The sequence below is a fragment of the Rutilus rutilus genome, assembly GCF_951802725.1.
Source record: "Rutilus rutilus genome assembly, chromosome: 9".
Classification (NCBI taxonomy): Eukaryota; Metazoa; Chordata; class Actinopteri; order Cypriniformes; family Leuciscidae; genus Rutilus; species Rutilus rutilus.
The window spans coordinates 25,027,890-25,099,978 of record NC_140223.1 but is presented as its reverse complement, the minus strand read 5'-3'; the positions used below and the strand labels follow the sequence as shown (position 1 = coordinate 25,099,978).

The 72,089-nt window shown below is 39.9% G+C and overlaps 2 protein-coding genes across 2 annotated transcripts; one reads left to right on the top strand and one right to left on the bottom strand.

Moving 5' to 3' along the window:
* Positions 1-13,436: 13,436 nt before the first annotated feature.
* LOC311297366 (NXPE family member 3-like) lies at positions 13,437-31,020 on the bottom strand (the record flags this gene model as incomplete). Its single annotated transcript, XM_084419614.1, has 7 exons — positions 13,437-13,631; positions 24,675-25,006; positions 25,099-25,302; positions 25,491-25,567; positions 25,658-26,073; positions 26,866-27,237; positions 30,979-31,020. 7 exons carry the CDS (start codon positions 31,018-31,020, stop codon positions 13,437-13,439), a joined length of 1,638 nt encoding a protein of 545 aa, XP_084275740.1.
* Positions 31,021-31,918: 898 nt separating this feature from the next.
* Positions 31,919-40,251, top strand: LOC311297365 (uncharacterized protein; the record flags this gene model as incomplete). The annotated part of the gene is made up of 6 exons (XM_084419613.1): positions 31,919-32,103; positions 32,164-32,402; positions 32,457-32,585; positions 37,215-37,312; positions 38,518-38,853; positions 39,403-40,251. The coding sequence occupies 6 exons, from the start codon at positions 31,919-31,921 to the stop codon at positions 39,814-39,816; spliced, it is 1,401 nt and encodes a 466-aa protein (XP_084275739.1). The 3' UTR covers positions 39,817-40,251.
* Between the last annotated feature and the right edge of the window lie 31,838 nt (positions 40,252-72,089).

The window sequence follows — 72,089 nt, the reverse complement described above, 5'->3', positions numbered from 1 at the left end:
TCCTCTGAGCAGCTCTGTTTCTCCAGTTGGTGTTCCTTCGTTCAGAGTTTCCCCGCCCCCTGAACAACTCCAGGATTCCCCAGAGGATATGCAGTTAGGCCGTTCCATTCTTTCTCCCAACGAAAGGGAACGTCGCATGAGGGAGCGTCAATGCCTGTACTGTGGGGTTGCCGGCCACTTCCGCTCCACCTACCCTGAGCTTTCGGGAAACGCCTGTCCCCGCCCGGCTACAGGAGGGCTGTGATGGGGAAAATTAGAGCTCCTCCTACTAACGCTGTCCTAGCTATTCCAGCCACTCTGTCCTGGGAGGGCCACCAGCATCAGGTCCAGGCTATGATTGATTCTGGCTCCGCAGGTGATTTCCTGGATCTAACCTTGGCTAAGGAACTTAAGATCCCTACCCAACTACTTCCTCAACCCCAGGCAGTTACAGCCTTGGATGGCAGACCTCTGGAACCAGGCAAAGTTACAGAGGCCACTCAGTCCCTGCGACTTACCATCTTTCAACACCAGCAGGAGGAGACCTTCTATCTCATTGACTCCCCCGAGTATCCTATTATCCTGGGTCACCCTTGGCTGTGCAGACATTATCCCCAGATCGACTGGCCTACTGGAACCATTCTAAGCTGAGGTTCCATTTGTCAACTCACCTGCATGCTTCAGAGTCCCTCAACTCCTAGTACCGAGTTTCAAGAGTCTGTCGACCTCTCCTGTGTCCCCAGTGTTTACCATCGGTTCAAGGCAGTGTTCAGCAAGTCCCGGGCTACTTCCTTACCACCTCACCGCACTTACGACTATGCTATTGATCTACTTCCCGGTTCCTGCCCTCCCAGGGATCGGGTCTTATCCTCCCCTGAACACTCAGCTATGGATATCTACATTAAGGAGTCCTTGGCAGCCGGCATCATCCGTGCCTCTACTTCCCCAGCTGGGGCGGGCTTCTTTTTTGTAGAAAAGAAAGACGGGGGTCTTAGGCCTTGTATTGATTACCGGGGTCTCAACAAGATCACGGTTCGGAATCGATATCCCCTTCCCCTCATGGCCACTGCTTTTGAGTTGCTTCAAGGGGCTTCCATTTTTACTAAACTGGATCTCCGCAATGCTTACCATCTTGTGCGGATCCGGCAAGGAGACGAATGGAAGACGGCCTTCATCACCCCCACGGGTCACTATGAATATCTGGTGATGCCATTCGGGCTCACAAATGCCCCCGCAGTATTCCAGGCCCTGATTAATGATGTTCTCCGGGACATGCTTAATCTGTTTGTCTTTGTATACCTGGACGATATCCTCATCTTCTCAAGGTCACTGAAGGAGCATGTGGGGCATATTAGTAGGTTTCTCCAGAGACTCCTTGACATCCATCTCTACGTAAAACCTGAGAAGTGTGAATTTCATGTTTCCCAGACTCAGTTTCTCGGGTTTATCGTCACTCCTGGCCACCTGGAGATGGACCCCAAGAAAGTCAAAGCAGTCCACAGCTGGCCCACCCCTGCCACAGTCAAGGTCGCTTCACTTCCGCTCCGATCCTGGTTATCCCTGACCCAGAAAGACCTTTCGTGGTGGAGGTGGACACCTCTGAGGTGGGGGTGGGAGCCGTCCTGTCACAGAGGGGTGAGGATGGAAAATGACACCCTTGTGCCTTCATGTCTCGCCGCCTGTCTGACGCTGAGCGCAACTACCACGTGGGGGATCGAGAGTTGCTTGCGGTAAAACTGGCCTTGGAAGAGTGGCGCCACTGGCTTGAGGGGGCTCAGCATCCTTTCCAGGTTCTCACAGACCACAAGAACAGCAGGCTAAGCGGTTGAACCCTCGGCAAGCGCGATGGTCCCTGTTTTTTAATCGATTCCAGTTTCTCCTGTCTTACAGACCTGGCACCAAGTATGTCAAGCCAGATGCCCTATCTCGAGCCTGCTCTCCCGAAATACAAGAGAAGCCCTTGGCATCGATTATTCAGAGTTCTAGGATCGTCGCACCTCTTCAGTGGGAACTAGAAAGAGTGGTTCGAGAGGCCCTTGTCCTTGAGCCCGACCCAGGCGGTGGTCCCGCCGGACGCCTGTACGTTCCTCTCTCTGTTCGAGCCCGGGTCTTGCAGTGGGGTCATGAGTCGCCCTTGACATGCCATCCAGGTAGTGCTCGCACACTGGACTTCCTCCAGCGGCAGTTTTGGTGGCCGTCCATCAAGAAGGATGTTCAGGTCTATGTTGAAGCCTGCCCTGTGTGCAACCAGGGAAAGTCTACACATCAGCGACCCCAGGGACTGCTCCATCACTTACCTGTTCCTCGCAGGCCGTGGTCACACCTTTCTTTGGACTTTGTTACAGGACTTCCTCCATCCCAGGGCAACACAGTCATCCTAGTGGTTGTAGACCGGTTCTCTAAGGCCGCTCGGTTTATTCCCCTCCCCAAGCTGCCTTCAGCCAAGAAGACTGCTGAGCTCCTCATGAACCATGTCTTCCGGATATTTGGGATTCCCCTAGACATCGTCTCCGATCGAGGTCCCCAATTCTTGTCCCGGTTCTGGGGGGCCTTCTGCAGGCTTATTGGGGCCACTGCCAGCCTATCATCTGGGTTCCATCCAGAGTCTAATGGCCAGACGGAAAGGATTAATCAGGATCTGGAAACCACCTTGCCCTGTATGGCGGCCAGTAATCCCACGTCTTGTACCACCTATATCGTTTGGGCTGAATATGCCCACAACACCCTCCAGTCCTCGGCCACCGGATTGTCCCCGAATGCCAGTTTGGATACACCCCTCCATTATTTCCAGAGGAAGAGGTGCAAGTTGGTGTTCCCTCGGCCCAGCGCTTTCCAAGAATCCAAGAAGCTTTCCCAGAAATACATTGGCCCTTTTCGCATAGCAAGGAAAGTTAACCCTGTTTCTTATCGTTTGTTTCTCCCTCGCTCCCTTAGAATTAACCCCACTTTTCATGTTTCGTTACTAAAACCTGTCTTGTCTTCTCCTTTTGCCCCCCCACGCAGACCCCCTCCACCTCCCAGGATCATTGACAGCCAGCCAGCCTACACAGTGTGCCGGATACTGGACTCCAGGAGGGTCCAGAACTCTCTGCAGTATGGGAGGGCTACGGGCCAGAGGAGCGCTCCTGGGTTCCAGCCAAGGACATCCTGGACCCAAGTTTGATTCGAGAGTTGTAAGTGGTAGAACACTCATTCTCCACACCTGAGACCCGAGTTCGAGCCCAGCTTGTGACACCTATAAATACAGCTCAACAGGCTGATACAATCTGGTTTTTCATCGCCGAAGCGAACCAGAGCGTGTTGCATGCACGGCTAAGATACGCAGTACTCGTTCTCTCTTCTAGAGAGAACCGAGGTTACGTTAGTAACCGAGTACGTCCTCTTACGAGAGGTCTCTCGTACTGCGTAAGTATCTTACACTAGGGGAACCCAATGTAAAACGCCGTGCGTGCTGAGATCCAACACCAAAGTCCCAAGGGCAGGTGCCCGGGGCTCATATAGTGCACGATCACCAGGGAACTCACAGAGAGTCCGGGAAAAAAGGGGCTAGAACAGCAATTTTTCCCAGATTTAGTAGCGTCCTATAAGGCGCAAATTACATTAATAGTATTCCATACAGACAGGGCGAAAAACTCGGCCTGAACTGATGAATATTGTGGGTCTTACACACTGCCCATAGAGTTATTCAATACTGATTTATTAGACCGACAGCAGCTTAGCCTGTAAGGCGAGAACCTCTTGGTTATAAAACCTTATAAATGTAGACGGGGAGGCCCAACCTGCCGCCATACATATATCTTGCAAGGCAATCCCACTGGACCAGGCCCACGACGAGGCCATGCCTCTTGTGGAGTGCGCTCTGACACCTAACGGGCACTGCAGGCCCTTAAAAGTGTAAGCCAGCGCTATAGCATCAACTATCCATCTGGATAGACTCTGTTTCGATGCAGCTAGTCCCTTAGAACATCCGCTGAACGAAACAAAGAGCTGCTCCGTCTGTCTGAAGACAGTCGAGCGAGACACATAAGCCCTTAATGCCCTAACCGGGCAAAGGAAGCTCGTGTCCTTCTCCTCATTAGAGACCGGCAGGGCCGACAGGGAAAGTAAGTCCCCTATGCGCTTCACTGAAGCGAGAGCCAGAAGAAACACTGTCTTGAAAGACAAGTGTTTAATATCTATTGTTTGGATTGGCTCGAATGGGGCACCTTTAATGGCTTCCAAAACCGTAGAAAGGTCCCACATGGGTACTGAATGAGGTCTAGGAGGATTCAGCCTCTTAGTTCCCTTAAGGAAGCGGATGACTAATTCGTTCCTTCCAAGTGACTGGCCGAGCGCTGGTTTAGTAAACGCTGCTATGGCCGCCACGTTAACCTTGAGCGTGAATGGGGTCCTGCCCTTATCCAGCAGCTCTTGTAGGAAGGAGAGAACCTCCGTCACCCCACAGTCTGGGGGTGATATGCCACGAGCTGTGCACCAGCCAGATAACACCGACCATTTTGAGGAATAGAGCCGTCTGGTAGACGGGGCCCTAGCCTGCGTGATTGTGTTTAACACTCCCACCGGGAGGTTAGCGGGTATCCGTTGACAGCCCACACATGTAGGGACCATAGCTCTGGGCGAGGATGCCAAATCGAGCCCTTGGCCTGAGAGAGGAGGTCCCTCCTCACTGGTATTGGCCATGGGGCAGTGCTTATCAGCTGCATCAGAACTGGGAACCAGGCCTGGTTCTTCCAGAGCGGAGCCACAAGTAGCACTGAGCATTAATTTTCCCTGATTCACTCTAATACCTGAGGCAGGAGCGTGACGGGGGGAAAAGCATAGAGCGGGCAGCGAGGCCAGACATGGGCCATCGCATCCCTGCTCTTGGAAAAAAACTCCGGACAGTGAGCGTTTTCTTGAGACGCAAACAGGTCTACCTTCGCTCTGCCGAACTTCTTCCACAGCAGTTGGACTGTCTGTGGGTGTAGAGGTCATTCTCCTGTCGGAACATTGTTCCTGGACAGTGTAACGCAAAGCAGATGATCAGTTGCATGTGATTAAATTAGCGTCATCCTCCCGTGCTCAACCCTCCTCTAGTCTCTAGGGGATTTAATTAACTTACTGGAATCCTCATTCACAAACACCCTCTATTCTCTTGAACTGCGACATTCAGAACAAATGGCGTCTACCCCCCCCCCCCCCCCCCCCTACAATGTGTAAATCATTGATTTCTGATCAGAGAACACAGATCTGTTTTTCGTGGGTAAACAAAGAAGCATCCTGTTGTACCGCAATACAAAGACATATGACCAGCAAGACGCCACTCTGGCGGCCACCCCGCTGACATTTCCCCTATCGCTCAACGCCTCAAAACAAGACAACATTGTTAACAGATGTTCGACCATGTACCCTGGTGTTAATGCCATCAATTCAAGAAGATACGCACATACATACACTCTCCCCCGAGGAGGGGGGAGGACAAAAGTTCGCCACGCGGTTCAACGTTTGAATGACTCTGCATACGCACACACATGCGCACACACATACGAACCTCGGGTGAACAAAAGTTCACACAGCAGCGTGAACTTTGCGTGCACCGACGCACACACACACACAAACACAGAGACACTCTCATCCTTGGAAATTGTGATCAAAATCCCCCTTTTCAATGTATTTTGAAATGTATTTCGTGTTGTGTTTTATGGTCCCTATATACGGTAGACCGCTATAGCTAAGTTTTATGGTATAATCAAAAGTGAAATGCTTATTATTACAAAGAATCATGTAACTCTTTGTTATTAACTACCAGAATCACGATCCTTGGTATCGTCTTGTTCCAGAAAACCAACGGTGTTGAATTCCTAACTCAAAGTAGGAAATTGTGCATTCTATCATTTATATCAGTTTATAACAGATTAAATCTCCGCTGCACCCCTTTCCAGAAGGCTGTACTTAGCGAACAAAGAAAAGTTTTGGCGCCACACATCCGCCCAAATGATTGGAGTAGGTACGTGAGGAAGGCGTGGCTGGGCTCCTTCATAACACGGAACCATGCTCTATTCGTGGCAGTTCGCCAGAGAGAGGACCACTTCTTCTTCACTACAAGCTTCTTCGTTTGCTTTCTACTTTCGTTTTTATTCTAAGTCTTTCTTTTCTTGAGACTCTACCTCAGTTTGGTATTTTCCTTAAATACCAACGAAAACCAACTTAAGACTAAATCATCTCTTGGCTAAATTTGCGTACGCTCTAAAGCCGAGTCACCAGCGCCTCAACTCCGCCTTGAAGACTCATTCGACCACGTGGTTCCAAACCTCCTTTCAAAGCCTCCTTTCCACACAGACGCACAAAAGAGGGCATAGCCAAATCAAGTAATGTACATCTTTTAATTTGCAATCCGAAAAGAACTGCTGTTTTAAGATTGTCTAAGAATTACTAAAAGCTGTTGGGGTCTCATTGTGAGGTAACGGTTTAACCTGTGTTGTTTGAAAGTATCTATATTGCCTTCCTCTGTCTCTTTCACTTACTCTTAAACACACACATGCACGCTCTCCCACAACCACACACGCACTCTCACAAACACACTCCCACATGTTCTCACTCTTTTACGCACACACGTAAATCCCCTGACTCTACAAACTCTCTCTCTCTCTCTCTCTCTCTCTCTCTCTCCCTCTCATACCCTCTTTTTATTTCTTATTGCGATCGTGTTATATTGTTTGTTTGTTTGTTATGCATATTTACTCCTGCATGTTTTTGATTAGTACGTGTAATCTTTAGCTTGTTTTATATTAAATTCCATAATCTTTTGAATTGAATTTGTCTCAGTGTTCCATTACTGAAGTCCCTGAAAGTTGGTCTAGGTTACAGCTCTACCTGATTTTACTATCCCAATCTCTAAATTGTCTGAAACACGAAAATATCGTTCCTTGTGGCCACAGGAAGGTTATTTATCGGTGTTACAGACCGTTAGGTTTCGATACAGAAATTCTGCCGGACAGACATTTGAGTAATAACTGAATAGTGAATTCTATCTAAATTTCCCCTGATTAAAGATATAATTTCATCTACCTATATTAATGGTTAATACGAGTAATCATGTTAATTATTAATATAAGGTGAGGTTTGATCTATTCCCAATTTGGGATAATTGAATTTGTGTATGCGATATTAATATTCATCATATTATGAATATTCTCCTCAGTTGAGTATTAATTCCCCACAACAAAGTCATTGTCGCTACAACAGTCTGTTTGGTCCTATATTCAGAAGTGCATTTCTGATCGTCCTTGAGACGAAACAGACCGGAGGTCCACGCTCGGCGCGGTACTCGCGCTTTTAGCCAGAACTGCAGTGGGCGCATGCGAAGCAGACCCAGCTGAAGTACTGACGATGCTGAGGCCATGAGACCCAGCATTCTCAGAAATTTTCTGAGCGGGACAATAGCGCCGCAGCGGAAGGATTCCGTCATGCGCTGAATATTCAGTGCGCGCTGTGGCGATAGTTGCGCTGTCATAGACAGCGAGTCCAGTTCTGTGCCCAGAAAAGATATTCTCTGACTGGGAGACAGTGAACTCTTCTGAGACCCAGATTCTCGAGGTGTTCGAGTAAAATGGTCCTGTGCTCTATGAGCTCTGAGTGTGATTGAGCTAGAATCAACCAATCATCCAAGTAGTTCTACACTCGCATGCCCCGGAGTTTCAGGGGTGCGAGTGCCACGTCCATGCACATCGTAAATGTATGGGGTGCCAGGGACAAGCCGAACAGCATGACTGTGTACTGATATGCCTGGCCCTCGAAGGCGAATCTCAAAAATCGCCTGTGACGTGACGCTATTTGTATCTGGAAATACGCGTCCTTCAGATCTATTGACATAAACCAGTCCCTTTGGCGAATTTGCGTGAGGATTTTTCTGGTTGTGAGCATTCTGAACCGGCGTTTTGCAAGCGCTTTGTTCAGCTGTCTTAGATCTAGTATGGGTCTGAGACTCCCGTCTTTTTTCGGTACCAGAAAATATCTGCTGTACAGCCCCCCTTCGCTCTGAGCTTGAGATAAAGGCTCTATGGCCCCTTTGCTCAACAGTTTCGTTATTTCGGCTCGGAGTAGGTGTGCTACTTCTTTCTTCACCGTAGTTTCGACGCGTGCCGCACAACGGCCAGTTGTGCCTCTCTTTACAATGTTCAGCACCCACTCTGAAACCCCGGGAGTCGATTTCATGTGTGCGAGCCCTGGCTTGTGGCGGGCTGTGTCTGTGTGTAGAAATGAGCACTGAGCTATTGGGCTTCTTACTACACTCATAACACCCTCGGCCGTGGCCGGAAAACCAGAAAATACACTCTTTATGGGATTTATCTGGGTCGCCGTAAAAACGGTGTTTGTGTGCAGGCAAGCGGGCTGTGGTTCCGGCTTGTTTACTGCAAAATACACTGGAACAGTCACATTTTCTGTAACTGAACGAGCGAGAAGTTTTGGTGGACCTGAACCCCGTCGTTTCCCTAGACGTGCTAGGACGACTTTGAGGCCTCGAGCTTTACCGCAATCCTAGGCCGGGGCCCATGCGGAGGGGGCCGAGCGAGAGCGAGAGCATGGTCTCGAGTCCCGGGCCTGTTGGCGCTGCAAAGTGGTGGCGGTGGGCGGAGGCTGTGGCTGTGAGCTTTGAGCAGACGGCTGTTTCGCACGGCCTGCTGTGGAACTGGAGCGCTTCGGCAGGAAGTGCTTCATGGCCTGTGACGCTTTCTGCACTTCAGCGAATCTTTCCACGAAATCATTGACGGAAGATCCGAAGAGGCCGGCAGAAGAGAGGGGAGCGTCGACGAACGCAGAGCGCTCTGAATCAGACATCTCCAAGAGCGTCAACCACAAATGTCTCTCAGCTACGGTGAGAGAGGCCATGCTCCGTCCTATGGCCTGTGCAGCGGACTTAGTGGCACGGAGAGCGAGGTCCGTGGCGCTCCTTAAGTCCGGCACACAAATCACTTCCAGTCCATCCTCATCCAGTTTTCGGAGGAGATCGGCCTGGAAGATTTGCAAGGTGGCCATCGTGTGCAACGCCGATGCAGCCTGTCCAGCGGCGGTGTAAGCGCGGCGGAGCATGGTTGACGTCGTGCGGCAAGCATTGGAAGGTAGTGCCAACTTAGCGTGCCGTCCAGCAGAGGGCGGGCAAAGATGAGCCGCTATGGCTTCTTCCACCGGCAGAAGAGAATGGTATGACAACCTTTGCTTGGAGAGAGCCTTTCCCTTCATGTTAAAGGTTTGTTTTTTTTTGTTTTGTTTTTTTAATGATGACGTCCCAATGTGATCACACCTCAGTCCAGTAGATGGCGGTAATGCACAATGATTGCAAGCCGCCAATAAAATTTACAGAAGAAGAAGAAGACAATCTTCTGAACTCCAAACTGAATGTCAGAATGGGAAAGAAAGGTGATTTAAAGGTCCCGTTCTATGTGATCCCATGTTTCAAACTTTAGTTAGTGTGTAATGTTGTTGTTAGAGTATAAATAATATCTGTAAAATTATAAAGCTCAAAGTTCAATGCCAAGCGAGATATTTTATTTAACAGAAGTTGACTACAAAAAACGGCTGGATTGGACTACACCCCTCTACATCCTGCTTTAATGATGTCACTAGAACCGTAACCTCCGCCCACAGGAACACAGGCGTATTGATGGCGAAATGTCAACAGACGTGGTTGATGTTTATCTATAATCGGATACCGCAAAAGTTTAATTCGAAGTTGTTAGTTTGCTCTGTCCATTTCACCACGGACTGTTTTTCTAACCTGGAATAATATCAAGCAGACTTCTCTCAGCGTTTCATACTGACGAAGGGGACTATTTCAACTATATTCCAGCAAGCGGTAAGTAGTGATTTGATATGGAAGTAGCGATCACTCTTCACATCGTTCGTTTCTCTTAGTAGGATGAAAATAATCTTACTTAAACTGTGATTAATATACAGAAAGCGATCAAAGAACAATCCCTTTCCAATCGCCCAAGCTATCAATCACACAGCGCGAGTTTATCTGGACTCTTGCCAAAACTCGTTATGAAATCAATGACGCTGTTACACTGCACAACGAAGCTCTTACTGTATTTATTATATGCCTCATGTTTGCATTGGTGAAATCATTAGCTAGTGATAGTGCGGAAACTGCGTTGCAATGATAAGATCTTTCACGCGATCAACAGACTGTCATCTGCTCAGTGCTCATCACTGCAACCTTTTATGTGATGGTAATAGATCTAAATACTTAAAATACTTCTCATGATTCGTTAATCCAGATAGCTGTAATAGTAAAAACGTATAATAGCTGTAATAGTAAAAGTTTTCCAGATAGTTCCACATGTAATGCCAGATATTTCATATGCAAGCATGTCAGCCAATCACAGCAGAGGGCGTTTACACTGAAGTCTCACAGCAGACACGCCCCTTCAAACAGAGTGTTCAAACCAGGGAATGAAATCAGGCTAGGAAATATGCCTTTTATTTCTAAATTATAACAATTTTTGATCTAAAAAACATACTAACATTATAAGGGCACCCCTGGAAACATTATAAAATAATAAAAATAATCCATGGAATGGGACCTTTAAGCAATTTTGAGCGTGGCATGGTTGTTGGTGCCAGATGGGCCGGTCTGAGTATTTCACAATCTGCTCAGTTACTGGGATTTTCACGCACAACCATTTCTAGGGTTTACAAAGAATGGTGTGAAAAGGGAAAAACATCCAATATGCGGCAGTCCTGTGGGCGAAAATGCCTTGTTGATGACCAAAATTGGACAGTTGAAGACTGGAAAAATGTTGCCTGGTCTGATGAGTCTCGATTTCTGTTGAGACATTCAGATGGTAGAGTCAGAATTTGGCGTAAACAGAATGAGAACATGGATCCATCATGCCTTGTTACCACTGTGCAGGCTGGTGGTGGTGGTGTAGTGGTGTGGGGGATGTTTTCTTGGCACACTTTAGGCACCTTAATGCCAATTGGGCATCGTTTAAATGCCACGGCCTACCTGAGCATTGTTTCTGACCATGTCCATCCCTTTATGACCACCATGTACCCATCCTCTGATGGCTACTTCCAGCAGGATAATGCACCATGTCACAAAGCTCGAATCATTTCAAATTGGTTTCTTGAACATGACAATGAGTTCACTGTACTAAAATGGCCCCCACAGTCACCAGATCTCAACCCAATAGAGCATCTTTGGGATGTGGTGGAACGGGAGCTTCGTGCCCTGGATGTGCATCCCACAAATCTCCATCAACTGCAAGATGCTATCCTATCAATATGGGCCAACATTTCTAAAGAATGCTTTCAGCACCTTGTTGAATCAATGCCACGTAGAATTAAGGCAGTTCTGAAGGCGAAAGGGGGTCAAACACAGTATTAGTATGGTGTTCCTAATAATCCTTTAGGTGAGTGTATATATATATACACACACACACACACACACACATATATATATATATATATATATATATATATATATATATATATAAACAAGTTTCAACAGCTGAAGTATGGTAAAATGGAAACAGTTTTGGCAAAAAATTAAATTAATATATAAAATGTGTAAATCTTGCCTCACAATTTGATTCAGTTACGATTCAAACTGTCACGATTAACCACACACTCCCTGGGCTCCATTTCCCATCATGCATCTCCCTGGACTGATTACACCATACACCTGCACTGCACTGATTACACACACACACCTGCACCTCATGTTCAAACACTCATTTAAGCCACACTCACACAACAAATTTCAAATTTCAAATTTATTTATTAAGAGGAAACCCCTTGAGATGTAATATCTCGTTTTCAAGGGGGTCTCAGAAAAGAGAAGAAAAACTTACATAACAGATATACATACATACAGACAAACAAAAGACAAGATACAAAATACAAAGTACAAAAGCTCTCCCTCACACCAAAACCACCCATACCCTCCCAATACCAACCACTAGGTATTCAACAGTTAAGGACTTGCGTATAGACATACATATATGGTCCCATATAAACATACACACATATACATATACATATGCATACACATATACATAAACACATACATAAACACATACTGTACATGCTCATATGAGAAAATATTAGGCAAGAGAAAAACAGTTGCAGCTTGTATTCAAGTAGTTAAGAAGAGACATCTTGAAGTGATGAAAGGAGGAGATAGATCTTAGAGACCCAGGTAAACTATTCCAGTCAGATGGTGCTTTAAATTTAAAAGCTCCTCCCAATTTCTTTGGATATATGTGGTACAGAAAAGAAAAGATGGTCAGTGTCTCTTAAGCTGTAAGATGATTGATAAAGAATCAAGTGTTGTTTCAGATAGGATGGGTAGTTTGAAAAAATACATTTATGTACAAACTGCAACCAGTGAATCTGTCATCTCGCATTTAATGAAAGAAGGTTCAGTGACAGATACATTTGACAATGATGAGTTCTAAATGGACACCTTAAAATAAATCTGCAGAGACTATTATAAGACACATCCAAAGGTTTGAGGTTGGTTTTGGCTGTGTTCTGGTAAACAACATCCGCATAGTCAATTATAGGCAATATTAGTTGAGTAATAATTTTTAATCTGATCTGTTTTGTAAAACACTCGGGTCTTGTTTTGCTGCTGTGAACTTTTCCAAGCGTTTTCCATGTGTTTACCTGCCTGTTGTGACCTTGTCTGTTCCTGATCTTCTGCCTGGTTCCTGTATCCTGTTTGTTTTCTGCCTGCCTTGATATCCTGCCTGTTTGTTGACCACAATTTTTTGGTTGACCCTGATCTTCTCTGCTGTGTTTGCTGGTGTATGACCCTTGCCTGGTGACTACTCTGTTTAATAAAGACAAGCTGCACTTGGATCTGAATGACTCCCATGCTTCGTAACAGTAACAATTTGATTATAAAACAATTCTTCTTTTCATCTTTTCCTCCAATTATTTTATTAATAATTACTATTATAATTATTTTGTTATTAAAAATAAGAGTAATGTTGCAAATAACAAACAGTAGCAAATACAATATTAGAAAGAAACAAACTGAATTAACAGTGCTTTAATTTTGCATCTATTTAACAGAAGTATTGAAGTAATAATTAATACATAAATGTAATAAACATGTAAAAATAATCACTGCATAGTCTTTAGTGTATTCATTACAAATAAACTGGTTATTATTAAAGCTATTATTAAAGGAACACGCCGTTTGATAAACAGTAATGACACGGACAGCAGGTTTATTTATCAAAGAAGTTGCTTTTCCAATTTGAGGATGATAAAACAAAAAAAATGAGGTCTCTAAAGCATTCTCTAAAAAAATGATTGTAGTTGAGAATTCAAGCGGTTTATAATTTGGACAATTTAATTACAACTCATGGAAGTCCAACAGTATTTTTCAGCTTTTTTTTTCAGAGTTTTTAATCTTGTAATAACAGTTATTGAACACAAAATTGTCAAGACACTTTAATTTAAATTCAGTAAGGGCAAATAAAAGAGAGTAAAATGTCAATCTCATTTTTAATGATGATAGGGCCAGGATGAATGTTCTCTGTGCTGTAGTGACATGCGGTCATTTGCCACACATCTAGAATATAAACACCAACATCCTGAAAAGCCCAGTGCAGAATTCTGTTCAACTGTAGAGAATACCAGTCACTGCCAAAAATATCCTATTATAAAGACAGAGAAACACAAAATGATCCATAAACTTGTCATCACAGAGTGCTTTAATTATTTGAACACTTGTTACTCTATAGACATTTATCACAGTCCGCATATTGTCACATCCGTTTCCTATTAGTAGTGTAATTGATTTTCCACCTGCATTATTGTCAATGGATGGACGGTAGCTTATTTTGTCAAGATAATTAAAGTAGCAATTTGACATTTAACGTCAATATTTCAAATGGTTTATTTAGCCTTAAACGATACCCTACCATGTGTACAATCTTCCATTAGAGATAAAATATTTAAGAGATATAAGTTATTGCTGGAGGAATAATAGAAATACAATACAATCCCATCATTGAAAACAAACCTTGAGAATAAGACTCGTTTAAGATAACAAAACCAGTTACTTTTGAATAATTCACTCTGGGCTGGAAATGTTCCTTTATTTGAACTTAAATTTGATCCAGTACGTAATTATTGTATTAGAAAGTAGAGTGCAAGAAAGCAATGGAATTATTGTTTTATGGGATGTTCAGTATAACATTGTATAATTCTAATGGTCTTTAATGTGATATGTTGTTTGTATTCTATTCTTGCATTTATTTAAAATAAAAAAAGGTAATCAGACTCTGAAGTATTGCACATAGACATACAGTGGGCTTGTGCGCTAGAGCTTAGGTGCTGGAAGTAAATTTCCCATTCATTTCTCCCATTGACGTTTTGGAAAAATCCGTATCTAAAGAGTTTCAGAGCATGTCTGAGGATAACCAGCTACGGCTGAACTCATAAGCATACAACATATCATTTCGAGTGAAAAAAAGAAGAGAAAAGTCAAAGGTAAAAGACTGTGTACATATTTTCATTTCCGAGCGAAGGAACTACTCATCCCATAAACCACCGCGCCTCACTGAAGTCGACTGAAGCCACAATCGCGAAAGAGCCTTTTGAGCTACTTCCAAATCAGACGACGGCCACGCGAACTTTTTCCTCCAGTGAATTTTAGATAGTGAATGTGCAGTTAATAGCAGTTCTTTCAGTAGTAATCGTGTAAATAATAGTGATGTATTGTGTATTGAATTTTATATGACAAATGCCTCAACAAATTTCCCACTTGTGGTCCATGCTCATTTTATTCATGAAGTTATAGTTCATCCTTAATTTTAATAACATTTAATGTATTTTCTTAATATCCACAACAAGTGAAAATTAAAAAGTGATGGTCAGCAAACCAGAAAGTGCACCACGCCACCGGTCTGATGCATGGACCAGTGCATGGTCTGCTCTTGGACCACCATCATATTCAGTTTATTAACTTGCCATGAATTATTACACAAATGTTCAGTAAATGCATGAAGAGGTATGCCTAGGGTAAATATTGTTTTGACAGTGGCATCATAAAATGCTTGATATGACTCATACCATATGAAGGCTATCAGCAGCCTAGCTAGGGTTGCCAACTGTCCCGAATTAGCCGGGACGTCCCGTATTTTGGGTCTAATTGATTTGTCCCGTACGGGACCTCCCTTGTCCCGATTAAATAGACTGCTACGCTGATCTAACCACAGACTGATAGAACAGCAACACAACACTTTAGTGATCACGAGACAGCATCATCCACAGCCCACACTCACGCGCATCAGACCATACGAATAACAAATTAGGCCTATTGTTTGATTTGCGAACTGAATCCTCTGCTGTCTGGTCGCTCCCGGTTCGATTCGGAGATTCCAGACTCGCGCTGACGGCAAATCCCTTTCACTGTCCGGCCAGGTTTAGATTTCGGCAAATCAGTTTTGGTGAATTCAAACAACATGATTATTGTTCATGAGTCCAACATCCAGCCACGCAAGAAAACATGAAATCTTCCTGAGGGAAAAGTATGCTATTACTTTCTTTAATTTCTTTAAAAAGTAGTGTATAATGTTACAAAAGCTTTCTATTTCAGATAAATGCTATTATTTTGAACTATGGTTTGTGTGTAATGTGACTTTTTTTGTGTGACCTTAAAATTCATTTTAGAATTAAATTGTACATAAATAGTTAAGCAAAACAAATGTTTATATCTGAGAAAATTTTAAACACATAACGTTACGAACCTGAAATGACATATACTGTGTGATACAGTAGGCTACAAATATTTTGAGTGTCCCTTATTTTCCTGTAAAGAACCACGATTGTCCCGCATTTTTCTTTTCTGAAGTTGGCAACCCTAAGCCTAGCTAAAGTGAACGATAATGCTTACTAACGTTACCAACCTCCCTGCAAAACTCACCGCAACTTTGTAGGTCTTGTCCCTCATGCTGGCCCTTACAAAACCCACAAGCTGACCTTCGGACACGCTACACTCACCCGATTTGAAGTGGTTTTCACCCCTTTGAACACTTTCAAAGCCATCATGGCAGCCAAGGAGATCATGATTGCACTGATAAGTCTACCGTGCAAAAACGCAACACAGGTTTTTTTTTTTGTTTTTTTTTTTTATTAATGATCTTCAGTCTTCACGGACCTTTGCGGGGTTTAACCAGACAGTTACACGAGTTTCACCAATCAGATGCATCACTGTGGGATTGTGGGATTGTTCAGGATTGTGGGTAATGAAGTACTTATCCAAGACATCGCGAATAAAAGGCATTTATCTCAAAACAAGGTTAGTGCCCCATGAACTTTTGGCGTTTATATGAGCATATACAATCGCTTAGTACAGCCGTAGCTGGTTTTAAGTCTACCATGTATACGTTTTTATGGCTTATACCCCAACTGTCAATGGAGAAATTGTATTGAATTCTTACTTCCGGCACCGGCTGTGGACGGGACTGTGATGCTGCGGACCCAGCGGACGTCGTACACAACGGTGACAAGCGTCGGAAGCGAGTATATTTAAATATTGAATTATTTAATTGTATTAACTGCCCTAATAACGTTAAAACATCATGAAAATAAAAAAATGACATGACGACTAATCGTTATAAAATCATTATTTATTTTATTAAAAGTTAAGAATCCAGGTTTGTTTATCAGTACCATAGCAACGCTAACTTCCGTTGGGATTTTCGGATAGAAACCGTCCGTAGCCTTTCGCAAGAGTTCAATTTTTTGAACGCATCCGGATGGCCAACGGACACGATTTTTTTCGCACCGCACTCGTTCGCACCTGGTTCGGACCCATTCGCATGCGGTCTGCGAATCTCCATAGGAAATGAATGACTTCCGGTCGTTTCGCTGCCGTATCGGAGCTGATTTCAACCATAGATATCATATAAAGGCTAGATGGCTCGTCCGCGCTGCTGGCCAATGGAGCTCGACATCCGCACACGGCGGCCATCTTACGACAGGGTGCTCGCTCACTCATAACATGGTGCATGTACTTTTAAGTAACCATAACTTGCTCAATTTTCTACCGATTTTCAAACGGTTTGGTTTGTTATAAACGTCAGAGATGTAGCTATTATACTGCATACATATGAATAATTATGTTCAAAATGTTTAAGCATTCAGAATTATAGCCACGTTAATAACGTTTGTAAGAAACCAAACCGTTTGTAAATCCGTCCAGATTTCAGCGAGATAAGAGGATTTGTGTGCGTGCTGCTCACTCACCTTAATTCACAGAGCCCTGTCCTAAGATGGCCGCCGGTGATGCCGGAAGTGACTCCGCCTTAAGACATCTAGCCTTTATATGATATCTATAGCCGTTTCTCAATACCAAGTACGCAAAGTTCGGACTTGAGTCCTTGGTAGTTCGGACTGACAAGTTCGACTCAGGAGAACGAACTCCCGAGGACGGGAGGACACAAGTCCGATAATTCTGAAATGGAACAGCAGCGTACTTGATAGTGTCACTCATGCAGCTCGCTCTGGCTACTCCGGTTATCTCTTTATAGGCTATACAAAATATGTTATAAACCACCTTTGCCTCTTTTCATTTTCATTTAAATAAAACTTTAACATAATGGCCACACAAATGTGGTTCAGGCAACGCAATTGATTATCTTAACTGCATATTTACAACAACACGAAATATAAAGCACAACCCTGACTCTTTGTTTTCATTTTAAAAATATGATGAATAAAAACATTATAATATTGATCATTAAAACGAACATTTAGCAAAAAGAGACAGGGTTGTGTCATATGTATATACAGTGAAGAGAATGTAGGCAACATGTAGGCTAAAATAAAATATTTTATGTTTTAAATATATAAAATAAAATGGCATAACCTTTTTTTTTGTTAAATGTCAGTTTTAATGATCAATAATAGCCATTCTAAAAGTATAAGTAGCCTAAAAGGTATAAGAAGCTATACAATAATAAAGCAAACGATTCAGTCAAACATAAGTCAGCTCTCTAGGCTACATCGTTAAAGTTAAATAGACTAACGTTAAATAGAGTTATGAAACTTCACTTTGCCCTCAGCTAAAACGTTTTGCCAGGGAACAAATTATACATTAATGAGACAAATAAAATAAATAAATCGCCTGTTGGATATACAGAAGACGATTTATATCTCATGTTAAACCACTAGACTAGAGACATCCGAGCCAGCGGCAAGTCAGCAGCAGTAGCCGAGGAAAGATTGTTCTCGGCGGGGTACGAGCGCCGCGCGTCCGATTGCCTGGTTCTCACAACTCCGAAAACGTCAGATCAAATTTTCAAATAGGTGCTATCTTTATAAATAAACCAAAGATTTGAGCTTTAAACAACTACATTCTCGCCTGAAATACTCTTAAAACTACATTTCATGACACAATTATAGCAGTATTTTTAAATTACACGGGGTTTCTCCTCTGCTATTGACGCTTGCTGGTTGGTGTGCGATGCATTCTGGGATACCTGGCTGTCTCGAGTTCGCACAAGTCACCTCTCGATGCATCCTCGGTAAAAGGGGCGGATCAAGAACACATCCGGGGATTCGAACTGGACTTGGCTAGATGTGAACTTTGAATTGGAACAGTACTAGGGCAGCGACTGATGACGTTTCACAAGTCCACAAGAACACAAGTACAGACAAGTTCGCATATTGAGAAACGGCTTATGATTTCAACTGCCAGTGTGAAGGCGGCGTAAGACGTGCTGTCACGCATGCGTACTGGTCCACAGTTTCCCCTCCCCCACACTCACAGAAGAAGCACATGCAGCTTTTGCAGAGAGGAACCACTTCGTGAAGTTCAAGGTAAACTCTTTTAATTTAAACCTCATTTTCTGATTTTGTTTGTTTGCTAGTCTTAATAATCGTAAAATGTTCTGCACTTTGTTAGTTGCATTCTGTTTTGTTGAATATATTAGCCCATGTGAACTAACACAAACACGTTTTGACCACTGCACATTATCTGAAGCAGTTTCTGATCAAACTACTTATTTGCTAGCCTGGGTGCCAGCCCGAACCCCGCCCACAACATTTTTTGGTCGGGAAGTTCGGTCTGGACTCGCTCCGTTGAGGAGCTATTATGCCCGAACAAAAATTGTTCGGACCAATCAAATTGTCAGGGCGGGCTTTATACGCTGATTGACAGATGAGCAACGGTAACGTAATCATCCACGTCACCAAAGAGCGCTTGATTTGAATTAGTTTACAACAAAGACGACTGCTGCTGGAGAATTGAGATTTCACGAGTTCACATTTAAGTCAGATAGAATAAATGCGTATATAAGATTTCACACAAATAAGTCGATAGAATAAATGCGTATATGACGTGCTGTCCGAGGAGAAGGCTGTGGGCTCGGTAGCCATACTCCCCCTGTATTCCTGGTTGTGAGAGAACAAGACAAGAGTGAGGATTCGGGGTGGTGGAGGGATGCTGAAACTGTCAAGGAGTGTTAGGTAAGTTGACAGAGTGAATATGCTTCCTCATGCTGATATAGGGTAACGTTAGACATGGTATTGTTTGATGACAAGTTGATATTGGATTGATTATTTGTACGTGCTCCTCCCGAACTTTGTTTATGAAACATCATGTGTAGATTCCGCCATCGCGTCTGTTACAGAAGATATCCACAGCGCATTCATTTTAAAAGAGGAACAGAGAGCCGCGACATTTTATTGGTTGAAAATATGAATGAAGAACATGCGTAATTTACTCCGTTGCTCTGATTAGTTGTAGGTCTATCCAATTGAGTGCAGATGTTTTTTTTTTCCTGGTTTGGTTGAGACACGCCCCATAATCAAATCTCTATGGAGCGGTATCAGACTCACATTCTGACTAGAATCTGAGTATGACGACGTCAGGCTACTTATTTGCCGCTTTATATCTGTAAATCCAGCTGCCTGGTTGGCTATTAATTTGTTAATTTGTTGTACTGATGGGCAGGGTTAGCTAGTAATTTGAACTGATGATTGGTCATGATTATGCAGACGCGAATGTTTACAGAATTTGAAACTGACAATTCTACAAAACGTTACAAATGTGTCACCTCGTTTTGAATGTTGTGTTTGTTATGGTATTATTTCTTTGACACTCAGCAATGGGATAGCTGGACGCGCCAATTTCGAACGAGGCACCTCAGAGACACGGCTGCATTCACTCAAGAGAGCGAGCAATACAGGCAAAGTACAAATGGATGGAAAAGACCGCTACGTTACATTTTTAGATTAGTTGTTTTAAAATCTTTATAAATAAATGTTTTTTTTAAATTGACAGGGGACGTTAAAAACACAACAATAAAAGCTGAACTCCAGTCAAACCGGTTGTTTCAAAAACACAGTGCGTGCTTATTATGATCAGTACGGCAATATGCAGGCAGCACAATAAGATGAAAATTGTGGTGTTTTTCAATCGAGTTTGTTAGCGATTATTTCGTATTTAGCAGACCCATTAACCCACCTCCTCATACAGACTATAAATATAGTATAACATTTTGTATAAACAACTTATTTAAATACAAGTTAGCACATAAACTGTAACAGTCTTAGTTTTAAAATAATATCTAATGCATGTGATGTTTCCATTTAACTCATTAACTACTTTGCACGCATCCAACAATTTGAGAAAAAAAAGAGAGGGAGAGGAACACGGGTCTATGCTTCGATTATGTTGTTTGTTCTTTTACTTTTGATTGATGTCATTTTTTATTTATTTTTAGAATACCATTTGATGAGCTGCTATGTACACCTTTAAGGCATATCCAAGAGATGAAGATTTTGCCCAAGTTGCTGCAGCTCTAATCAAAGCACATCCCTGTGAAAAACAGCCTGAAATTTAAAATGGCCAACTATAGAACAAAACTGCGTAAATGTGGCTGTAGTGATGTTGCAGTTGGGGGAAAGAGAGGTGCAACGATGGCAACAAAGTCATGCTTTAAAAATTAGAATTTTAATTAAATTTCTTGCCAAACTTTTCTAATGGGGAAGATGAAGAAAGTCAAAAATGCACAAGAATTGAACTTGTAGAAGAAATGAAAAAGAGGCCTCTAAACATGAGCCTGATTGGCAAGAAGATGGCCAGCACATTTGCTTTGAGATGGAAAGAAATCATCCACTCTGAACCTCCTGTTTGTGAAATTTTGAAGAAGTGGCCAGCACTTTTCACGTAAAGCAAGGTTTGTTTTCTTTTCCTCTTCAAAATCCTTTTTTTTTTTTTTTTTTTTTTTTAACAACCACTCAATGTTTGTGCTTAGATCTTAGCAGAATTCAATTGCATATCTGGGAAAAATCTGAGATCTCAGTTCTATGCAGCGTTTGACACGCACTCTGCACGCTTTTTTGAAATTTTCCGGAAAAAAAAGGAGGAAACCAGGGAAGAATACTTGCAACAAGTTAATTCAAAGGTATTCTTTTATGATGCTATCTTTGAATCATGATTTGCATATGATTGTTACCCTAGGCTGACAATGTGTCTACCTGTCTCTACTTTTTCGTAGCCATCTGATGTAACGTGTTCGCACCGCAGTACTTCAGGGACTTCCAAATCCTCATGGGGGATGACCCAGAGGATTTTTTTCGGACGTGCTTTGTAAGTAATGTTATTGGTGTTTCTGCTTTCTTAAATTGCCATTTTGTTTTATTCCATGAGAGTATAGCTCATGTTAGGAAAAATATTAATTCTGGCCCTGGGTATATTTTTTTTGTAGTTTTGCAGTACAGTGAGGAAAATAAGTATTTTAACACCCTGCTATTTTGCAAGTTCTCCCACTTGGAAATCATGGAGGGGTCTGAAATTGTCATCGTAGGTGCATGTCAACTGTGAGAGACATAATCTAAAAAAAAAAATCCAGAAATCACAATATATGATTTTTAAACTATTTATTTGTATGATACAGCTGCAAATAAGTATTTGAACACCTGTCTATCAGCTAGAATTCTGACCCTCAAAGACCTGTTAGTCTGCCTTTAAAATGTCCACCTCCACTCCATTTATTATCCTAAATTAGATGCACCTGTTTGAGGTTGTTAGCTGCATAAAGACACCTGTCCACCCCATACAATCAGTAAGAATCCAACTACTAACATGGCCAAGACCAAAGAGCTGTCCAAAGACACTAGAGACAAAATTGTACACCTCCACAAGGCTGGAAAGGGCTACGGTGCCAAACAGCTTGGTGAAAAAAGGTCCACTGTTGGAGCAATCATTAGAAAATGGAAGAAGCTAAACATGACTGTCAATCTCCCTCGGACTGGGGCTCCATGCAAGATCTCACCTCGTGGGGTCTCAATGATCCTAAGAAAGGTGAGAAATCAGCCCAGAACTACACGGAAGGAGCTGGTCAATGACCTGAAAAGAGCTGGGACCACCGTTTCCAAGGTTACTGTTGGTAATACACTAAGACATCATGGTTTGAAATCATGCATGGCACGGAAGGTTCCCCTGCTTAAACCAGCACATGTCAAGGCCCGTCTTAAGTTTGCCAATGACCATTTGGATGATCCAGAGGAGTCATGGGAGAAAGTCATGTGGTCAGATGAGACCAAAATAGAACTTTTTGGTCATAATTCCATTAAACGTGTTTGGAGGAAGAAGAATGATGAGTACCATCCCAAGAACACCATCCCTACTGTGAAGCATGGGGGTGGTAGCATCATGCTTTGGGGGTGTTTTTCTGCACATGGGACAGGGCGACTGCACTGTATTAAGGAGAGGATGACCGGGGCCATGTATTGCGAGATTTTGGGGAACAACCTCCTTCCCTCAGTTAGAGCATTGAAGATGGGTCGAGGCTGGGTCTTCCAACATGACAGTGACCCGAAGCACACAGCCAGGATAACCAAGGAGTGGCTCTGTAAGAAGCATATCAAGGTTCTGGCGTGGCCTAGCCAGTCTCCAGACCTAAACCCAATAGAGAATCTTTGGAGGGAGCTCAAACTCCGTGTTTCTCAGCGACAGCCCAGAAACCTGACTGATCTAGAGAAGATCTGTGTGGAGGAGTGGGCCAAAATCCCTCCTGCAGTGTGTGCAAACCTGGTGAAAAACTACAGGAAACGTTTGACCTCTGTAATTGCAAACAAAGGCTACTGTACCAAATATTAACAGTGATTTTCTCAGGTGTTCAAATACTTATTTGCAGCTGTATCATACAAATGAATAGTTAAAAAATCATACATTGTGATTTCTGGATTTTTTTTTTTTAGATTATGTCTCTCACAGTGGACATGCACCTACGATGAGAATTTCAGCCCCCTCCATGATTTCTAAGTGGGAGAACTTGCAAAATAGCAGGGTGTTCAAATACTTATTTTCCTCACTGTATGTCTCTTGTGAAACAATTCAGATTTTTCCTTCTCTACTTAGGATGTGGATGTAGATGCAGACTTCAGCGAAGTAGATGTTGGCCTGCTCACAATTTTACCCGAAGAAATGCCTTCCAAACATCCAAATGCCCTCAACGTGGACGCAATAAGGGCAATCGTTCTGGAGGGAACAATTGTTGTGGATGATGTCCCAAATTCGCCACATGCTGTATGTCTCCTTTTTGCTTTGATCTATGCTCTAAATTTAGACTACCCAAAGACAATGAGGAACACATTTGATTTCATTTATTCAACTCCAAACCCTTAAAAATCAGCTTTTAAGCTAAACTTGTGTCTCCTTACTTTCTGCATTGGATGCCTAAGCTGCCATGTTTAAGATGTAGGCATATTGGCATATTCATTTTCACTAATTTCAAGTGGTCACAAATAAGTTGTTACAGTCGCCAAGTTTTTTAAACCTTTCCAGAGCAACATGCTGTGTCAAGGTAGATTAAAGGTCTGTATTTCAGGGTTGTAAAGGCCTATTTTGTTATTTTTGCTGTTTTGTTTGCATACAGTGCATGGTTTGAAAATGTCATGACAACAGAATGCTGCTAGCCAAGAGGTCAACAGTGTTTAAAAGAACACTGATGTTTTATTTGCATTGTGATGGTCTTAAATTTACTGTAAAACCTTTTTTTTTTTTTTTTTTTTGTACAAAAATTAAACAGTTGAGAATTTCACACTTGTGGTAAGTGCATTCTTTGCTAGTTGAACTACTAAAAATGTTTACTTAAAGAAAATGTGGAAACCGATTGCACATATTTTTTTAAGTCTCCATAGCTTAAAATGGCAGATTAAAACCATGTTGAGAATAATAGTATTTAAGATGTTTGCAGAATACATTTTAACACTGTTAAATGGAATTATTCAAGAAATCTTACTATTAAATCTCCAGTAAGATTAGTAAATATTATAGAGTATGTTAACTAGAATTGACATTAAACTAACTTGATATTTATTACTTAATTTACTTGGGAAGAGTTTGCTTCCTTTACTTTTAGCTGATTATTATCTTAACTTCAGTTTTCCCTTTAAGTTTGCTTTGCAAAAATAAGGCAATCGGTTTCCAAACTTTTTTTTAAGTAAACTGAACTTGTTAAAATTTAGTGCCAGAATAAAATGTAACCATTTTTCTTTTCTTAATGATAGTAAACTGAAGTTGATTTGTTGATGAAATATCTGTGGTTAACTGTACATAAATAAATCACAGCAATCCTGTGCCACAGGTACTGCCATTGATCCAGGCTACAGCAGAAGTGATTTTACGCTACTATTTGAAGCGTCTGCTTTTGAAGTGTTATGAAGGCCTATAACGTTACCTTATAGCCAGTGTTGACAGTCTTGATTATAACAGTTGTATCAGGTGCCCGCTGTAACAATGCTAGAATAGCTTTGCGAATCCTCAACACTCTACGGGTGAAGAAATCCAGAGGATACGTGGTGAAATGGGCTCCCAGATTGAAGATAATGACTGTGTGGGGTTCTCCAGCCAGGTCATCGATCTCATTACTCATGTAGTGCAGACCAGCAAATGCTGTTTTCCCAGTGCGCAAAGGAAGGCCGTGAGCCCTCCAGTGTAAGTCAATGTTTTTATCCACATCCACTGCTATGCGTGGCCCTAAATCATATTGCAGGTTCATCTCCTTCAGGGCTGAAAAACAGACCCACAATTAATGTATCTATGCACTTTATAAATAATTGATGAACAAAATTAATGAACAAATAAGCAACTATTTATCTCACTTGGTACTGCTTTCAAAAAGAAATCAAACCACTGTCTCATAGTAGAGTCTCCAAACATGTAGATGTGTTTGTCTTTCAGGCACTCTGTTGTCGTTTGGGTTGTAAAATGGCGGGTGCTACAGACGAATGACGTCCAAACATCATTCAAGTAAAAGCCAGCTGGAACTGGAGTGTGTAAACCAGGGTGACATTTCTCTGTAACTTCTGCAGGACGAGTAAATGTAAGTTTTGTGTCAAAGGTATAAGTTTTCAAAAAATTTGCCTGAATAGGAGATTTTATTTGACTTGCATTGTCTAAATGTCAAAAAATGTATTATGTGCAACACAATTGCCAACATATCTGCCTCCTTGTACTGTATTATTCTGCTGGGTTAAACCATTGACCAACATACCAATAGTTTCATTTCCCTCTGAATGAAAAATGTTGATGATCCTTTTATCTCCATTGATATCTTTGTTAGCTTCCTTCCTGCCAAAGAGAACATGTTTGTCATTCTGCCTTCCATCAATGCATCAAATATATCAAACAAACAGTCAATCAAGTGTTCTTTAATCTCACATAAGCATTTCCTCCTCATTAGTCAGGCGGTTTCTATAACCACCCATAGAGTGGTACACAAGGGCACTGCATGGCAGCGATTTGGGTCTCTGACAGCGCCAAGTTTCTTCAGCACGGGAATCGTTGTATTCACAGCAGCAGTCTTCTGTTCCCATATGCTCTAGTCCATTGTTGTCCCACTTTACATTACACATCACTTGTTCACTCAGCCAGGTATTATTTGGTCCTGGTCCCTCATAATATCCATTATAGAAAACTCTGTCAGAGTCAGTGTCTCTGTGATGCTTCAGGACCTGCACAGCTTCACTGGAGTGAATTAGACGCACAGCCACCTGTGCCTTGCCGACCCACGGCAAGAGGAAACGTACAGAGTAGGAACCATTGAACAGGTCCACCATCTCCCCAAAAACACTGGCCTGTGACAGAAGTACATTCTCAGTACAACTCTCTCTGACCCAGGGAGATAACTAAATCAGGAAAGTAGTTTTAGTTAAAGGTCCCATTCTTTGTGATCCCATGTTTCAAACTTAAGTTAGTGTGTAATGTTGCTGTTAGAGCATAAATAATATCGGTAAAATGATAAAGCTCAAAGTTCAATGCCAAGCGAGATATTTTATTTAACAGAAGTCGCCTTCATCGAACGGCCTGTTTGAACTACATCCCTCTACTTCCTTCTTTAATGACATCATTAGAACAGTTTTTTGACTAACCTCCGCCCACAGGAATACACAAAAAAAGGGGGCGTGGTCTTGTTGCGCTCCCACGGGCACGGCCACGGAGAAGAGGAAGAGTTGCGTTTGTAGAGTGTGTTTGTCGCCATGTCGCCGAGACGCTGTTATTTTCATCCCGGAGTCAAATCACCTTTGTTTGGCCTTCCCTGAGCGCATGCATGCACGTTATGGTAAGAGGCGTGACCTTTCCGGGCAACGTGCGCTAAGCTGCTGTCGAATCACAACGTACAGGAACCGCTGGCACAATCAGAACTCGTTACGTATTTCTGAAGGAGGGACTTCATAGAACAAGGAAGTCATCAGCCTGTTTTTATGACCGTGAAAACAGCGGTATACAGATAAGTAAATTGTGTGAAAATACTGTTTTTTTTACACGCGAAACATTAACACATGTTATATTGCACACTGTAAACACAATCAAAGCTTCAAAAACACACGAAAAACGGGACCTTTAATCTAATGTGTACAATAACTGACCTTAGTTTCAGACCAGAATAGCTTGGCTTGAAAAAAGTCGCCTCCATAATGCTTGGATTTGTTGTCAAAATCCTTTGCATGCACCGTAACATAAAGCTCCTCACCAATTTGATAGCTCTCTTTCATGTTCTGAATGATGAATTTGGTGTGGCCTGGACTAGTACTCATGGACACATTTGTGATTGCTCTGTCAGGCCCGGCCCAGTACACATCCTGCTGTAACCTGGAGTAGTCGTCTAAAAATGAGCTTGACTCTTCTGAACTGAGTACTGAAGGAGAAGTGGAGTTTATATATATTCCTGCAAAGTGCATAGACAAAAAGCTGGGTGGAGGGTGTTTCTTCCTTTCAACACCTGTATAAGACCATATAACCTGCAAATACAAAGATTGTTATTAATCAAAAGTGTTGTATTTGGAGGAATCATGCTTGTCGATTATTTAACAAAAAACATCTAAGGTTATGTATTTATCCTGTTTCCCTGAGAAGGGAATGAGACAATGCGTCATAACGTTAACGCTATGGGAACACCATCAGGTGCGACCTGTGTCTGAAGTAAGAGTGGAACACGGCAATTGATTGGCAGACGGCAGTCCTAGAAAAATTGGTCTAAACAGTACAAAATTATGGTTATTTGGCTTGTAACAATAGCAGAACCCTTTTGGTGCTAAATAGAACCCTTTCTATAAGGTTCCATAGCTTTGATAGTGTTGACCTTGGTGTTATAAATAATATTTTTATTAATATTTTATTTTGATTAAAATGAGTATATTAGTCTTAGTGCTGGGCGGTGTACCGGTTCATACCGAATACCGGTGTCTATTTTTGTTATGATATGAATTTTTAAAATACCGCAGTACCGGTGTATGTCGCTTTAATATAACACATATACAATATAGCATGTTTCAAAATCAAAACGCGGCACGGTTGTTTTTATATGAATGTATCTGAAGTGAACTGACGGTCTTTAGAAAAGTTTCTTTGTTATTACGATTGAATCTTTCTTTATCTTTCCTGATAAAGCAGCGTTTATGAGCGTTGCTGCTTTGTGTACAGCCGTTACCGGGGAAACCGCTATTTCCAAGTACACCTGGCTGCAGCCTGCAGATCGGGGCGGGGCTGCACCTGGGGCGGGGCTGCACGTGCACCCCTAACGCTTCTCATTGGTTAGGGGCAAAGTGATGACGTCGATCGAGGCGGGGCCGCACCTGGGGCTTCTCATTGGTTAGTGGCACAGTAATGACATCGACGCTACGGTAATTGCGCTGATTGCATGCGCAAATTTGAAATAATACTTTAATAAAATGGTAAAGTATTAAAACAACTCTATAATGAAAGCAGCAAAAAGTAGTAGAGCGCATATCCATAGTTTTAACTATGCCTGATCTAAGGTAAACATAAGGAATTACAGAGTAGGCTATTGTGTTATATCTGTGTAGTATTTTAAAAGTTTTTCACATTCTGTTGCACTTCACTGTGTAAATTACAAAATTACTGTAAACATTAATGGCACCTTATATATGTCTTATTTTAATCATTCCTCTGTAATAGTTCTTGTTTATTTTTGGTTATTATAAAATAGCATTAGGTTATTATAAAACATTTATGCCAATAAAATAGTTTGAAGTTAAACTAACTACATACAGTACATTGTCAATCTCTGTATCCCATATTATGCATGCCAACTCAAAAAACCAAACTCATACCAGTGATAACTTTTATTTCAAAACAAAAACAATTGTGTAAAAGAGATATGCACACATACAGATAATCACGTACATCAACTGTACACACACACGCGTACGTACGTACACTCACACACAGACAGATGCGTACGTACGCACACACACACACACACACACACACATGCGCGTACACACACACGTATTTACGTACACTCACAAACACGTACATACACTCACACACACATACGTACACTCACACACACGTACATACACTCACACATGTACGTACATACACTCACACACGTATGTGCACACACACGTACGTACACACACACGTACGTACACTCACACACATACGTACACTCACACACGTACGTACACACGTATGTACACACACGTACGTACACTCACACACGTACGTACACTCACACACGTATGTACACACACACGTACGTACACTCACACACATATGTACACTCACACACGTACGTACACTCACACACGTACGGACACTCACACACGTACGGACACAGACAGACACACACACACGTACATACACTCACACACGTACGTACACTCACACACAATCTACTCAGCCTGAAAAAAAAAAAACAGTCAACCGAGCAATAGCCCTCAACCTCCTTCTCGGAATAAAATCCCCGCAGGACTCCCCTTCAGCCATCACCCACATACCCAGGTGGGCAGTCCTTGTATACTTCAGTGCAAGCACATAGTCAGTGAGTAGGGCACCCGGAACTCGCCTATATTGTCTGGAAAATGCACTCCAGTTCACAACACCTAATTAGGTAAAATACAGAACAAACAATATTGAATATTTTTGAAGAGAGGCATGATTAACATAGTACAGAGTCATACAAGGAATTTCTTTTTTATATATTTTAAACATATTATGGGAAAATGTTAGACAAGATATGCTTGAGTGTTATTGGCTTTGTCTGTAAAGTACCTAAGAGACTTACTTTATGAACAACAAACTAGTTAAAAAAGTTTGTCAACACAAACATTAATTTGGCTTGAGAAAGCCTATCCTAAAAGTTTGAAATAGTTTTAAAAGCTTGAAAGTTTTCATAACCTTATATTTATATATATTTATATATATTAATAACAATAATATCAAAATACATTTAATCAATTTATTCAAAGAAAAAAAATATCCTACACTGTATCTTTGTATATTACTATTAACTCTTAAATCCTATATTTCTTCTCCTGGTTTAGTTTTGCCACTGTATGTTTTAAAACACTGTATGTTTTGCCACAGTTTTAACCTATGGTTTTAACACTATATCCTAATCCCACCAAAACCACACACACCAACCCACACAACACACACACACGCACATGCACGCGCACGCGCACGCGCACACACACACTTAGACCTACACTGTCCTAGTTATTTGTGTTATATGATGAATAAAGTTACACGATCTCATTTTTACACCACTTCATTTTAACATCACACTAAACGCCACTTCAGAATTAAAAATGGTAAAATAAAATGTAAATAAAATTATTTAAAAAAAAAAAGAAAAAAAAAGAGTAGCTTGCCTGTAGTGTACTCACCATGCAGCGATGAACATCAGAAATGAAAACATGCTATCGACGTCATGACTTCACGCCACTAACCAATGAGAACAGATGTTGGCGGGAAGAGACGTGCAGCCCCGCCCCAGGTGCGGCCCCGCCTCGATCGACGTCATCACTTGCCACTAACCAATGAGAAGCATTGTGGGCAGGTGCACCCCCGCCCAAATCTGCAGGCTGCAGCCAGGTGCTTCTCGCTATTTCTGCCGCTCCTAAAGCGCCTCCTGCTGGCACCTCTTTGTAAACAGCCTTGCAAACCTGTATTAATACTAGCAAAGCCCGTCTACGGATTCTCTGATACTAGTGTGGATTTTTTTCTACAATATTCACTCATGACAGTAAAATAGGGCATTCTAAGTCAATCTACTGCAGTATTTCCTCTCTCACTCAGTGAAAAATGTGTTTTACACCCAGTCATGCTAAAAAAAAAAAAAAAACGTCATAAACCGTGAAACCGGTATAATTTAGAAAAAAAACGTGATGTGGATTTTTGGTCATACCGCCCAGCACTAATTAGTCTGTATATTATTGACATTAGTATTATCCATATTCATTTTATATATTATCTTATATATTTATATGGTTTTTCTTTCTTATAATATCGTGTAGCCTCTATTTGGGTTTCACATTAAAAAAAAGCATGTAGTGTCAATTAGGGACTTTTATTACTTGATTGACATGGAAAATTGTAGAAAAAAGACAGTGGTCTAAAAAACAGTTATTAGCTTAATATAAATGATAATTGACATTGAACATGACCTGCCATGATCACCAGTTGAAGTGCCCTGCATATCCACCAGAGGGCACTTCTCCCCAGACCCTTACTTTCCCACCCTTGATCTCCCATAATCCATTGCCCATACACATTATGCCTGATTACTTCCAGCAATTACTCATTACCTTGCTAAGCCCAGCCTATATAAACCCTGTTCACTCAGTCATTCATAGCGAAGTCTTGAATGTGTCTGCACTGCATTTCTGAGCCTCATCAATCTAGCTGAATTGATAAGATTTTAAAAGTTGTGTTGTGTAGTGTAGCTTTAACATGAAGATCCATTTGTTCTTCATGTCTTCATGTTAAGGCTACACTACACAACTTTTAAAATCTGAACAGATTTTTAAACAGCAGGCATCATACACTTGCTGGCTTTGTGAATGATTACAGAGGAAAAATGGGCATCATACACTACATGACTGAGAATCATACACTACGAGACTTGCAAGTCATTCCGATCACAACAAACTCGCGCAGAAACGTGCCTCATGTAAAAAGTTACATGCTTGATATTTTTAAAATGTCTTGTATACATTTCTAATCCCAAAGGTGAAAGCTACAAATCACAGAGCTTCCAGTATAGGATGGGTCCATGTCTTATCTCCAGGATAGTGTCAGAATTGTCTGAAGCACTGCATAGGGTGACCAAACGTCCTGTTTTCCCAGGACATGTCCTGTTTTCACATGTCCTGTTAGGTCACGACTGTGTTTGGAGCTCCGTCGAAATTGATTCATAATCCTTGATTTTCTTCTTTCACATTAATTTATAAACTAAAATTTTCTATTTTTACAGCATGTGAACATATCTCCGATACTATTCTTTATAAAAAACAATCAGATTGCTTTGATATCACTACTTATATCCAACTTTCCGAACTTCCGCTACTAGCCTTAGCCCGCTAGCATTGCACGCATGGTCTCACCTCGATCGTCTTATTTACACCTGTATCACTGAAAGCTACAATTCGCCATTATAGCACATCTGCTATAATGGCAAATATATCGGATGTGTGTCTAACGTTACCTTTGAGTGCAGGTGAGGACACGTTCAAGCTGCATTCGGTGCTGTTAGAGCATGAGTCCGTGGAGAAGCAGATCCGTAAACTACTAGAGAGGCAAGCTGAGCTGCGAGATCGGCGATCAGCACTTGAAACATCACACGCCGTTGCTCACAAGTCAGTTGTTAGTAACTTTTTGACTCCAACATCGTCTACTCCGTGTGTTTCTCTGCACAGGACCCGGGCACCCAGGACGCGATCATCCCTGGTTTCATTCACTCCGGCACCGACACAACACCATGGACCCTGGGTGATTCCACAGCGGAAGACGCGAGCCAGGACCAGAGCAAGGACCTCTCCACCCCTCCCGGTCTTCAAGATCTCCACCCGGAACCGCTTCTCCCCTCTACGCGAGACGGAACGCAACGCTGTGATCATCAGCACTTCCATCGTCCGGCATGTCCACGCTTCCTCAGGTAAAGGTAAGGTGCGCACTCACTGCTTTCCTGGTGCTCATGTTCTCGATGTAGCTGCACAGGTTCCCAAGATAAACGGTAAACGAGCGCGTCGGACCTGTCGTGCTGCACGCGGGAACGAACGACATCAGGCTGCGGCAGACGGAGGTTCTGAAGAAGGACTACAGGAGCCTGATCAAGACGGTACGCAGTACATCGCCTGAAACAACGACAGAATCGGATTGGCTCTTCTGTCGGACAACATCTCTAAGACGTTGCACACCATTTGACTAGTAAGTCAAAGTCCAAATCACAGTCTTTGCTGTCCCAACTTAATTGATATAAGAACCAATGTAGAACATTAAATAGAAACTGTGTCTATTCCTCGTTTAGTGAGGTCAAACATTAAATCTACTATAGGATCTAGGAAAAATCTAATTGTGATTAAAGTGTAACTTTTTACCTAGCAAGTTACCCATCTCCTTATCTAACTTTCATCAGCAATGCCTTCTCTCGTGGAAATTGTGTTTTGTCCATAGCTTTTCCCCCCACAAAGTTTTCCTTTGGAATAACGCGGATATAACCGTTAGAAATAAGTCTCTCTTTTTTCCCAGATGGTTTAACAATAATTTGAATTGCATTCTATCTGTCTTTGATGATTCTGGTCATATTCTAACTTAAGCAATTTTTTAATCTCCATAACTTTCCAGTTCCACCAAAGGAATATAATACCTTGATAAAAGCTATCCCAGCAGGCTTAGGCCACATTTACACATAGCCGGGTATTTAGAGAAACTAATATTTCCCCCCCTCCGTTTTCAAAAATAACACCGTGCACACAACATCGTTTTCAAAAAAGTTGTCGTTTACATCAACCCGCATAAATACGCCGTCTAGCGCCATCATAACTATGCCAAACCTATGGGTGGCAGTGTAGGGACAAGGATAAAGCCATGCAAGCCAATCAGAATCATAGATATCATATATAAAGGCTAGATGTCTCGTGCGCACTGCTGGCCAATGGAGGTCGACGTCCGCACGTGGCGGCCATCTTGCCACAGTGTACTCGCTCACTACTTCAATGGTGCATGTACTTTTAAATAACCATAACTTGCTCATTTTTCTACCGATTTTCAAACGGTTTGGTTTGTTATAAACGTCAGAGATGACTGCATACATATGAAAAATTATAACATACATGTTCAAGCATTCGGAATTATAGCCACGTTAATAACGTTTGTAAGAAACCAAACCGTTTGTAAATCCGTCAAGATTTCAGCGAGATAAGAGGATTTGTGTGCGTGCTGATCATTCACCTTAATGCACAGAGCACTGTCACAAGATGGCCGAACGATGATGACAGGTGTCGTGCCGAAAAGTGATGGTCCGCCGAAAATTGATTGCCGTCCGCGGGAGCGCGCGCGGCGTGTTAAAGCTGTATCGCCCAGTCTCTTTACGACTACAGCTGCTTTTATGTGGATCAAACAGACATAACGCGCACATAAACATCCGCTTATGTCCGTGGTAATAGTGATTGATGCCTAAAAGTGATTGAAGCCTCTAAAGGTTTTTTCTGCCCTGAAATTAGTTGATTTCATTCAGAAGAATTATGTTTGACAGATTATAACTCACATAGCACTTTTTACCTCTTGAAATACATGTAGATGGCCAGTACAACCATTACAATGCAGTATTTTACCTGCCAAAAAGTGATTATAGCCTCTACTTATTGACTGAAAGGTTATTTCTGCCCTGAAATTAGTTGATTATATTCATCAGGGTCATATCTGACAGATTATAACTCACATAGTACTTTTTACCTCTTGAAATACCTGTAGATGGCCAGTACTACCATTATATAGCAGTATTTTACCTGCCAAAAAGTGATTGTAGCTTCTACTTATTGACTGAAAGGTTATTTCTGCCCTGAAATTAGTCGATTTCATTCAGAAGAATTATGTTTGACAGATTATAACTCACATAGCACTTTTTACCTCTTGAAATACCTGTAGATGGCCAGTACAATCATTACAATGCAGTATTTTACCTGCCAAAAAGTGATTATAGCCTCTACTTATTGACTGAAAGGTTAATTCTGCCCTGAAATTAGTTGATTATATTCATCAGGGTCATATCTGACAGATTATAACTCACATAGTACTTTTTACCTCTTGAAATACCTGTAGATGGCCAGTACTACCATTACAATGGAGTATTTTACCTGCCAAAAAGTGATTGTAGCCTCTACTTATTGACTGAAAGGTTAATTCTGCCCTGAAATTAGTTGATTATATTCATCAGGGTCATATCTGACAGATTATAACTCACATAGTACTTTTTACCTCTTGAAATACCTGTAGATGGCCAGTACTACCATTATAATGCATTATTTTACCTGCCAAAAAGTGATTGTAGCCTCTACTTATTGACTGAAAGGTCATTTCTGCCCTGAAATTAGTTGATTATATTCATCAGGGTCATATCTGACAGATTATAACTCACATAGCACTTTTTACCTCTTGAAATACCTGTAGATGGCCAGTACTACCATTACAATGCAGTATTTTACCTGCCAAAAAGTGATTGTAGCCTCTACTTATTGACTGAAAGGTTAATTCTGCCCTGAAATTAGTTGATTATATTCATCAGGGTCATATCTGACAGATTATAACTCACATAGTACTTTTTACCTCTTGAAATACCTGTAGATGGCCAGTACTACCATTACAATGCAGTATTTTACCTGCCAAAAAGTGATTGTAGCCTCTACTTTTTCAGGGCAGAAATGACCTTTCAGTCAATAAGTAGAGGCTACAATCACTTTTTGGCAGGTAAAATAATGTATTGTAATGGTTGTACTGGCCATCTACAGGTATTTCAAGAGGTAAAAAGTACTATGTGAGTTATAATCTGTCAGATATGACCCTGATGAATATAATCAACTAATTTCAGGGCAGAAATAACCTTTCAGTCAATAAGTAGAGGCTACAATCACTTTTTGGCAGGTAAAATAATGCATTATAATGGTTGTACTGGCCATCTACAGGTATTTCAAGAGGTAAAAAGTACTATGTGAGTTATAATCTGTCAGATATGACCCTGATGAATATAATCAACTAATTTCAGGGCAGAAATAACCTTTCAGTCAATAAGTAGAGGCTACAATCACTTTTTGGCAGGTAAAATAATGCATTATAATGGTTGTACTGGCCATCTACAGGTATTTCAAGAGGTAAAAAGTGCTATGTGAGTTATAATCTGTCAAACATAATTCTTCTGAATGAAATCAACTAATTTCAGGGCAGAAATAACCTTTAGAGGCTTCAATCACTTTTAGGCATCAATCACTATTACCACGGACATAAGCGGATGTTTATGTGCGCGTCTGTTTGATCCACATAAAAGCAGCTGTAGTCGTAAAGAGACTGGGCGATACAGCTTTAAGGGCTTTAACACGCCGCGCGCGCTCCCGCGGACGGCAATCAATTTTCGGCGGACCATCACTTTTCGGCACGACACCTGTCGTGACTGCGCCATAAGACATCTAGCGTTTATATTTGGGGTGTTTCTCAATATGCGTTCTTCAGCGATCTTGCGTCCTTGTGTTCTCGTTTTACGTCATCATTAACCGTCGAAGTTCAGACCCAATTCTCAAGAACGCAAGTACAGAGGACGCATGAAAGAACCCGGATGTGTTCTTGATACTGAGGATGCATCGAATGCAGACTTGAGCTAGTACTCGCCTGGTGTCCCAGAAGTCATTGCGGCCGGTTCCGAGTTCGTTCTTCCAAGGAAGCTTGGCAAGACGTACCGGTCTCCACGAGAACACAAGTCCGTTCTCTGCGTTCTTGGAATTGAGAAACAGCCATGATATCTATGATCAGAATCCTCAAAATCGACAACAACGATAGCACGAGCGACTTCCTGTTCCTTTCAAAACAACAGACATGGCGCGAGGTTCGTTTGTGTGGACAGACAGCGAAGTTGAGTTACTCCTTAATGTCGCATTAGACTAAGGCAAGTAAAGCCCAAGACAATGTCGACTGGGAATCTTGCCATTCCAAATGTCGACATGTTGGCGCAATTATAGGGCTCGAGACTAACGGCGTCCTATCGTCCTGGGGACGATAGAAAACGTGTTTAGGACGAACAGAAATATTCTCCAGGACGCCTACAGGACGAAAGACATTTTGTATGTGTGTTCATTTATTACTAGACTATTAGGGTAACTTACTTCGAAAATGCCAAAATTAACCGACCAAGCGCTGACTACAACTGAGCGCGTCTTCTCATGCTGTTACTAGTTACTATCACTGGCCGTCTACTCACCCGGAGACTTGTTTCGCGGCACATCTATGGTTTATTTTCACAGATGAAAACGAGACGATAACTAAATAAAAACTAGTTTTGAATGACAAAAACTATGACGAAAATCTATTGATATTTTCGTCAACGAATAAAAACTAGACAAAAATGTTAGATAGTGACGATTTGGGAAGCTTTGTGGTAGATGCGCACAGTAACGTGCTGATCTACCCAGCGGCACACGGGTTGACATGCGCTGCATGTCTCATAAAACGTTAAAAAAATGTAAACGTCTGGGAGAATGAGTAGAGCAGAATAAGAGTGACGACGCAAAAAAAGATCTCTATTCGGTATGGTTTTCTGTGCGCACACACCCGACCCGAAGCGTGCAGCCATGCACATAGACAGCGCGCGAGTACTGAATTGAGCTCTCTTTCGTGTCTGAACGGACAAATACACACAACATTATGTTGAAATGTCCGTTTTGGAGAGTATTCACGTAAACTATGTTGGTTATGTCTTAAACAGTTTTGAGTATATCGGATGTGTATCAGTGCAATTGGATCCGCATGTCATTGGACATGATCCGATGTCTTAAAGTGACAGTGGGGAATAAACCTATTGCGGTCTGTGTCCTTAAAGGGTTAGTTCACCCAAAAATGAAAATTCTGTCAGTAATTACTCACCCTCATGTTGTTCCAACCATGTAAGTCTTTCGTTCATCTTCGGAACACAAATTAAGATATTTTTGATGAAATCTGACAGAATTTTGACTCCTCCATAGGCTTCCAGTGTGACCGAAACTCACCGGCCCAGAATAGTTATTAAAACATCGTTAAAATAGTCCAAGTAACTACAGTGGCACTACATTAAGTTTATCATGCGACGAGAATACTTTTTGTGCGCAAAAACAAACAAAAATAACGACTTTATTCCACTTTTCATTTCCTTCTCTCTGGGCCTCGTAGTGTTTTTGCGCTGCGCGTCTGTGTTGCACGTCATCACGCAACACACACATGACCGGCGTCGGCCAATAGTGAGCCTACGTGGTGACGTGTAACACAGACGCGCTGCGCAAAAACACTACGCGAACCAACTAGAGGTCCAGAGATAAGGAAATGAATAGTGGAATAAAGTCGTTATTTTTGTTTGTTTTTGCGCACAAAAAGTATTCTCGTCGCTTGATATACTTAAGATTGAGCCACTGGAGTCACTTGGACTATATTAACGATCTCTTTAATAACTTTTCTGGGCCAGCAAGTTTCGGTCACATAGAAGCCTATGGAGGAGTGAAACATGGCTCAGATTTCATCAAAAATAGCTTAATTTGTGTTCTGAAGATGAACGAAGGTCTTACGCGGTTGGAACAACATGAGGGTGAGTAATTACTGACAGAATTTTCATTTTTGGGTGAACTAACCCTTTAATAATGATCAAGCAACTAAAGAAAAAGAGAAAAGCATTCACTGCTCGTTAATAGCTTTAAGGATTCATTATATTTAATTCATACAAATAAATATGTCTGCTGCTTGAAAGAATAAAGAATGATGATATTTTTGAGATATGTTGTCACCAGTATTTTTTACCTGTTTACAGATAACTACTTTGAATGGAGCTAAATAAATATAATAATATATATCATAAACATTTTAATGGTGTTTTTATTATGTGACTAACAACTAACAACTATAGATGATAATAAAGTAAACATGTTTATTTTGGGACGGTTGACATTCACTTTAGGACGGTTCAAATAGTTTTTCAGGACGGAGGTGAAAAAAGTTAGTCTGGAGCCCTGTCCGAGACCAACGATGAGTTTCCTCATGTGAAGGAGGAGATAACGCGAGCCCATCTGACAACAAAACTTAAGGCAATAAGAGGGAAATACAGAAATTCAGTGGACACTGGACGCAGGAGCGGCCACGGAAGAGTGGTGCTCCTCTACTTAGAACTGTGCGAGCAGGTTTGGGGTGGTTCCCCAGCCACTACGACCATCGCCTCCGGCATCGAGACCAACGAGCTGGAGGATTCCGTTTCTCCTTCCCCCACCACATCTGCTTCGTCCTTGGTGGAATTCTTGGACGTCGAGTCTGAATCAGAGGTTCAGGATGTTGATGGAGGTGTGACCATCACCCCCACAGTGAAGCAGAGGAGAGACCTGCTTCAGGTATGTATTTATTGTCATGTATGTATTGCTGGCTTTGTTTAAATGAATGTGTGTATGTATCTGTGAAATATAAGATAATATAAGAAATCCTTCAGCTAAATAATTTATCCTGAAGGAAATTTCTTTGTCACAATTCCGTCCATAGTCTGTAAACATGTAAAAAAGTAGGGCCTAACGTTAGTGGTAAAAGGCAAAAATAACAAAAGTAATGAAGAGAAGTCACATCAGTCGTTCTCATGTGCTACAACATTACAGCAACGGGGAAGTGTTGCACAGTTTAATGTCTATTGGCAAAAAAAAAATCCTGTGTCTGTCATGAACATTTTGGGGAGATTAGCTTTCCATTGAAAGTATGTTTTAATTTCTGTATTCCTATAGTCTGTTGTGAATCGTGACGTTTACTGTTAAGTACTTGTTCATAGATTGATTATGCTGAGGGAATATAGGCCATCATTCATCATGGTAATATGAAATGTGATTATTTTTGTATAGATTTACTTATGCAAATGAGCATGTTTTAATACATTTTCTTTGTTCTACTCTGTAAAGGCTAAACTGAAGGGACACCGGCATGAACGGTTCAAGAGGAAGCTGCCAGCTGAAAACCAGTGGCTGAATGCCATTGAGGATGACAAAAATGTCAAGAAGAAACTTGTGGAAATTATTGAGACCTCCGAAAAGCAGGCATCCGAAAATTTCTCTAAAATAACAAATACCCTGGATAGGCTAACATCATCAATTGCAGATGGGTTTGCTCTCCTGCGGCAAGTTGTGCAGACACCGCCACATTACAATCTCTCATTTGATGGAAGAGGTCCTTATGGACCAGTTTATGCACACACGCCATCACTACACACACACACTCCTATTTCCAAAATTCAGCACCAATTCAGCACTCATTCCCACCCAACTCGTCAGCTGACCACCCAACGCAGTTCCACTCAGCACCATCAACATAACTGATTTGGCACACACACCTGTTGAGGTCATGCAGGGTCAGTTTTTATATACCCAAGCCCTTAAGGAGGATTAGCGATATTGAGATATAAAAAGTTTCAATTGATGTGCAATTGTAATTTGTAGAATTTTTTTTTTCCAATACTGGTACTGTATATTGGTACTGTATTTTGTTCATAACCTTATTATGTTATGTTTGTGGATGTTTTTATAGTGTGAAATGTTACCCTGAGCAGTTCCAATATTTTTGTACCAAGAGTTTAAAAATGGGTACTATATAGGTAGCCTTGAGTTAGGGCCTCTTGATATTTTTTTTTTTTTACTTAAAGTGCCTATTGCTTAAAAAGCAGTACTGAAGAGGCAGCTTATATACACTACTTTAGTCAATTTGTGAATTCCTCTTGAAGTCTTAAGTTTACTTGAAATATGCCTTTATTTATTATTTGATCATTTGCACTACAAATGCCACTTTGTTGCACTTATGCTTGTCTGATTTTCTGGATTAATGACAAACATCTCTTCAGAAATAAAATGTCTGAAAAATTAAGACGTGTGTTTGTGTTTATTCAATATGGTTCAAACCAGATCAACCTATTATAGAAAGCGTTCACACTGGACCATTTAGAATTTCTCATTCTTTATGTGGATAATGGCATTCTACCAAACAAAGAACATTTACACTTGGCAATGTCGATACATTACATCCAAGTGACTTGTAAACATGTACAATGTAAAGAATAGAAAACTGTAAACATATTTTCTTTAACATGTTGTAAATTTAAATGCTTAACACATTGAAATGTAGTCAAAACATACTGCCTAAATACTTGCATGTAAGGAGCACACAGTGTTTAGGTCTGTGATGAGCAAAAGCAAAATATTGTGAACTATGACAATAAGAACTTTAAACTTTGAGATGTCAAACAATGTAATACTGTCTGCTACCCCACACACAATGGAGAGAAGATTGTCCCTTTTATGGATCCAGGAATTGAGTGAGGATTCTCCTGACCCTCTTCCCTTCTGATGTCATGCAATCTGCTCTGGCATCTGGTTGTGTGTCTGGCTGGTTTTCCCTGTCGTATTGAATTGCCTCAGCAACAGTGTTGTCATCTACTGTGTCCTTGGAAGCCTCACAGTAATTGTGCAGCACGAAACATGCATAAATTACAATGGGAAGATCAGCCAGATTAATGTCCATGGCCCTTCTCAGGGCTCCGAACCGGGCTTTTAGTCTCCCAAACGCACATTCTATCACCATCCTTGCTCGGCACAAAGGTAGTCCAAAGTACTGCTCCTGGGCAGTGCTTCCCCCATTGACATATTCCTTCATAAGATATGGGAGCAGTGGATATGCAGGGTCGCCTAGTATGTAAACCGGTATGGCCTCTTCATCTTCGATGATTTGCCTTGGACAGGGAGGGATGCTTCTATCTTTCAAGGACGTGTTAAGTGTGGAGTTAGCAAAAATACGTGCGTCGTGCACGCTCACAGGCCATTTCACTACCACGTCCATGAAGGCATATTTATAATCGCAGGTGGCTTGAATGTTTAAGGTAAACCTCCCTTTCCTATTGATGTAGTCACTGGAATTGGCTGGTGGTTGCTTTATCTGTACATGCGTCCCATCCACAGTACCTAGGCACTGAGGGAGGCCATGAGCTTCTTCAAATCCCTGCACAAGTTGCTGGACAGCAGCTTCGGATTTCGGCAGTGTTATATACTTAGGACCCAAGTGGACAGTTATTGCTCTACACACTTTTCGGATTATTATTGAAACGGCCGATCTAGACAGGCCGAATGCGTTGGCCGTCTTACGTAGTCTACCCTCATCAGCTAAATAATATAGGGTGAGGGCAACTTTTTTCTCTACACTAACCGGCGACCGCATAACAGTAGTCTGACCTTCTATGGAGGGACGTAGTAACTCCGAAAGCGTCAGTAGAGATGACCGTGACATTCGGAAGTTCTCATGCCATTCCTCCAGGAGCACGACTTTTTTCTCAAAGTTTTCCCACCAGACCGCGGTTTGCCCAGGTCGGATCCAAAACCGGCGACGGCGACGTTGGCAGGCAATGTACCGGCGTCTTGGAAGGGAAAGCTGCTGTAAAAATGCTGACCTTCGTGTACTCTTTCGCCTCTGCTCCTCAATATAGTACAGTAGTTGTGTTTGCAAATGCAAACAGGCCAAAAGCGTTTGCACAAAAGTAAAAATGAGTACCACCTTAACAGCATCCATGATCAAACAAACTCTAAACATAGGGCGCTTACGTCATGTAAGGCATTTTCTGGCGCATAATGTGACGTTTGAGAACCTAAAACCCCGTTTCTCCCAGTTGACACGGCAACACATAACCGGCGTTTCCAGAAATCTCCACTTTGGCCGGAGTTTTTAGAAATAATCGTTTTCTGGGATAAAAACGGCGTTTTCGTGTAAATGACAGGCCAAAACGCAGGGAAATATCTGCGTTTTCCCATCGTGTAAACGGGGCCTTAATTCAATTAATTAAAAATCACCTTAACTTCAGGAAAGTTAATAGTGTTTATCCGGCTTTATGCTTGGGCGAGATAGATTTTTTAGATAGAAAATGCAACAACAGACATATTCGCACAATTTTTCAAATGAAGAGAAAGGTTACTCCAAGGGGTAAATTCTATTGGGGATCCCTTGTAACAAACATAATTTGGAGAAAGGCCTGGCTTTTGCCTTGTGTATCCAACAAAGTTAAGGAAATTCATTATAAAATCCTTCATAAAATCTATCCTGTTAACTCATCCATCTCTAAATACTCTGATATATTGATGAGTCTTGCTCTTTTTGTGGTTTTGTTAAGGAAACTGTCACCCACTTATTTTGTGAATGTAATGTAACCAATAGATTTTGGGCTAAATTGAGTTTTTTAGTTTTTGGCCCTACAAATATGACCCACACCTTCATTCTTAAAGAGGTTATCTTTAATTATGAAAACCCAAAGCTGATGTCCCTTGAGCATGTTGTTAATTTCCTTATCTTGTATGCAAAATTCTTCATCCACAAGCAAAAATGGCTTAAGTCTCCTTTGAGCTTCCCTCTTTTTCTTGCTGACTTTAATTCTTTTATTTCATCCCTTAGACTTATAAATAACAAAAAAAAGTGCTAAATTTGTAATGCATTATGATGATTTATTCAAAGATATGACTTAATCTTGTTATGCTTTTATTTTATTTTTTGTATGTATAATTACATAATGTGCTGTATGCAAATCCAGGTTATTTATTTTTATTTTTATTTATTTATAATTTATATATATTTTTTTGTATCATTGTTTGTTCATTGTAAGAGATGCAACCTTGCTTCACTTCCCTGAGCTTGTAATTATGTGTAAGTTCTGCAATAAAACAAAAACCAAAAAAAAAAAAAAAAACCAAGAGAACATCAGGAGGATTGAAATTGTTTTTTTTTTTTACTGAAATATTGTAGTAGATTTTTTATTTTAGTAGTAGATTTTTTATTTTAGTAGTAGATTTTTAACCTATGGCCATGAAAAGAAATACTGTAGTGTCATGTAAAAGGTGTTAAAAGCTAAACTTTTTTTTTTTAAATAGTATCCTATTGTTGCGGGCCAAACATTGAATGGAATTTTACTTTATTACTTTATGTATTAAAGTACAATAGTTGCAAGGTTGTGAATGCATTTGTCAAGTATTTTTTGATGCATTCACCCCCAACCACGCCCCCACCCCTTAACCACGCCTCCCCAAACCACGCCCCCGTCCTCTTTTCTAAAAAAAACGAATATGGTCAACCTAGCACTGCACAAGTAGCCTACTTAAAGACGATTATCTAAAGGAAAGCTTTGGGACATTGTGGCCAACAAACAAACATCACAGCAGAACCATTGTGCATCTCCGAGCAACACAGCAGTTATTAAATGTTATTATTATTAAATGAATCGCCATTTTTGAATCAATGTTTAAATAACCCTTTCATAAAGACAGTCACTTTCTTTTTTCTTTGAATGAATCAGCTGTCTGAACAAATCGAATGAATCATGAATGAGTGACTCATTTACTCACACATTTTGCCACCATTTACTGGCGGGTTAGTTTTAGATCTACAATTATGATTTATTTTTTGTTGATACTGATTTCATATAATTGGTAAGAGTTAATATTCTGATTAAAATTATTGATAAAATGTAAGAATTTGACATGAATGGTGACGCACAAGTTTAGGCTAATAGGGTTAGAAAAAAAATGCCCTGGAAATCAATTTATGATAAATATGCTGATTCACGCCCAGTGAAAGCTGAAAGAACACTGATAAGGATATTGCTTCTAAATAAATTACATTTACACAATTACAATTCTTTTTTCTTTCTGAATAGATAACTGAATAGGTAACTAAATTGTCTGACCAATAATAACCGGAGGACAAGCACAGGCTTATGAAACAATTATAGATATGTTTCTCAATTAAACACTAGGTAGTCAGTGAAACTAATTTAGAAAACGCAGCATGTACCTACTTTTTTTTTCTCACTTATAGACACCAAAAACTGAGGAGGAATGGCAAACAATTGCCATTTTCCGCACTGCTTAGGTGTCGTTTAAACATCTTTATTCAGCCACCAGTACATGAGTTGGAGGCAAGTCACTGTCTTCATTAAAAAACAAAGCAAGTGACTGTGCCAATCTTTATGAATGGGTCATTAAATTTATTTTTAATTTTACAGCTTTGGAACTACTTTCGTTGACAATATTGGGTCTAAAATGTAAGTCACTGCGACACTGTGAAATGTGATACTGATTTTATACAATAGGCCTAGTCCACACGGACACACAGAGTTTTTCCTCCTGTGTTTAAAAAAAAAATCCCGTCCACACATGCTCGGTTTAAAAGAAATCTCCGCCTACATGAAAACGCAAAAACACGCTATCAAGCACAGTCAAGAGCATGCCACACCAGCAGGCGGCGATATAACCCTAATTGTAAAGCCATGTTGGCCAATCAGAAGCAAAAACCCCGGTTTTACTGTCTACACGACAACATTACAACCGGCGTTTCTGAAAATCCTCACCCTGGCAGAGGTTTTCAAAAATGTTCGGTTTCAGTGACCTGATACTGCGTTTCCGTGTGGACAAACGGCCGAACCGCGTAAAAAAAGTCACGGTTATAAAAAATACCTGTGTCCATGTGGACAAGGCCATATGTGAGCTGTTTTGATTTCTCCACAAGTCTCTCACACACTGCGTAACTGTTGTCACCTGTGGCTGTTCACAATCCATTATCAGTTGACGTTAACACTGAATGTAATACAATCAATCATTCGCAGCTATTGACGTTTTAATCAGGCTATGCATTCACTTATCGTGGAAAAGTGATAATGTCGAACCCTGGATAATGATAAATATTAACATAATAATCAGTGAATAAAGATAAATGTATACCTCAGAATGTGGTACTATCTCAAGCAAATCAGTACTTGTGTGGTTGATTTAGCTCTATTGCGATCGCCGGCCAGCTTTTTCCTTTGTCTGCTCTGTTGTGGTAACAGTTGTCATCGTCCACATTATAGAGACACTCGCCACAGCTGAATCAGTTTTTCCTCCATGGCGGAGCTCCACTTTGTGGTCTTGTAAGGCTGAATCGCAATTCTCTGTCGTACCCCTTCCCCTTACATTTTCACGTGAGAGTAAGGGCTATCCCAATTCTCATTTTGATCTAGCGGTAGGGCTAAGGGGAAGGGGTAGAAACCCCTTAAAACCAAGAATTTTCGTGAGCTTACTTGAAACCAAGGGGTACCCAGAATGCACTGCGAAACCGGCAACAATGGCGGGCATACAATCAAGAGAGTCCCATAAATGTTAGTATTTTATGCTTAAATGATTGATTGAAAAATTATGGCAGTCTTGTTTTGTGCTCTACACAGTCATGTACATATATATTTGCAACCATCTTGTTAACTGAAACATTTTTGAACGTTTTTAAAAATCGCTAGTCTGCTACGCTAGGCTATGCTAATGATACATTGATGGTTTGCACAATCAGTCCTGCATTTCTCTGACTAGCCTTGAATGGACTCCATGAATGTCTACAGTTTTAACTAAACTCCATAAGCAGTGAATTTCCTTTTCCCCGGACATGTCCAGCCAGGATTTCGAGATCGCCCAAAATGTCCTGGATTCGGCTTTTGCTTTCTACAGTCGCCATTCATTATGTGTACATTATTTGACACTGGCACGTATGTGCCAGCTTTGCAGGTCATGCATTCAGCTTCAAACGGATCCCAACCGATACGAAAACACAGGAATTTAAGCAATGCTAAAACGCACATAAACCGATCACTTGTTTAGCATTCATGCACGTTAAACACTAGCGTTTCATTCAGATTCACCGATTTGAATGAATTCAGTCCGATTGAAACAACACCTTGTGCATGTAAATGATCTACAAATGCAGCCTTATTCACAAACTTTAGCCTCAGTCCTAATCCTACGAGTTCGTAGGCAAGGCTCATGTATGCATAAAAAATGAAAATAAAAGAAAATTGTTGTGGAATGGTGAAGTGCTTGTGAACTGGGGAGCTGACATTTTATTTTGTGGGTAATTTAATAAATTTAAAGAAACTTGTTCAACAGTATGAGGGCTAAGTCTATTTCTTTTTTTATTTACTACTACCGAAGGGCATGCAAGGGGTTCACACTATTTTTGAATCTGAATACGAAGCAGTCACATGACTGTGTGTGGAAACGAAACTTCGGACTGTCACAGTGTCTGGTTTGTGTTCCCTGGGTGTCCACTAGAGGTCCTCTTCCTCACGGTGTCATCCACATTATGAACTGCATTCCCCACAATCCTTGTCTGTACCCATCACTGTATCATTGCACTCAGCTGTTCGCCATTATCATTGTTAGTTCTGTGTTATATATACCCTGCCTGTTTAGTGTTTGTCACGGAGTCGTTGTTTATTGTCATGCCACTTCTGAGGTCTGTGTTCTTGTTTTGGTTCTTGTGTTTGAATTTTGACCCCTGCCTGGTGACTACAATTTTGGATTACCCTAAATAAAAGACATACTGCTTTTGGATCTACTTTCCCTGTTTCCTGTGTGTATCGTGACACGGACGTCACTGATCACATGGTTATGGCAAAACGAATCAAGCTCCGATACACTGCTTCAGTGTGTGATGTTTTTTTTTTTTTTATACAATCTTCAAAGCCTCGGTGCCGAACGTTACATCATTAGTGGACACAGAAATTTTGACGATGAGTCCTGTCTCGACTTTTTGACTCGTTTAGAATCGCCTTTGACTGCTTCAGAGTGGCTGGCTACGGGCTAGGGATGTCCCGATACCACTTTTTGCAGAACGAGTCCGATACCGATACTTTCATTTTTGGTACTCGCCGATGCCGATACCGTAACCGATACCTGAATTTTCACTGCATTTGTAATTTTTAAATGTATTAGTAGATAAACCAAAAGAATCTAAATCATATTAGTTGGCTTAATTTGTTCTTCAAATATATATTTATTTCAGTTATTTTCATGCTTAATTAAGCCTGCTAAAATGCATTGTATGAGTTTCTGTTACTGTCACTGTTCATTCTAATGCTCTATCATATTTTATCTTTCATTTAATAGCCACAGCAATATTTAGAGCAGCTCAGTGCTGAGGATCGGGTCAGCGGTTCAAATGTTTGTCAAAACCAGTGAAATATCAATTATTTAATCCAATTTTCATACTACAACAAAAATTACCAGCCTAATTAATGTGAATTTAAAACAAGCAAGCAGTCAGTAACAAAATAAGAAAAAAAACAATCGAATTACAAATAGGAAAAATAAATACAATAGAACAAAGAAAGACTACAAATGAAATAAACAGTGTTTTTAGAGTTTTTCAGGTAGATCTAACAGGTAGGCTACATAAATTTGAATGTGAAAAAAGCATATTTATTACTGTATAAATTATATATAGATGGATATTTTTGTAAAGTTGAAAAGGGTACTTTTCAAGGGTCACCACTTTTGAATAAGAAACAATATCAAGACTATAATACTCCTCAAAAAACGCGCACACACTCAAACCTGACTGCACATCACATTTTTGACTTTATTGATTCTGCTTTTATTCCAGAGTCCCTTTTATTTTATTGCTCCAGAGTCGCATTTCAGTGAAAAAAAATGTGCCATGAGGAAGAAAAAAACATATATAGCAGGTGGCGCCTCTCATTCATTATGCCTGATGTGTCACACCTGTGTCTGTGCCATGCTTTATTGTTCACATTTATGGTCAGTTTTTATGGGTCCCAGCACACATTGGCATCCAAGGTAATGAGATGGCAGATACTTTAGCTAAAAATGGGTTGAAAGTAGTGGTGGGCAGATCGAGGCTTCGTAAAAAAAAAAAAAAAGTGCCATATTCAGGGTGGCATGGATTTCTATTATTTTGAAGGTACCCCCGGGCGCCGCCATTGGCTAGCGGACCCCCACCTGCTGTTAGCATCCCATTGACTCCCATTCATTTTGGCGTCACTTTGACAGCGAATAACTTCACATCTGAGGCGTTTAAAGACTCCATTTGTCCATTATTTATTTCTAAAGAAACACGAAAATGTATAAAAGGCTCCATTACCTTGTATCTTACGTTATGGCCCCGTAGAAGCAATTTTTGTAAAAATAGGCTAACGATTGCGTCATAGCCACGCGACTCTCTGTCGCACAGTAGGAAATTACCGTATGGACAGAAGGAGAAGCTTGCGGGCAATCGGGGGGACGTGGAGGCAAAATGACAAAATAATTAATCAGAATACCTACTAAAAGTTTCTCCTGCTTCTAGCTCATGGACAGCTCCTACTCTCACTCTCCGTCTCTGCAAGTTTCGGAAGGGAATGATTCAGATTTCTCTTGGCACAGCTACTAGAAGACAGACGGTTTGCTCACGTCACATCTACATCGTCAAGCTCAGTTTGAGTCTGCGCAGTACGCTCGACCCCCAGGAAGTAAGAGTTTCTAATTGGCTTCACTTTGTCTCCGTTAAATCCAATGGGGTCGCTGTGTCCATTTCTTTTATTAGGTGTTTCTCAATGTCAAGGATACTTCCTTGGCAGGACTGGTCCTTCCAAGTCACTTCCTTCAGAGGCTAGGCGAGGCTCCTCTTTAGCATTCGGAAAACACGCAAATGGAACAGGCTAGCAAGTGCACGTCAGTGCGTCATTACCTCAGTGAAAATGAAAACCGGAGCGTTGCTATGGACGCAGTTCTGTTCACTCAGGCAATATAATCGTTTTTAAATCAATAAACTCCTTTTTAATCATAATGATTATTTGACTGGTAAGTGTGTTTAAACAGTGCGGGTCAATTTGACCCATAACATAATGGATGTAATTATTTTTTAAAACAAATGTTTGGTAACGTAAATATATTTACATTTGAAAGCATATTGATCCGTTAATGCTCGGACTCCGTTAACGTCCAACATTTTGAATTTTTTGAACAAGATAGCAAAGCTGCGCGCATAGGATTGTGGGTGATTTGAGAGCGCGAAGAGCACGAAGGCTACACATATGCATCCTTTCCTGTATATGGGATATTTTTCGAACGAAGGACTCAGTCCTTGGTGGAAATTCGGAGGATCCTCGACATTGGAACAGTCCTTCGACGGATGTCGATGTACGTAGCATCCTCGAAATTCTGGCTTCCGAGGATCCTTCCTTGACATTGATCCCCAGCAAACACAGAACGTTCCCCTAACGTTCCCATATGGTTATTTTTTTGGGAACCAAATAAGAACGTTCTAGGAACGTTCTCTGTAGGTTATTTTTAGGTTTAATTTTTATAACCTAAAGAGAACGTTCTGGGAACGTTCCCTGCAGGTTGTTATTTAATAACCTAAAGAGAACCTTCCCAGAACGTTCCCTGCAGGTTATTTTTAGGTTTTATTTTTATAACCTAAAGAGAACCTTCCCAGAACGTTCCCTGTAGGTTATTTTTAGGTTTCATTTTTATAACCTAAAGAGAATGTTCTGGGAAGGTTCCCTGCAGGTTGTTATTTAATAACCTAAAGAGAACCTAAAGAGAACGTTTCCTTGCAGGTTATTTTTAGGTTTTATTTTTATAACCTAAAGAGAACGTTCTGGGAACGTTCTCTGCAGGTTATTATTTTAATATCACTTACCGGTACTATTAACAGGCAGATTACCAACTGACATAGTCGTCAGTGCGGTCCCCTAAGGTTATAAGATATTTTGATATTGATATTTTAAATTATGTTATATATTTTAATTCTATATATGTTCATTTAAATGCTGCGTGACTTTGAAGTGTTTTAATGCGCATGCGCGTGATCAAACACTGGAGCACGTGCGCTGCGCGAGAGCAGATGGAAACGTGACGTCATCGACAACTGACAAACAACAAAACTCCCGTCTCTCGCTGTTGGTTTCACTGCTTTCAGGTAAGTTTAGTCAACAAAATCTCACAAATAATACACACAAACGTCCCTGACACATTTGTTAAGTGTAATTGACACGCTTCTGTTGAATATTTACTTTAAAGAAATGATTTTATGTCTTTGAAAAAGTCCGTTAGCATCTACGCTAGCAGCTAACCGTTTTCAGAAGAGAACGTTAGGCCTTACCCTACGGTCTTATTTATGAAAGTTTGGGTTTTTAAACACATATTTAGTGTAAATAACAGTTTTTGATAGTTTTGCTGGTAATTTGTCAATGGGTGATTGGAAGTACCGGTAAGCTAATTTATTTAACCTAAAAGAATGCACTGTATTGTTAACTTAATCAGTGACGTCACTTACCAATATTGCTAAAATGTGATTTCAGAATAGCGAGAGAAAAAATAAAACTCTACAACAAGGGGTGAGTTATTGTTTAATCATGATAATTCCATATGCATTTATTTCACAATATATTATCTTTAAGATTTGTATATATTTATCTTTTCTGCATTTCACCTCTGTTCTAGCTTGGTTCCTTGTAATAAACCTATCCCATGTAATATTTTTGGCTCGGTGACAAATAGCATGTTATGTTCTGTCTAGATCATCATGCTGGGATGGCCTGCTGCACCCCCTGTCCAAGAAAATCTCCACGGCTATGAACCATATGACTACTAGTAAGCAAAACCACCTCTAACATACAGTGCACTACTGTTCAAAGGTTTGGGGTCTGTATGATTTATGCTTTTGAAATAAGTCTCACATTTTAAAATCATTAACGCCAGGTTTTTTCTGTGAGATTGTCCTTGAGAAGCCTGTAGGCTAAATCAGCTAAATAATAGGCGGCTAATACAATATTATAATGGTCATAGTTATAATAATAATTAATTTAACTATTATGATAACATGATATCCTGATCATTAGTATATTTTATTTTATTTCTTTAGGTCTGTTTTGAATTATGTTGGCCAATGAGACTGACACCATACTGTCCAACTCAAAGGTATTTATGTATTTGTATGTTTTTTTTATTTTATTGATCAATACTGAAATTCTTTGTACTTTTAAATGCTGAATGTGGTTCAGGGGGTCGACAACTTTAGGCAGTTATTTTTCACAGATTTATTTATTTAATGTTTATTTGACAGGGACAAATGCATAGAACATTGCTTTATAAAAAATACAAAGTAGATGCCATGCATACAGGTTTATAGCCATGACTAATTTGCAACCCCTAGATATCTTGGGCAGCTGTGGCTCATACTCTTAGCCTTTAAAAATGTTTGAATTGATATCCCCAATGCAATATCAGGGGGTAAATATATCATTAGAGTTCTTAAAGTTATGGCTTTGCTCTTGTTACCAGATGAGATATAATCCCTATTGTTTGGCCCTGTATTCTTCAGGACAAGACCTTGATGCCATCCACAGTCAGTAGATGAAGAAGGTGAGTTTAGCCGAATTCAGTTCTCTTTCCCTTTCTTTTGAGCTTAAACGGACACGTGCACGCAAAATGAAGTCAAAATGCCTATCTTGGCGAGTTTCCTCGTAAACAGTCTTGTGTTTTAAACAAAGAAAACGAATGCGTGTCATTTATGTCTAGGATTAGGATTAGGATTTAGGTCTGCGCATTCGTCTTAAAGGGACAGCAGCCTAACTTTGTTTGTGTCGCCAACGGTGATCAAACATCAAAAGAGAAAATGACTTGTAGCTTTAGCAAAGATACATTTAATTAATTTATAGTTCTTTTATTTTTACAATGAAGACTTATTTTACATTTTGATAATTCAATTTCTGTACCTGATAAGTTAGATTTAACTGAAAAACATAATGCACTGCTTATTTCAACTGTATTTTTCTTCTATTGTATTTATCTATGCTTGTTATCTATTGTAATTTTCTATGCAGGTTCACTCCTCTACAAAATCCCCCCCAATAGAGGTTATGCGGAGCGCCCAGCGGTCGAACCGGAAGAGGTCTAAGCATTTCCGCTTTTCACTTCCGTACACATCTGCAGTGGTAGGTGATCTCTGAGTTTACTGTTAATTTTTGCTTATTATACTAAAATTCTTACTTCTGTTTTAATTAAAATGTCACGAATGCTAAAATATCAGAAAAGGGAACATCCGAACAGCAGTTTTTGTTGTGTGCCGATCTGCTCTATGTCGGGGAAAATGAGTAGTACAGAAGTACAAATAGGTTCTGTACTCATAAAGTGACGTCAACATCCGCGTCAGCAGTAGCATTCGCCGTCAGGCAAGTGTTATTTAAATAAACTCCTGATGTACTTACAAACTTTCCAATGCCTCGTTTAATGAGTACAGAACCTATTTGTACTACTGTAGAAGTTTGGTACCATTCTGGGCATTATAATGGCGCTTTTCCACTACACAGTACCAGCTCGCCTCGGCTCGACTCGACTCGGCTCTGTTTGGTTTTCCACTGTGTAAAAGTTGTACCTGTACCTGCTTCCAGGTACTTTTTTTCGTACCACCTCCGGCGAGGTTCTAAGCGGGCTGAGGCGAGCTGAGGCGATACTAAAATGTGACGTGAAATCATGGCAGACTGCTGATTGGTCAGAGAGAATCGTCACTATTCTCTGCGTCATCATTGCACGCGCCAGACGCAGTATCCTGAATAAAAAACAGCAAAAACAAAAACAAAAACATCCAAAAACAGCATACACTCGATTTCCTCCATTGTCCTGTGTGTGTAGGTAGCGGGTGTGTCTCGCGCGTCTCGCGTAAAAGATTAAGTCATGGCAGTTTCCTGCGGCGTCGCTATGACGACCAGGTACTATTGTGGAGGTACTATTAGCAATGGAAAACGGAGCGAAAAGCGAGCCGAGGCGAGTCGAGTCGAGCTGGTACTGGTAATGGAAAAGCGCCATTAGTGGGGTAATTTACGAGATTTAGCGCCGTTAGCGCCTGCACTAAACCATACGGCAGGTATCTCTAAATAAACTCTAAATTTTTCAATATCGTGCAGCACTAATATTGAGCATATCTTAAAGTGAACCTGGAATAATAATTTGTGATACCAGATGAGATGTATGTATGATAGATTTTGAACTGTACTATTTTTTTTATTTCAGGTTTTCTGGGATCCCAGCGGAAGGCATCAGATGTTGGCCTGGACAGATGTACCTGTAAACTACACCGACCTTTGCTTTTGCATGGATGGCTGATTATTACCATGTTCTGTGAGGGTATCATTATAGCAAAACTGAGCACCTGTGACAGTGAAATTTGTAGGTGTAAAGTCACAGAGATAAAAAAAAAAATGTATAGCAGTTTCAAACTTTTTTTCTCTTTCTCTCTCATAAACAACACAGCAGTTACAGGTTTTCAAATTCTTCATTGGAGGCGAGACTTATGTTATATGTAGAGCGAATTCGCAGGTCAGAGTTCACTAGACTTGAATATTATTTTCTGTGTTTTTTATTTGACTTCAGAGTTGAAAGTGGGCTTAATGGGTAGTACCCTTACCCCTATATAAAACATTCCTTTTTTGATTTGTAGTCTGAAATAATTAATAGTGCAATATAAAGAAATGCAATGTAGTGTATTCAAATGTATACATTTTTCTATACACATTGATGCTGAAATATCTGAATAAATACACGATACCAGCAGCGCTCGTGCTCTCATATCTCCTACAGCTTGTGACACAATCTTACCTCACTCTTTTCATTTGCTCCGGATGAATATTAATGCCATTACAGGGCTTGAATTTTGGCATGGGATTGTTTGTCCATGTAACGCGTTGTATTTTTATTTTCCTGTTAAATTTGCAGATGTTTTGAGCGGAGTGAAGATTGGCACATTCATGTATATTGTATATAAATTAATACTTTTTCAATTTTGTTGTAAGTTATAGGCTACAGTTTGCAAAAAGATTGTTTTAATTAAAATGTTTGTGCAGTTTTATTTGAAATATTTTCATGTGTGAAATATTAAGTGTAAATTACTGTTACTGAATACCTGAAAACATTTTGCTAATGCTGTTTTTAATGACTTATTTTAGGTTGATAATTAAACAATGAATCAACAAAAACATGGATTATGTGCTTATTTATTTAATACAAACTGATTGATTTACTTATTAATGATAGTTTCTGTTAATTCAATTTATTGTAATAATAATAATATATTCATAGGATTCTTAAATGTTTGAACAATAAACAATGTAGAATGTGTTGTTTGTAGAACGTTCCCAGAATGTTCCCAAGAACGTTCCCTATTGGTTAGCCAGGAAAGTTTTCTTTACGTTAATAGAACGTTCCTTATAGGTTAGGGGAACGTTCCGAGAACCTTCCGGGAATGTTCTGGGAACGTTCCCCTAACCTATAGAGAACGTTCTATTAATGTAAAGAAAACTTTCCTGGCTAACCAATAGGAAACGTTCTGGGAACCAGAAACTAACGTTCCCAGAACGTACAAAATTGTTAGCTATAGCGGCAAAACTTTAAAATTCATTTTCTCAGAAACGGAGACAACGATTTTAGAAACTGATTCGCTAGTCGGATTTCGCATGATATGAGAGAATACTCACCCTCAAAGTTGTCGATGTAGCTCGAAATTTATAATTTAAAGAACTTCTCTTTCTTACTCTTATGTGTGATAGTTAACTGCCTCACAATATTGTTAACATCATTCTCGTTAACCGCTGGAAGTTCTTGTAAACAGCGAGTGTAATTTGCCATTATCTCCACCTAATGCAAAAACGGCTTCCGACGCAGCACCGGATGTAACTGGGCGGGCTGAGACAAAACGCGGAAGCGATCGTGCATAGAGCCTATTGTATTTCAAAGCAAATATTTGCAGAAATTATGTGCCTGTTAATATTGTTATATTGAATATATAACAGTATTCTCTTCTTGTTTAGGAACCAAATACACCCAACCCTGCGCTGTATATAAATGGATGTGCCTTGGATGCAGAGTCTCTTTTACAAATAATGATGGAAGGGGAGAAGGTCTGTGAAGTTGATGATGTGACCATGGCTCTATTGTTGTAATGGCAGTATACTTAATCTTCAACCTTGAACCTTCAAAGTCGAGAAACACCCTAACGTTCATTGAAAAGTATTTAATGTGCCATAATGCCAAAATCAAAATTCCATATAAATATGTGATGTTAAAAAGTAATGTCCTGTTTTAAACATTATCTTATTGTCTAAATATTCAGTAACATTCAGTTACATGTTGAATGAAAAGACAATATTCCTTTGTTTTAAGTTATAAGTCTCTATTTGCCCAGTGGTGTACCATTTTAAACATGAACTTATTTTCCAAATTCTTCTAGACATTCAGTTACATTGCATTAAAGGTTGGAGGAAACTAATTAATAATTAATTAATTTGATTGATTAATTGATTGATGAAAGACAATATTCCTTTTTTCAAGCAAATCTGTTTTTCCAGTAGTGTCTGTGCTCATTTTATATTTATGTATTAAACATTTTATAAGCAATCATTATGTTCTGTCTATATTGTGAAATGATTAAGATAATATTTAATAATAATAATAATTATTATTATTATTATTATTATTATTGCTAGTGTCGTGGAAATTCTTAATACAAATACAACCTACTAAATCTGACTTCTTCACCACAGACAATATAAACAACTTCCAGTTGTTAAAAATAATAACTACAGTATCTCGAGATAATTCCCTGAAACCCCTGAATACTAACAATACTTCCCTGAAGTATGGTGACGGCATCCCGTCAAGAAGCTACTATCACTACCTCAATCACACTTGAGCTGTTTCTTTTGAGCATAGAATCTTTAGTACTTCTATTACTACCTCAATCCCACATACTGTAGATGTTTCTGTTGTTGACTTTTGAGCATAGAGTCTATTTTTCAGCTGCGCAGCATATACCTGACATGACTCATTCATTTTATTCATGGCCGGGAGATCACTGGCCACTTCCAAACTGAGAGCATATGGAAGAATTTCTAGTTCTGAGGGATTAGATGTGAAGAGAGTTGAGGTGAATGTTAAAATAAACAGACCTCCTCCCCTGCCCCGTATTAGCCTTAATTTCTCCATATTCACATTGAAGTGTCAAAATCGTGGAGGTGTGTTTATCGGATTGCATAGTGTTTATCACACAGTAAAATAATTTGAGTGGGGAGGGGCTGTGTAACACATGAGAATGCCTCGGGTTGAGATTTGCTTGTGTGCTATCTCTCTCCAGGTTGCATTCTCTTTCGAGCTGGAGTCCCCTCAAGCACGGGACACGATCGCACCGGGTGTACTGCCCTAATGATGGCCATTGTTGTGAAACCTTTTTCTAATGTGATTTATGTAATAGGTATTTTCAACATTAAATGTACTGAGAAATGCAGACTAAGGATGCTCAGGTCAAAGACCATCTATACTTACCCAAAAAGTATTTAGCACTGTAGAACTAACAGTCATATGATTATCTTAGATCATTACAAACCAATCACCAGAACAAATCAAGAAGACTCGATAATGTTTTAAATGATTGTACAATACATCATTGGACATGTATATGAATTTTAAATATGTATTTGTAATTGTGCATTTTGTATAGTAATGTATATCGCATTGCATGCATAGTATGCAGTTAATGTTTTGTGGATTCTGGTCTTTCCTGTCCCAACATAATTGCATCCAAGACTTTCACTTTGATACTTGTGTATATGCTTTTTGACAATAAAGAACGTAAATTTATTTGAATTCATTCAACTGGTTTTATATTTCACAATTGAAACTGTTGATGATTGTTTAAATATATTTACAATTTTAAATATTAGATGATAATATTAACTAAATTAAATAACTAAAACTGATCGGCATGATAAAAAAAAAAGGCAACAAGAACATTCTTTGTGTGAAATATGTAATGAAATGCACTTAGAAGTCTGTATCATCTGACAGCAAGCCACGATTGTAATTTTTATATCGTATAAATTCCTCTTATTAAGTGATCATTCATTTTGATGGTGTAAATGCATATGCTTACAATGAGTCGTGTGATGGCCATGGTTGCCAAACTTGATTACCTGGTTTAAGTAAGACTTTCTTGACGGCTGAATACACACATATAATAGTATTCTCTTTAAATTGTAACAGCACAACCTAATCAGAGCCTAACATGCAAAAGAATCATCCTGAATAAACAAATATTCTCCGAAAACATTGGAGATTATACAATATTTTCAGTATTATATACAGTACTTTAATGTACAATTAAATCTGAATAGACTGAATAGATCTCAGAAGGCTACTCCCTTCTGTCACCTCACGTAGTTTGAGAACCACTGCCCTATCTTTATAAAGCAACATGGGATATGTTGGAACGGCGCTAGGCCAAATAAAAATCATTATTATTATTATTATTATTATTATTATTATTATTAACCACCCAAACACAATACAAACTGCAGGATACCAGTGCTCTGTGAAAAAGGTTTTAGAAGGTTAATATTAAACTAATGCATTCTTACACAAAAACAAACATACTGCGCAAACTTTCCATTTGCATTTGAAATTGAATTCAAACTGTTTAACGTTAGTTACTTTCTCAGACAGGTGCTTCATATCCCTCACTCCGGTCCTAGCTGGATCTGTCCCCGAACAGATCGTATTTGACTCATATACGCATACGCAATGACAATTATGCCTAGGCGACTGTAAATAAAGTTACGACTACGATTAGAGTTGTTTGTATAAAATGCACCGTGAACATTCACGTTTGCCCTGTGATAGGCTACAATTTATATCCATAAATAGTATTTTCTCAATTCTGCATGCATTTTTACTTACATCAATTGCTCGATCAATATCACATATTTTACATTTACATTTTTTACTGTAGGTACCACAAACAATTTAATATAGGTTTGTGTATATTTTACACGTACTGTATGTGTTGACACCAGACAGATTATTATTATTATTTATGAAACAAACAGATCTTTACTCATCTCACTTGCACAAAATAAATGCAGTAATAGAAAGCATATAAACTCACAGGTGAAATACACGAAAAATTATATGCATTTAAAAATTTGGTCGGGTTGAAGTTATTACAGTGGTGGAAGATGTGATAGACCCAATTCCATGCAACTCTAGTGATGTGGCCATTGTAATCGAGGAAGCAGTTCTTCTGCGAGGACTTGGTGACATACAAATGACATTACTTTATGCTCTCAACATAAACTAACCCAGAAAACACCTCAGATACACTTTCGAGGTGATTCATGAACATTGGAGCTGATATCTGCAGTGCAAGAGTGCACTCTCTTAAAAATACATTGTTGAATTAAAGATGTTGTTGAGGTAAGGTATGTATTTCTACAAAGAGCCTGTGTTTTCATCTGTATTTTTTTTTTGTTTACCCATGTTTTTACAAGTTCTCTGCATCAAGGGCCTGACATCATTTTCATTGTTTAACTTTGTTTAATTTTACTTGGCTAAAACATATATTAAAGGGACATTGTGTAGGAATTTCTCCCATCTAGCGGTGAAATTTTATTTTGCACTCAAATAGTGCTCTCCAGCGCCTCGCTTTTTCAAATGCATGTTGCATCTACGGTAGCCGTTATGTACCAAAAAGCTATGACAGGTTGTCTTATAATAGCACTTCATCAAGTTTTCCTTCGGGTGAACTGGTTTGTTATTTCAAACAAACTGCAACTTGACACAATGAACAAACAAATGTTACAATTTTGAACAAACAAAACTTACTACCTTGTTTTTAGGGCCTTCTCTACTTTACTCAATAGCTGCTATTCATCAAAGAGCCTGTTTAACTTTTAACTATAAATGTTCTGCTGTCTATATAATAAAGTACACAACTAAGCAATGAAAAAAACCTTGTAATTATGACCGAGAGAGAGAGAGAGAGAGAGAGAGAGAGAGAGAGAGAGAGAGAGAGAGAGAGAGAGAGAGAGAGAGAGAGAGATGAGAGATGAGACTGGAGACAGAGACAGAGAGAGAGAGAGAGAGAGAGAGACAATGAGAGATGAGAGATGAGAGATGAGACTAGAGACAGAGACAGAGACAGATGAGAGATGAGAGATGATAGATGAGATTAGACTGGAGAAACTGGTTGAGGAACAACCACTCCCCGAGAAGACAAAGGATCTTTGCAGCGTTTAGTTTTAACAACAATGCCAATGTCTAGTGTTTTAACAATTATGCCAGAAAAGAAAATTAATTATAACAAATATGTATTTTACCATTTAAACTTTTTAATTATTCGTTTTGGGTGAAAGTAAGGTGTATTATTATAAAAACAAAAATGTTGAAATAACTGACCCATTGTTTGAAATGGTTATATTGTCTGCCAAACATGGTTTGCAGCCGCTGCATAGGCTACGCTTCCAGTGTGAATACTCGCGGGAGTCTGCTGCTGCAGTGATGATGTAGTTGCGCGGATGCGCCGCTCACGCTTGCGGTGTGAAAGAGGGGTCACTCTTGTGAAGTTAGCATCATCATTTGAGAAGCAAAGTCTCATTACAGAATTGCTAATGGTTTTAATGGTTAACGGCTGATGGTTTGTAATGGTTTTGTAGTGAAATTTTGTGATTTGTTTTTCAGCAGGGAAGCAAAGCGACTGGGAAAAAATATAACCATACACTTGTAGCATATATATTATTTAGTTTGATTAAAAGATGCCGTTGTGCTAAATGAACTTACCAGACAACTCATGATCACCAGCAGACACAACCCCATAAACCTCCATACATGTGATCTTTCTCTGTGAACTGTAAAAGCATTGTGTCGTCAAAGCCCTTTACTTTTTATGAACAAATTGCGTTTTCCATGTTCTAGCCTATATACAATAATATAGCTACACATATGTAACTTAACACGACCCATTCAATGTTTATTAACGATTGATTATTATGTTTATTAACGATATGATTAATATTTATTATTAAATAGCGTTAATAATAATAAGACTGAACTAATTTATTTTAAGTAAACCAACAATGTAAAATTGCAATATATGCCATGTGGCACCAATGCAATTTTAACAATCAACAAGCACAAATATTTTTGCCCCAAACAAATAATATTTTAAGTAGGCTATGGATAAACGGATAAAACATTTTTGTTTACTATAGCAAATCACAGGTTTATTTTGTTTTTAATAATTGTTTGCTGATCACCAACCAAATTCATTATTAAGGCATACATTAAATGTAGGCTATACATTATTTATATATTAGACTATTTTTATATTATGTCCATGTAGAAAAACAAATGCCAAGAAGTATTCAGAAATAACTTACATTGTTGTTCCCGAGTTTCAAGCCCCATTTTATTTTTTGAAGGCATTATTTGGAAGATATGTTTTTGTAATCGTCCAAAGGTGATCTCCTGGAATGGTTAATGTGTGTGTTGCAAGGGCGTAGGTTTGGCCTCAGCTTTGGTGGGGACATCCCCCCTCCCCCTCCCCCTGAAATTGTTTTGTTGTAAGATACCAGTGCTTTAATTGCGATTTCAGACTGTTGGCAATACAGAATATCACAATACAGAAATGAATCTACTTCATCTCATTATATTGTATCCTGACCCTAATACACCATCCTGTATACTGTCCCTAAAGAGCTAGTATAACTGTATAATCTCAAAAATGCACTCTCAAAAAATAAAAACCTGAGACTGTGTAATGCTGAACAACCAAACGTTTTATTAACATAAATTATTATGTACATTAGTATTTACACTAACAAAAAACACTGTCACAAGGAAATACTTTCAGAACTTGTGGAGCAAAACAAATCTAAATAAATAAATATAATAATCTTTTTCTATCATAAACACTATTTACTCTCCAGTACATCAAACAAATACTCACACTTACGTTAATACCTGGGAATGTGAAATGCTGAACAACCGTTTATTTTATATGAATAAAATACACACGTATCATAGTATGCATTCAACACAACAAATCCATTATTATTATCTATTATTATTATTATTATTATTCATGATTACAGTATTCCATTAATACTAAAATTGTATCTACTATTCTATCAAATTCTATTGATATATTCTATTCTTAAATATTAAATTCTTAGGCTACACTCACTCACAAATACATTAGGCTACATAAATATAATGTAGAAACGAAAAATGTCTCAGATCCACTGTTTATGTTGACTGCAAGATTCTAAGTTAAGGTCAGCTAATTAACATTCAGTGACTTGCTAACGTAGCATTCTATCATGATAGCGCGACTTATGAGTCTATCAGTGCTGTGCTGCACAGCCTAATCAATACTATTAACCTTAGTTGAAAGATTGCTGCTGCTAGGTTTAAATGTAACAACATCCTGGGTAACACATAGCCTACTATCACCAATACTATTTTCCACAGTAGAATCTGCATTTGAAAGCCTGGTCAGTCACTACTACTGCTAGTTTATTTGTGTGGCTATTATTTTGCCTACTTACACTCTGATTTATGAAAAAGCTTCGTATGTCCCCTTTCTTCTTCTTGGGTGGCATAGCTGATCTATCTACAAAGTACAAAAAGTGGCAAAAAAACGGAATATTAAAATGTTTTACTCTGGCCTTTGTATGTGGCAGAGAGACAGCCCTGGTAACTTACGTCGGCGTCGTCGACACACACACACACACACACACACACACACACACACACACACACACACACACACACACACCACCCGCTCGCTGCCAGTGCAAGCACAAAAGTAGTCCCGGCCCGCGCGTGTAGCCTGTCAGATACACCGCCGCCAATCAAATTACGGCGTTTCTTGTACTGTCGTTGTTTTGGCCGTTGGAATCGATCCAAATAGCAGCGCAAAGATCCAAATAGCAGTTCAAAGGAGCTTGCTAAATATTGGTGGGGACAAATTTGTCATCTCAAAATATTGATTGGGACTAGTACCTAGCGTCCCCCCCTAAACCTACGCCCATGGAGATCAGGATTCACTAATTTGAAAAGCAGCTGACCGGATGTCATTGTTGCTACAATTTAGTTGTTGTTTCTAGTTTGAGTTGAGAAATAGGCTACAAATTTCAGCATTGTCACTAATCTGTGTGTGCATTTTACTTGCGAAATAAGCAAGTTAACTCATGAAACCATTTGTTTACTTTATCGCATATCGCAATATTGACCTCAATAATCACAATACGACATTTTCCACAAATCGTGCAGCCCTACTTTTCAGAAAAATGTATTTTGTATCATTGTCTTGTGAACTAGTCATTCAGCTTTTGATCAATAGTGATTGGCATGTTAAATCCCACACCCGGGGCCTGTACCATGAAGGTAGCTGAACAAACTCGGGGTTACAGGATTAGTTTTGAGTTGACAAAACCAAACCGATGCAATCAGGCTTTATTGGTACCAAGGGCGTAGGTTTGGCCTCAGCTTTGGTGGGGACATCCCCCCTCCCCCTCCCCCTGAAATTGTTTTGTTGTAAGATACCAGTGCTTTAATGGCGATTTCAGACTGTTGGCAATACAGAATATCACAATACAGAAGTGAATCTACTTCATCTCATTATATTGTATCCTGACCCTAATACACCATCCTGTATACTGTCCCTAAAGAGCTAGTATAACTGTATAATCTCAAAAATGCACTCTCAAAAAATAAAAACCTGAGACTGTGTAATGCTGAACAACCAAACGTTTTATTAACATAAATTATTATGTACATTAGTATTTACACTAACAAAAAACACTGTCACAAGGAAATACTTTCAGAACTTGTGGAGCAAAACAAATCTAAATAAATAAATATAATAATCTTTTTCTATCATAAACACTATTTACTCTCCAGTACCTCAAACAAATACTCACACTTACGTTAATACCTGGGAATGTGAAATGCTGAACAACCATATGGTTTATTTTATATGAATAAAATACACACGTATCATAGTATGCATTCAACACAACAAATCCATTATTATTATCTATTATTATTATTATTATTATTATTCATGATTACAGTATTCCATTAATACTAAAATTGTATCTACTATTCTATCAAATTCTATTGATATATTCTATTCTTAAATATTAAATTCTTAGGCTACACTCACTCACAAATACATTACATAAATAGAATGTAGAAACGAAAAATGTCTCAGATCCACTGTTTATGTTGACTGCAAGATTCTAAGTTAAGGTCAGCTAATTAACATTCAGTGACTTGCTAACGTAGCATTCTATCATGATAGCGCGACTTATGAGTCTATCAGTGCTGTGCTGCACAGCCTAATCAATACTATTAACCTTAGTTGAAAGATTGCTGCTGCTAGGTTTAACTGTAACAACATCCTGGGTAACACATACTATCACCAATACTATTTTCCACAGTAGAATCTGCATTTGAAAGCCTGGTCAGTCACTACTACTGCTAGTTTATTTGTGTGGCTATTATTTTGCCTACTTACACTCTGATTTATGAAAAAGCTTCGTATGTCCCCTTTCTTCTTCTTGGGTGGCATAGCTGATCTATCTACAAAGTACAAAAAGTGGCAAAAAAACGGAATATTAAAATGTTTTACTCTGGCCTTTGTATGTGGCAGAGAGACAGCCCTGGTAACTTACGTCGGCGTCGTCGACACACACACACACACACACACACCACCCGCTCGCTGCCAGTGCAAGCACAAAAGTAGTCCCGGCCCGCGCGTGTAGCCTGTCAGATACACCGCCGCCAATCAAATTACGGCGTTTCTTGTACTGTCGTTGTTTTGGCCGTTGGAATCGATCCAAATAGCAGCGCAAAGATCCAAATAGCAGTTCAAAGGAGCTTGCTAAATATTGGTGGGGACAAATTTGTCATCTCAAAATATTGATTGGGACTAGTACCTAGCGTCCCCCCCTAAACCTACGCCCATGGTGTGTTGACTAGAAGGCATGCGTGATGACACCGACGGTTACGCCCATACCATTACCAGGGCATGCCATCTTTTGAGTTTTGCTTGGAGTGAGATAAGTGTAATTGTGATTGTCAAAACATTTGGTAACTAAATAGAGTTTTATGAAGTTTAATGACAACATGTTACAATGTTTACATTGTACAATGACTGGTAGGATACCGTTTTTATTATTGCTTGACAAAAATGTCAAGATTTCAATTCCATTCTTGTGATTTGATTCCGATTTTGATTCAATATTGACTAATTTGGATACATGTTTATACATTTGTTTATACATTATACAGTTCTCTCTTCTCGCAGTTGACACCTATGAGATCAAAGATGGATATCGCGGGATTCACGCAGTTGATGCAGCTCTTCAAATGATTTACTCTCATCGATCTACCAGTACATGTAATAAACAAACATTTTAAATTTCTAGTGTAGAAACAGACACATAAACCACAACATATTGTAAAACTGAGAAAATAAATTACCCTTTTAATTTTTTCATGCAGGTCACTATATCCGCAATATCTTCCAAAACTGGCTTAGCCAATTCTGGGCCATCAACAAGGGAAGAGAAGAGGGTTGGGGACAGAAAGCCTGCCAGAGGACCGCCGTGTACAAAGCTAACTGCTATGGCCCTGCCTGCAATGAAGTACCGGTCCTCTCTCATGGCTAGAGAAAATAAAAATATTATGAATGTGAGACAGTGCATGCATACAAAGACTTGACATATACCCGTGATTTTTAATGTAATAAATAATCAATGCTGTGAGATTACGATCAGTGCATACCAGTACTGTCAAAGGCCAAGTTCATTTTATCTTCACTGTCAGAAATGCTGCAGGTGCGTGAAAATTTAAACTGAGGTAGGGCTGCTATTTTTATTTAACGAAAAATCTTAGTCTAACGGAAAAAATTTGCCGGTTTTTGAAAGCTTTGTTCAAACGGATTCAGTGTTTTCTTTTTGTCATCTTAATTTGTTAAGTATTTAAGTTAAAAAATATATATTTAGTGCAGGCCTATTTTGTTTTTTATTTGTATTATTTTATTCTGTTTTTCTCTCACTGTCAGAAATGCTGCAGGTGCATGAAAATTTAAACTGAATCCAGGTTCTGTTGTTGATCTGTTCTGTATGCTGCTGTTTGCACTTTGCACGTTAAAATAAACCCTCTGATATAAAAAAAAAAAAAAGTGTATTTTTTTAAAGGGTCACAGATATGCGTCAATTTTATTTGTATTTAATGCCAATTCAATATTATAATCTTATCAGTTAACGGTTAATAATCGATTAACGAGCAGCGGTTGTCGGTCAAGAAAATTAATATATATAATATATATTAATATATTAATCTATATAATATATATTAATATATATAAGCTATATAGTATTTTATTTTTAAACCATGCAGCAAAAAAAAAAGAAAAAAAAAAGAAGAAGCTTAAAAAAACGTTTTAAACCGTTTAACTGATAGTTTTAATCGGTCAAAATTTTTACTTTCGGTTAACGGTTAAACGTCAATATGAGCATCCCTACTAAGAATTACAAATGGAGAGCTCTATGTTGAATTGTTACTAGTAAGAATTACAATTAGAGAGCTCTCTAATTCAATTATTACTAGTAAGAATGCAATTACAGAGCTCTCTAATTGAATTTTTACTAGTAAAAATACGAATTAAAGATATGTATAATTGCAGAGCTCTGTAATTGAATTAAATTCTTACTAGTAACAACTGAATTAGAGAGCTCTCCAATTGGAATTGTTACTAGTAATAATTGGATTAGAGAGCTCTCTAATTGGAGTTCTTACTAGTAACAATTCAGTTGTAGAGCTCTCTAATTGTAATTGTTACTAGTAACAATTTAATTGTAGAGCTCTCTAATTGTAATTCTTACTAGTAACAATTCAATTGTAGAGCTCCGTAATTAAAAATGAATGGAAGTCAATGGAGACACATGACTAGTAAAAATGAATTTGTAGAGCTCTCTAATTGGAATTGTTATTAGTAAGAACTGAATTAGAGTGCTCTGTAATTCAAAAAGACTCACACACACAAATTCAAACACAGACACAGACACACACACACACACTCACACACACACACACACACACCAACCTGGACCTGGAGGTGGACACACACACAGACTCAGACACACACACACACACACACACACACACACACACACACACACACACACACACACACACACACACACACAAAGCTGGAGATTGAGGTGGACAAAAACCAACACACACCAACCTGAACCTGCATAATAATATAATGTCTAGTGCGGTACGTATACAATTATAGTTTTTTATGGATATTTAGAAGAAGAAAAAAAAAAACGCAAAAGTTGTGCGCGAATCTGTAATGGAAACGCGACAGCGTTTAACATAGACTAACTTCTCAGAGTTATGTTGTGCTACAGTGTTCATTATACTACAGGGCCGCGGGAAGTGGGGGTGCTGGGGTGCTGCAGCACCCCCTGGGTCATTCCTGGTCAACACATGAGAGAAATGCACATCATGGATTACTTAGCCTAATCAGTGAGTAGCCTATTTCTTTCGTTTTTAATTGTTTAGTTTAAATAAATTTCAAGCTTTATTTATATATATTTGTCATGTCTGTGAGGCATAGCCTACACTGAGTTGGTATCAGTGATTTCAGGCCCAAAAATATTTGTATCACATTGACATTCATCTAATCTTTCCTAACGATCCGCTAGCTGCCCGCCCCATAAGCATGCCGTCAAAAAAACGCGTCTCTGTAGGCATGGGCTCTGAGATCTAGATGAATGTGATAAAAATATTTTTGGGCCTGAAATCACTGATAACACCTTTAATTTATGAGATTTCAATGCAAGTGACCGCGGCATGCCCATCATGTCATGATTATCCAGGAAATTGGTTGATGAAAAATTTATTAAAATTAAGAAACAATTATACAAAACGAAATTCGTTTTAAAGAGGCCTTTTACAAAACGAAATTTATTGAAGTGGTCAAATCGTCTGACTCCCGATGCATCCCATCTTATTTGTGCCGTTCACTTTTCATAATCAACAAATATTATTAAAATATATATGCCGGTAATGACGGTATTGAAACTGATACCGGTGCTATTTAAGATCCCGCGGTATGCGATATTACCGTAATACCGCCCAACCCTAACTTACACACGCACGTACACTCACACACGTACACACACACGTACGTACACACTAGTGTTGCACGGTGCACCGATACTTAAAAAGTATCGCGGTTCTCGGAAATTAAAAACGTCACGATTCTTAAATTTAATGACCGCGTTCCAGATTTGTAAGGCCGGCGACACACTGGATGCGTGGCGAGCGTCTCAGCTGCGTGGCGTGTCCGTTTTTATTTTGGCTCCCTTGTTAACAGGTTAGAGCTAGCACACTGCCTGCGTGACACACGCCCCCAAGCCGCGCGGAAAACGCGTGCATGCTAGAAATAGAATTGACGCCTATTTTTCACGCGACACGCAAGCGTGTTGGAAGCATTTCCAGGCAAAATAGAATAGGAAAAGATGGTTCTATGTCATTTTGACACGAATACATATTAATAAATGACATTTTGATGTTTGAAAGTCTCTAGGTTTTTACATAAATGCAGATATAAATGTAATTAAAAAAAATATTATCAATTTTCAAATCCTGCACCTGTCAATACAGAACGAAATATTCTGTAGTTTATTATGCCGTCAACACTGCCGACGTTGTCTTTGCTGCTATATATTTATGTTTAACATGAAGTAGGCCTTCCACAACTCTCTCCCCATATGTCAAATATATCACCAATGAGGCTTATCATATTTTACCAATATTAAACATTGTTTAATATAATCGCTGTTCATATTTTTATTCAAAGTTCAGAATCAAGATAAAGTTATTACCGGTAACTCTTAAGTTTCTTATGATAACTGAGATAATGCTGCTAAATTTATTATTTTTTTACCTTGAATGTTAATTTATTTTTTATATTTTGATATTTCATATTTTGTTCAAATGTTTAATATATCTGCTGTTCATATGTTCATTTATTAGTGTGTTATATGATTAGAATGTTTAAAATAAAGCACATGATATTTGAGAGTGTTTCTCCCTTTTCAGGAAAAGTATCGGAAAAGTATCGAAATCGCAATTCTTGACTTGGTATCGGTATCGAAACAATAATTTTGGTATCGTGACAACACTAGTACACACACGTACGTACACTCACACACATATGTACACTCACACACGTACGTACGTACGTACACTCACACACGTACGTACACACGTATGTACACACACGTACGTACACACACACACACATATGTACACTCACACACGTACGTACGTACACTCACACACGTACGTACACACGTATGTACACACACACGTACGTACACACACACACACATATGTACACTCACACACGTACGTACACAGACACACACACGTACGTACACTCACACACGTACGTACACAGACACACACACGGTACGTACACTCACACACGTACGTACACTGTATGTGTATCCTGATGACATCGCTATAGGCTATCATTTGATGGTACTACCAAGGGTATCACTGATTGTTCCCTCATCATAGGTCACACAATCACTATTCAATTCATACATTAATCTAAGTTCTTGTTAAAGAGACTCAAAAAGGAATAATATGGTTAAAATCTATAAAGTTTACTAAATGACAAAAATATTTAAGAGAGATAGAGAGGGAGGCTTATATCCAGGGCTTCCAATGCAATGCACTTGTACATAATGATTAGTGATTTGGGATTATTTTCACAGTCGATTAATCTGTTGAATATTTCCTCGATTAATTGATTAGTTGTTTGGTCTATCAGAAAAATGATATACACACCTATTTATTTATTTAATCAGCAGTTGGTCTAAACTGCTCCAGACCCACCTCACTGCAGGCATTTCTCCAGCACCCCAGAGCTGATGAGACTTTTACAAAAAGCAGACATTTTGAATTTCTATCACATTTTTCACATATTAATATCTCAAACACACAAATATTGCCAATTTGTATACATAATTTTGTAAACATAAGGGGCTTGTCTGTAGGTTGTCTACAAACCGGAAGGTTGGTGGTTCAATCCCCAGTTCCACCTGACCAAGTGTCGAGGTGTCCATGAGCAAGACAGCTAACCCCAGCTGCAGAGGTGGGTAGTAACGAAGTACATTTACTTCGTTACATTTTGGAAAAAATTTACTTTTAAGAGTAGATTACATAAGCCTGCAATAGTGCACTGGGGTGCGTTCTCCGATAACGTTGTCTCTTAGCGCGCTACGAAGACTCAAAAGGTGTTCTGTAATGGGAACTATAGTTAAAGGAACTGTTGTAGTACCGGGAGATATAAGTGGGGACACTGTTATGATGTGAGTTCTGGAGTAAAGAGTTATACTGAGCATCACGTGGAGTCCTGGTCTGTTATTGTGAATATCTAACACAACATGGTGTCAGAAGCGAACTGAACCTAAAAGGGGAGAAATACCGGTGACATAAGGGGAAAATGGATGGAGAAGCGCCAGCCCCACCGATGTTAGCCTCGCAGCTAGCAATGCCCGGCAAGTTCGACTTTACTAATACAAGCGAATGGCCACGATGGATGAAGCGTTTCGAGCGCTACAGAATGGCATCCGGTTTGGATAAACAGACAGAGGAATATCAGGTGAACACTTTCATGTATGCGGCGGGAGATGATGCCGAAGATATACTGTATGTGTTACCATTGTCTGATGCTCAGAAGAGATCGTATGCTGCCGTTACAGAGGCTTTTAACAAGCACTGCGTTAGCAAGAGGAATGTTATCTTTGAACGCGCGCGATTCAGAGAGAGCGTTGAGTCGTTTATCACAGCTGTTCATTCACTCGCGGAGCAATGTGATTTCGGCGCTCTAAAAGAAGATCTGATACGGGATCGTATCGTGGTCGGCATACGTGATGCCAAACTGTCAGAAAGCTTGCAGTTGGACGCGGATTTGACGCTAGAGAAAGCGATAACGAGGGTGAGACAAAGTGCGGCGGTGAAAAAACAACAGCCAATACTGCGTGGAGCAGAGCAGCCGATTGGACACGTTGAAGCTATACATAAAAAGGAAAGGAGATCTCAAAAGCCACCTAAAATGAAAGTAGAAAACTCACGTGGATGTGGTAGATGTGGAAACATTAAAAATCACCTCTGGAAAGACTGCCCAGCTAGAGATGCAGAATGCAGGAGATGTCACCGCAAGGGACATTTTGCAAAAAAATGTAAGTCAGCGGGAGGAGTTCATAACATAACAGAGGGGCAGTCAGAGTGTAAGGAGGAGGGGGATTTTGCTTTCCTTGGTGAGGTGTATAAACAAGAAACTGATGGATGGAATGAACTGATTGTACTGAATGGAGAAAACACGGTTTTCAAATTAGACACAGGAGCAGCAGTTACAGCAATTCCAAGCAGTAGTTTCTCCACGGAGAAATATGGGGTTTTACACCCACTGGTAAAAGTGCTGTTTGGGCCAGGAAATCAAAGGCTGGATGTGAAGGGACGGTTTAAAGGGCGATTAAGCATAAAAGAGAAAACTACAGAACAGGATGTTTATGTAGTCGAAGGACTGTCCAAGCCCTTATTAGGGCTCCCTGCAATTGAAGCCCTCACTCTAATACAGCGTCTCCACACAGTACAAGAGCGAAAGGAGGACATTATAGCCGAATACCCCTCAGTGTTCTCTGGCTTAGGCAAATTAAAGGAGCCATACAAAATTGAGTTGGAGCCAGCTGCTGTCCCATATGCTCTGTCTTCTCCACGCCGGGTGCCCCTGCCAATGAGAGATAAAGTGCATGCAGAATTAAAACGCATGGAGGATATGGGAGTGATTTCGAAAGTGTCTCAGCCCACTCCATGGTGTGCGGGCATGGTGGTTGTGCCCAAGGCCCAAGGGAAGATACGACTGTGTGTGGATTTGACGCACCTAAATAAATGGGTGCGGAGAGAACGTCACATCCTCCCTGCCGTTGACCAGACACTTGCAATGCTTGCTGGGGCCAAAGTATTTACAAAGCTGGATGCTACGTCCGGCTTTTGGCAAATTCCATTGTCCAACGAGAGTTCACTTTTAACCACATTTATCACCCCATTTGGCAGATATGCATTCAACCGTCTACCATTTGGGATCTCGTCGGCCCCAGAGCATTTTCAGCATCGTATGTCGCAAATGCTGGAAGATTGTGAAGGAGTTGTGTGTCATGCAGATGACATATTAGTTTATGGTGAGGACATGCAGCAACACAATGAGCAACTGCATCGGGTCCTTAAGAGACTGAGAGATGAAGGCTTGACGCTTAACGAGAAATGTGTGTTTGCAACGGACAAAATGATGTTTCTGGGGCACAGAATCGGAGCAGATGGTGTGGCACCAGATCCAGACAAAGTCAGGGCGATCTTGGAGATGCCGGAACCAACGGGAGTGGATGGAGTAAGGAGAGTGATGGGAATGGCTAATTATCTGGGTAAGTTTTTACCCCATCTTGCATCTTACACCCGCCCACTCAAAGATCTTCTCAGTGAGAAAAATGAATGGTGCTGGGGATCAATACAACGAGAGGCTTTTGGAAAATTAAAGTCAGAACTGAGTTCTCAGCACGTGTTGGCATCATACTCCCCAAAATTTGAGACATGTGTTTCTGCTGACGCCTCTTCCTTTGGGTTGGGGGGCGTACTGAATCAAAAGCAGGCAGATGGAACATGGAAACCGGTTGTGTTCATCTCACGGAGCCTGTCTGAGGCGGAAAAACATTATGCCCAGATTGAAAAGGAGGCCTTAGCAGCCACGTGGGCATGTGAACGGCTGTCATCTTACCTCCTGGGCCTGAGGTTTCGACTGGAGACAGATCACAAACCATTGCTCTCGCTGCTAAGCTCCA